The sequence below is a fragment of the Eublepharis macularius genome, chromosome 18 (genome assembly GCF_028583425.1).
Source record: "Eublepharis macularius isolate TG4126 chromosome 18, MPM_Emac_v1.0, whole genome shotgun sequence".
Classification (NCBI taxonomy): Eukaryota; Metazoa; Chordata; class Lepidosauria; order Squamata; family Eublepharidae; genus Eublepharis; species Eublepharis macularius.
This window is the reverse complement of record NC_072807.1, coordinates 26406955-26478036: the sequence shown is the minus strand read 5'-3', so window position 1 is coordinate 26478036 and position 71082 is coordinate 26406955. Positions and strand designations below refer to the sequence as shown.

At 44.5% G+C, this 71082-nt stretch overlaps 3 protein-coding genes across 4 annotated transcripts; 1 reads left to right on the top strand and 2 right to left on the bottom strand.

The window, feature by feature from the left end:
* Positions 1-16484: 16484 nt before the first annotated feature.
* On the top strand, positions 16485-21712 carry RAMAC (RNA guanine-7 methyltransferase activating subunit). Its single transcript, XM_055002771.1, has 4 exons — positions 16485-16566; positions 18672-18818; positions 19480-19656; positions 21009-21712. The coding sequence occupies exons 2-4, from the start codon at positions 18682-18684 to the stop codon at positions 21205-21207; spliced, it is 513 nt and encodes a 170-aa protein (XP_054858746.1). The 5' UTR covers positions 16485-16566; positions 18672-18681; the 3' UTR covers positions 21208-21712.
* A 16010-nt stretch (positions 21713-37722) lies between these two features.
* C18H15orf40 (chromosome 18 C15orf40 homolog) lies at positions 37723-44117 on the bottom strand. 2 transcript variants are annotated; one of them, XM_055002704.1, is made up of 4 exons: positions 43967-44110; positions 41853-41979; positions 41099-41226; positions 37723-39524 (listed from the first exon to the last, which is right to left on the bottom strand). In XM_055002704.1, exons 1-4 carry the CDS (start codon positions 44066-44068, stop codon positions 39432-39434), a joined length of 450 nt encoding a protein of 149 aa, XP_054858679.1. In that variant the 5' UTR covers positions 44069-44110; the 3' UTR covers positions 37723-39431. The 2 variants fall into 2 exon arrangements, with proteins under 2 accessions (XP_054858679.1, XP_054858680.1); XM_055002705.1 differs by having other exon boundaries at positions 39449-39528; positions 43967-44117.
* Positions 44118-45435: 1318 nt separating this feature from the next.
* BTBD1 (BTB domain containing 1) lies at positions 45436-67004 on the bottom strand. The gene is made up of 8 exons (XM_055002995.1): positions 66529-67004; positions 61107-61263; positions 59862-59967; positions 58748-58945; positions 50503-50695; positions 49375-49462; positions 46680-46826; positions 45436-46439 (listed from the first exon to the last, which is right to left on the bottom strand). Exons 1-8 carry the CDS (start codon positions 66942-66944, stop codon positions 46281-46283), a joined length of 1464 nt encoding a protein of 487 aa, XP_054858970.1. The 5' UTR covers positions 66945-67004; the 3' UTR covers positions 45436-46280.
* Between the last annotated feature and the right edge of the window lie 4078 nt (positions 67005-71082).

Genomic DNA, 71082 nt, shown 5'->3' with positions numbered 1-71082 from the left:
TGTGGATTGTACCATTTCAGACTGCAGGCGGAAGATGAATGATCCTCCAAAGGAAAAAAATCTCCCTTAGCTTTCAGGAAATTTAGTTTCCTCAGGGAAAAGGACTCCAGCCTAATCTTCAAGTAATATGCTTGTCATTTTCTGCCGGAGATCCCCCCCCCCCCTGCTGAAGAATAATTTAGCTATGTTCCCCAGGTACTGAATGGTACAGTCCAGGAACAATTTTTATCAGTTCATCTTCTGTTAGTGTTAATTGAACCTTAGAAGCTAAATGCCAGGGATCTAAGGTGATTCATGGCATTAGTAAGGGGCTGATGCTAGCCATGTTAATGTGGGAACTTGCCCTCAGGCTGGAAAATCCCTGGAACAGACAACTCTTTATTTTGTAGAAGGCCTAGGAAAATAGAAAACATTGGCAACAGCTGCTCCTCGGAACAACCATAAAGCAAAATTATATGAGTCACAGTCTGATACAGGAGTTCTGTGCACTGTGGGAAGGCTGCATGTTTTTAAAAGCGCATTGTCACCTATTTGGGATGTCCAGTAGTTAATATGTATTTTTAAAAATCTTTATTTCCTCCACTAGCCCCAATCTCAGACCAGCAGGCAGTTTCGTGTAATGATTAAACAACTACACTCTCATGATATGGTAAACCCACACGGTGAGCTGTGGCAATAAACAAGTCAGTAGTAACCATTAAAAACTAATTAAGGTTCATAAAAACCAATTCCAAGAGGGTGGGAATCTCTAACCAAATACCTGGGGGGAAATAAAAATGTCCACCTGGTACTTAAAACTGCATCAACTAGTTGCTAGGTGAGCAGCTGTGGGAAGGGAGTTCCAGAATCAAAGTGACATCACAGAGACAAATCCATTTCTCTGGCTGCAGTTCTGCATCAGGCCATGTTTCTAGACCTCTTGGAAGCAGCTTGCTCCTTTGCTCTGGATGCTTCTTTGTTCATTAGCTATAAAACAAGTGAATTTAATTTTCCTCTGATTGCTGGGCTGAGTGAGGCCATGGACGTGCCATTTTAAAATGTTTTCTGCTGTGATCTGGTCTCTTGCTTTGCTGCTGCTCCCTTGCCTGTGTCCCCCGCTTAGGCTTGATTTACATGTGCTGCTGGTGAGCCAAAATAATGTAGGGTTGGCTGTGGAGAACTTACCTTGCCTATTTTAAAACAGCTTAATTTGTTGCCAGTTTATTTCCAAGTTCTGTTCAAGGTGCTGGTTATGACCTCAGCAGCCCAGAACCCACATATCTAAAGGACTGTCTTTCCTTGTATGACCCTGGTGTGCCAACCACAGTCCTCCACCTGCATCCTCTGGGTTGTTCCCACATTAAAGTGGTCCCACCTGGTGTTGAGAGATCCCATGGCTTTTTATGATTGTTCTCACTTTATGGCATGGACTACCTGAGAAGGTGAGGGGAATGCCATCTCTGGAAACTTTTAGGAGATGTTGTAAGGCTGTTTTATTCACCTGAGCTTTTAATGGAATGGAGGTTGCAAGTGTTTTATAACATGTTGTTAGGTTGGGAGGGGGAAATATAAGGTTTTATTGATTGATGTTCTAATGATGTATTGTATGCTACCTTGAGCTGTGTGGAAAGGTGGGATATAAATGTTTTAGTCAATAAATAAAAAAAGCTGGGTGACTTTGCGCTCACCATCTTTAAACTGCACTGCAACCTGTAGTGTCAAGCAGCCACATGCGTATACATCACCTGCCTAGAGTACAGACCTCTAGCAACGTGTTGAGCATGGTGGCAGTCATGGTGGCAGTCACACTTAAGCAAGATACTGATGAATGTAAAGTCTCTCAGGTGAGTGCTTTGAATGTAAAGTCTCTCAGGTGAGTGCCTTGCTCTTGCCAGCATCATGTTGTATCAAGTCACTATCCTTAACCTTCCCTCTAGAGTAAAAGGCCATTTGAAATACAGCACCAGTACTTTGGTATGAGCGCAGCATGCTTAGGACTAGTTTCCATATGTTTTTGAAAGGTAAGTTAAAATGAAAAAAAAGGGTACTACTAAAGATGAAAGGAATAGTGCCAAATGGGCATGGTTTAAAAAAGAATGGGCCAGGGGTATGGGAAGGATGGCAAGATCTGAACCAAGAAAACCTTCCATTTTTTCTGTTCTGTTTACATTAGTGATTTAGCAGTATAGATATTTAGTTGGGGGTTGCACAATAATTTTTTTTCAACATCTTTTGGTGGGGTGGTTCTTTAAAAATAAGGATGTTGTCAATTCTATGCTGGAACAGCCTGGAAACAGGTGAAAAAATAAAGCAAAAATGGAGCCCCCACTCATTATATGGAATCTTATGCCAACCATGTGGAATAAGGATAAAATTCCATCTAGGTAAGCGATATTGCAGATGACTGCAGTAAAGCTCAAACAGTTTAGTGTCACTGGAGACTAGAGATGGAATTACATCCTTCTGTGTGCATCATGTTAAGAGGTTTTCAAGTGCTATAGTGGCTGTAACACTGAGATGGACTTTTTGAAATATCTGGTGCAAATTTCAAAAAGCCTTCCAAGATAAGCAGCTGTGCCATTCTGACATTTAAGGCACATGTAGTCCAAGGGATTTTCTCTCATCAGGACTCTTATGTACTCAATAGACAAATATACTTTTAACAGATTTCAAATTATATTTTAACCACTTCCAGCTTCAGCCATTAAGCCTGTTTGAAGGAGATTTAAAAGGCCAGTCTTCAAACCATTATTCTACATACCGGTCCTGAAAGAATCAATGAAGCCACTCTGGAATCAGCCGTTGGTTAGTTTATTTTCTGAAGACTGCATCCTTCATAAAATGTACCCACCCCTCCTTAATTACAATTAACTTCTTCCTGTTTCCCAGAGGTTTTTTTAGAACATTTTATGTAAAGGAGCATACTTAAGCAAATTTAATTCCAATGTAATGTGTTCTGAATTAGTATAGTAACTATTACTGTTTAATGTATTTCTCTGAATCCACTGTGCATTTATACCTGTCCCAATCCTCTTGAACTCTAGAGATATACCTTAGTAGTCAATGTCCCCACCTAGAGAAATTTAAGGGTTTTTTTTTTAAACTTTAGATTGCTCCCAAAATTTCTCTACTTGAATGAAACTGTGTGCATGGGAGAGATAAAGGCAGGGTCCCCATTTTCTCTTCCTCAGGTCTGAATGAGAGAATGAGCTTAAAGCAGCCTACTCATGAAGGAAAATAACCCAGAAAGTCTCTCAAAGCCGAAAGTACAAATGGTGAAAAAAGTGTATTATTCTATGCTCTCACAAATAAGCCAACAAGGAAATCCAGAAAGGTGAAACTATGGAATACAAGGCTTCATGCCACCTTTTCCATAGCAGACCTCAGGTTTGTAAACTGACTCGCACTTTTTCAGCCTGTACTTCAAGGGCTTCCTTAGAAGCAAGGACATCCTTTTTGGTCCATTTAGAAATTGGGTTGGGGGCTCTTTCAAAACTGCCACTCAAAGAAGATTTAAGCAATAAACCATTTATTAGGATCCCGCAGCACTTTGCACACAGCTATTTTTAGGACAGAGTGCAAACAGCAAGCAGGGAGTAGAAGCACTGGGGTGTCAAACTAGGTAAGTTTTCCATTGATTCCCACCTGCTGGACAGTTGACAAGTCGTTTTGACAGATGGTCATAATATCAGTACTCATAACAGCAGGGCTTTTTTTCAGGGGGAACGCGGGGGAACGGAGTTCCGGAACCTCTTGAAAATGGTCACATGGCTGGTGGCTCCGCCCCCTGATCTCCAGACAGAGGGGAGTTTAGATTGCCCTCCGGATGGCATGGAGAGCAATCTAAACTCCCCTCTGTCTGGAGATCAGGGGGCGGGGCCACCAGCCTTGTGACCATTTTCTCTGAGGGCAACCCACTGAGTTCCACCACCTCTTTTCCCAGAAAAAAAGCCCTGCATAACAGTAACACACTTCCCATTTCCCCAAACAGCAAGAAGGGTAATTCTGCTAGATTTGGTTTTCTTTGGATGGGAGCACAGCGGAGACTTGTGTGATGTCTTTGTAACGCCTTATTTACAGATAGGCAAATATGAGTGAACGCAGTGCTATAAGGCAGAGTCCCCAAGAACAAAGTTAGCAGCCTCCCAGACCTCCTCTTCAGTTTCAACTAATTCCAGCTAGAAACTTTTCCCTTTCTCTGTTCCCAGTTGCTAACTGCTGCTTCAGACACATGCGTACTCTTATCCCCTCCCTTCAGTTGGGGAGGGGGGGATCACCTCCCAAGCTCTACTGGAGATATCGTTAAAAAAACACAGATTTCCATGTCTCGGGGCCATTTCTTACTCACAAAAACCTCAGCAACCATTTGTTGTCTATTAATCAGCAATCCTCCCAACAAAGACATGGTCAGCCAGCAGCTTTAACAGTATTTGTAGGGTTGCCAGCCTCCAAGTAGGACCTGGAAATCTCCCGGAATTACAACTGAATCCAGCCAACAACGATCAGTTCCCCTGGAGAAAAATGGCTGCTTTGGGGGGGTGGCCTCTATGGCATTATACCCTGCTGAGGCCCCTCTTCTCCCCAAACCTTGCCTTCTCCAGGCTCCGCCCCCAAAATCTCCAGGTATTTCCCAACCCGGAGCTGGCAACCCTAGTATTTTGAGATCAGTAAAAGTTACCTTGCCAACAATTTTAATACCCGCTTAGCACAATATGTTCGATAATTTGTGGTCTAAATTGGGAGGTGGAGAGTGATAGAGAAGAGAAGAAAGATCCTGCCGCGTCATTGTGATTCTTACTCAGCCAAGTGGCCATTCGCAAGTCTGGTGGTTCCAGCTATGAAGTGCCGCCTGTTTTTCATTGTCCTCCACCTCTGGGTTTGGGCCCATTAGGGGGCTTTGCAATTTCCACAAAGTCAAATAGCATTAGCACCTCTGAAGATGCCAGCCACAGCTGCTGGCGAAACGTCAGGAACTACAATGCCAAGACCACGGCAATACAGCCCGGAAAACCCCCAACAACCATCAAATAGCATTGTTAGCTTTTGTACGGCCACTGGGATATGTTTGTACATATGTTGAATATAGGCTGCACCAGCACAGCAGAGTTTGTGAATTATGTTCTTGCGCTGAATGGTCTTTCCATTCATTCCAGCTCCACAAACCTAGGAACTGAAATACAGAGCCAGTGTGATGGAATGCTGCTGGACTAGGACTGGGGACTCGAGTTCGAATCCCCTTTCAGCCATGAAGCTCACCTGGGCCAGCTGCCTTCCTAGACTAACCACACATCACAATGCTATCAGGAGGGTAAAATGCAGGAGAGGAAAATCACGGATACCACCCTGAAGTCCTTGAAAGAAAGGTAGGATAACATGCTATAGCCAGGGCAAGGCCGTGTATTTAACACAGAGACCATGCTGCACAGTTTGGGAGGAAAACAGCGTAATTTTTCAAGCTAATTAAAGTCACAAAATCATTTTGTTCTACCAAATATTTTTCTCACATAACTATTTGCATGTCATTTGGGTGTTTTGAATTCTCAGTTTCTTGTCACCATCTGCAACTCCTTATCTAGATTTTTGAAAAGAAGTGTTAAGACATCTGTTTAAAATATCCATCTCTTCTGTGGCATGAGAAATTCGCAGTCCAATTTCATCTAATGAAATGTGGACTGTATTTCAAAAGGACCAGAGACAGATTTGCCATTCTGCATTGCTGCCTTCTTCAACTCCAGCGGCTGTCATCCTGTATTTGATGGTGGCTATCTACACAACAGACAAGTAATACTGTATGGGAAATGCTACTAGGATGTGTCATGACTGGCTACTGTCAAGTTTGAAGGCTTGGTCGATGGCTGCTGGTTATTAGACTGATCCCACCTTCTTAGGTGGGAGCTAAACGAGATGGATTAGCAGTAAAACTGCTCAGTGTTTTACAGTTGGTTGGGATGGCACGAAGCAGCTTTGGTGGGAGAAATAATCTGCCTTGAGTCCCAGTGAGACAGGCAGACTATAAATAATGCACATAAAGAATAAAATAAAACCCATCCTCCTGCTATTGAAAGACTTGATGCTGTTTTAAAGACTATCTAGATGCTTACCAACTTTTCATGTAGTTACCCAATCTTTCTATCTCTCTCTGTTTATATATATATACACACACTCACACTACACATACATTTTCAGTATATACATATTTGTAAATAAAGTGATACTACAAACACATTTTAAAGTTTCCAGTACTTTTATCTTCAGAAGGAAACTGACCATGAAAAAAGAAGTGGGAAATGTAAACCACTGCTTCTAATTCCTATGAAACGCTTATGTCCAGATGATTAATGTCAAAAACTTTGCAAGCAATGAATATAGACAGTTTACCCAAACCATTACTTTCTGACTTGATGCTTACCAAACAAACTGTTGGTTTGGCCTGCTCCTCAGTTTGACAGAGAAGATACTAATTTTTTGGATCGCATATGCTCACAAATGGACAAGGTGACAGTGAGATATATTATCTGTTTCCTGGTCTTTGAGTGCATTTCTTCAATAAGAACATAAGAAAAGCCCTACTGGAGTAGATGAAAGAGCGCCCAGCATCCTATTTCTAACTGTGGCTAGGCAGATGTCTCAGTGAAGGCAGAAGGCCACATTCCCAGCAGAATATCCACAGCACCTGCTTTTAGAGGCCGTCTGCTCTGAAACGGAGATTCTATTCAGCTGTCACAGCCATCGCTAACTCTTTTCTCCATTAATTTTTCAAAAGCCTTCAAAGCTAGTGGCTGTCGCCACTTCATGTGGCAGCTAATCCCGTGAGTTAATTAACTGTTGTGTGAAGACATGCTTTTTTGGGTCATTCCTGAACTTTGCTGGGCTCCTCCAAGTTCTAGTGTTACAAGAAGGGAAGAAAAATCTCTCTTCCTCCATTATTTTATAAATGTAATAAACCCCACATGTCTTTACTCTGTCCCCTTTCTTACTAAACTAAAACAAAAAGAAATGTAGCCTTTCCCCACAAGGAACGTCCTCTTCATCATTTTGCCTGCTCTCTTCCTTATTTTTCCAGTAATCCGATACCCTTGTTTGTGACAAGGGAATCAGAAGTGTGCGCAGTATTTGAAGGGCTACCCCATTAAATGTATGTAATGATATTATGAAACTAGCTGTTTAATATTCAGCCTCCAACTACTCACCTGTATGGCTTCTGTAAATGGTGGCTGAGAAATAGGATGCCTCAAATTCCCTTGCAAGAATTCTTTCCACACCGATGTCTGTCAAAGAACGCTTGCTCGTCTTCCCAGAAACAACACACTGCACAGCCATGGCCTCAGACAGCCTTCTTCGCTCCATGAGGCTTCCATATTTCCAGATGGACCTGCTGGAGAAATGAATGGAAAAATCAATGGCTTTGTCATGACCAAAGAAACGTGTACAGCCATCTGGCCAAGTCTACTAGCCTACTACTATTGCAGGATTTCCATATGATGATGTGTCAGTAATACAAAACTTGGATAAGAACCATTTTTTAAAAAAGTTTAGGAATAACTTACTTAAATGAATATCAATTTCCCTTATCTTCTTCAAGCACCATGCCATACAGCCCTTGTAGCTAAAAAGAGATTCTTTTTTTTCTGGGCCACTTAAGAGAACGAGGGCAATCAAGAAAAATCCTCTAAGGAGAAGCTTGAGGGCTTGAATGAGCAAGATCTCTGGACTCTGGCATATTGCCACACTGAAGAGGACAGCACCAGCTGCCACTAATGCCTTTAATAGGAAATTTTCTAAACAGAAGCTCACGTTCTTTAGATGGAAATGTCACAAATTAAAGGTTTTTTTAAAAAAAACTTTGGTGGGGCCAAGTACCCACATGGGATCGTAGACCCATTAGTTCCATCCTGGATATGGCCTTATGCACAGGACATCTTCTGGGGAACAAACTTCATTCACCTGGAGCACTGATTAGACGAGTTGGTACTCATTGTTAACCTGCAAGAAACAAAAACGCATCATAGAACCATGGTCAGCTCTACAATAAAGAAGACGAGGCAGTAGGGTTGCCTACTTCAGGTTGGGAAATTCCTGGAGATTTGAGGGTGGGCTCTGGGGAAGGTGGGGTTTGGGGGGGGGGAGGGACCACGTCTGGGTTTAATGCCATTGTGGCCACCCTCCGAAGCAGCCATTTCCTCCAGGGGAACTGATCTCTCTAGTTTGGAGATCAGTTGTGATTTCAAGAGTTCGCCATGCCTCATCTGGAGGTTGGCAACCATTTGAGGCAGTGATCCCAGGCAGCAGATTTTGGAATGCTGCCGTTTTCACCACTCCCTAATGCTGCCCCCACCCTTCCCCTACATAGAAGCTACAGCACCTATCAGTCCGTCCTTTCTTGTTCCCAGGGTGTCTTTAAAGACAGTCTGCAAGCCCCACATGCCCTAATAGGGCTTTCCAAACTCAGTTCACAAATCACGAACCTCTGGCCTGGCATTTATTAAATTAAATTAAATAAATAATGTCGTCTTTGAAGATGCCTGAGGAATGAGAGACAGAGGAAGCATCAGCTGTTCCTGGGCAGTGGAGCAGCGGCAAGAGGCAGCAGAGATGTAGTAGCAAGAGGGTTAGCCAGGGGCAGCAGTCTCAGGTAACACCCTTTGTAAAGCTGCTACTGCCTGGGGCACAGTCAGTATTTCACCATGGGTGCAGATTACACAGAGAAGGCCAGATATGCTCAACAAGTGCCTTTCAGGGAAGCTTCTCTGCTTTTACTGATCTTGAACACACACAGCTGCCTTATGCTGAGACAAACCCTTGGTCCTTCAAAGTCAGTATTGTCTACTCAAACTAGAAGGGGCCCTCCAGGGTCTCAAGCAGAGGTCTTTCGCATTACCTACTGCCTGGGCCTTAACTGGAGATGCTGAGGATTGAACCTTCTTATTGAAGAACTGGGGACTGGATCTTCTTATCGAAGAAACTCTCAAAAGCTCTCCAAAAATTCCCTTGAACACCATCTGGAAACCAAGAACGAGTTTGGCTAATAGATTTACCACACACTTATTCTATTTTATTATTGTTGTAGTAGCCCTGTTAGATTGTGCTTCTGATTCAAATAAATTGAGAAGAATTTTTTAAAAGATATATATATATATATCTGTGTCTGGCTCATATACATATGCTTGCTCTTTTTGTAGTCTGGCACAAAACAGCTGTATCAAATGCTGCTCCTTAATTGAGTTGCATGCATAAAACGGTACAGACTTGGCATGTAGCGTGTATTTGCCTTTAATCGCAAATTAATTTTTCACAGATGTAACAAAGAACTTTCCCTGTGTCAGGCTTTAATGTGCAGGGAAAGCAATGTAACACAGCCATTCTATGATTATGTCATGTTTATTCACTATATTGTTCAGAAAAGAAATAATGTCATTATCATGATCAAGATTATTAATTAAAATTTGCTGTAAGAGCGTTTTGATTTTCCCCTCAGTTGGAGACTAGCCTTCACCCAAGTATTTGAATATGATCATGTCCATCTGGTGTGTGTCTGGCTCATCCTTCCTGTTGCTTTGTCCATCTGCTTAAAATCTATTTCCAAAATGCCACATTACTCCTCTTCCCTTCCCCCTGCATGCCATCTACAAGAAAGAGGTTACACAGATCTTTATGGAATTGTCTGATTATAGCAGTCTACAACATTTAACAATCTGGTTTAAGAAAAGTGGAGTTTGGTCTTTCGTGGTTTAGTTGTCTTTTAAATCTCTATGATTGTTTTGGTCTGTGTAAAAACATTTCTGATTTTCAAGCTTCCATAATATTGCGCCAAAATTAAAAACTGAAAATGTTGTGTGTGGGCCCAACAAATGCAAAACTGGGAAGTGTCTAAACTATTCTTTAAGAAGTTTCAGAATTAACATTTATCTATTTGATATTCTGAAATGTTACATATGGGCTAGCCAAGGTAGTTGGCTGCAGCCAAAGCAATGGAGAATCTTGTGTCTTTTATTGCAGCATATAAGCACTTGCAAGATAGATTCCACTTCTTCAATTGCATGAATTTGTTAAACTCAGTGAGCACACACATGACTCCTAATGGAAGAAGGGATGCGTGTGTGCCAGGGGGAGATGCCACAAGACAATATACTAAGACATAGGTTTGCCACATTATATATCAGGGCTCAGATGAAACATTTCTCTCACTGTCATTGCAATTTCAGAAAACCTAGGTCTACCAGAAGTAACATATCCAGGGCTTTTTTTCAGCTGGAACGTGGTGGAACGGAGTTCCGGAACCTCTTGAAAATGGTCACATGGCTGGTGGCCCCGCCCCCTGATCTCCAGACAGAGGGGAGTTTAGATTGCCTGCTGAGCGGCGTGGAGGGCTATCTAAACTCCCCTCTGTCTAGAGATCAGGGGGCAGGGCCACCAGCCATGTGACCATTTTCTCCGAGGGCAACCCACTGAGTTCCACCAACTCTTTTCCCAGAAAAAAAGCCCTGAACATATCTATTTTAATAAGACAGAATCCAGTGAGAAGGCCTCCTGCGCAAGCTCCACTCAAATGAAGAAAAGTTGTGCAAGAGCAGTATTGTGCTCTTCTTGGCTTGCATACAGGCACCCCAAATAATACAGATGCGAATACTGATGTTCCACGGTCCAATTTAAAGGCACTGTATGTCAGATATCAACAGCTGATGAAACTCCGGAAACTCAGGAGGGTGGTGGTAATTACCCTGTAAGCAGAAATAGATAGCCTGCAAGATTGGCCTAGGAAATGTTAGGACATGAGACAGAAAATACACGTAGTGTCTTTTCTCACCCCACCCCTAGCTGCAAAAATATAATTTTACATTAATGGTTACCAAAATATGCTAGCTAAAGTAGGAAAGCCATGTTTTCCTACATTAATCCTTGCATGTGTCAGTAATACTTCCTTAACATTGCTGTATGTGTTCTGGGTTCTTCTAATCACCTAAACAGTCACCATTTTTGCAACAACAAAAAAAGCCTGGGGTAAGTAGCAAATACATTTCTTGGGCACGCTCCATTTGCCTTCAATGAAAGTAATGGGACTTAACAGCCTGATCCAATTCACATTTGCATGGAAGTAAATCCCATTCATTTCAGTAGGTTTTCAAGTATGGCTAAGATGGCAGCTATGCAGTCCAATCATATGCATGTTTACTCAGAAGTAAGTCCCACCAAGTTCAGTTGGGCTTACTCTCTTGAATACTGTTCTATCAGTAGAGCTGCTTTCTGTAGTTTAATTAAAATCTTCTTCTTTTTTAACTTTAAGATGTGCCTTGAATGCTGGTGCTGAGAAATCAAGATTCACTTCTCAGTGTTTACTAAGTTTGTAATATTCCCATAGAAACGTTCGCTATAAAGAGGCATGCATTATTTTTAGATAAAGCAAATACAGCAGAATTTAAAAAACCAATTACATTCAGAACTTCATCCAAAGCGGGCACATAGATGTTGGCCTTTTTTCCCTCCGTTCTTTTTGAAATCTAGGACTGCTTGTCCTTTGAACAAGTGGATTTTGTGGTCCTGCTGTCCTAAGTATTATTTATTTATTTATTTGATTTGATTTATACCCCACCCTCCCCACAGATGGGCTCAGGGCGGCTAACAACATTCAAAAAATACATTAAAAGTCACAAAAACATAAAATCAATAATAATTTTTTAAAAGTCATTAAAATAGTCCAGGAGTAGGCTATTTAAACAAATATTGGGAGTCCGTATACGGGCATAGCAGATGGCCGAGGGCAGCCCCAGAAGAAGTAGTGGTCTTAGATGGAAGAAGGAGGACACCCGCTGGCACTCAGCCAAAGGCCCGGCAGAACATCTCCATTTTACAGGCCCTGCGAAACTGTAACAGGTCCCGCAGGGCCACATCTATGGTAAGCATAACACAAAATCACCATCCAATAAGCTCCCAGCAGCAAAATTAACAGACCAAGACCACACAACCATACCAAAAGACACCCTCACCGCGGTCCTGGCAACTCCATCATCACCCACCCATCACAGTGTTGTTTAGTGAAGGAAGCTCCCAATGCATATATTCATGATATGTATTTTTTTAAAATCCAACTCTTTCTCCAAGGAGCTCAAGGTGGTAAACATTGATTCCCCCTCTCAATTTCATTCCACACCATGCAACAACCCTGTGAGGGAGTGACAGGCCAAGTTATAGAAGGGACCGATGAACATGCAGTGTCAGTAAGAATACCAGGAGGACATCACCCTACCCAATGCACACCTACGGCACAAACATGCCTCCATGGACACACAACAGCATAGCACCTTCCTACACCAGAGTCCCCCAGGAAGCTTATATACAGGAACCCAGAGGCTCCCCAGAAATATTTGATTCTTGACAGTGGCTCCCCACACAACACTAATAACACTGCACACGACATATTTATTTTTATGCCTTTTTTGCAAGGCAAGGAGAAACAGAACCACATAAATGTATTTATTTTTTTCATTTATACCCTACTTTCCTCATCCATGGGGACCCAAAGAAGCTTAAACCATTCTCCTCTCCTCCATTTTATCTTCACAACGACCATGTGAGGTGAGTTAGGCAGGGAGGGCTTGACTCGTTCAACTTCATCCAGCAAGCTTCCATGACAGAATGGAGATCTGAACCTGGGTCTCCCAGATCGCAGTCCAACCACTGCCCCGCATTAGCTGTCTGTAAAATAAGGATGCCACGACGGCAAGTTTACAGCAGGTATTTCTGCAAACTGAGCCCCCCTCCACCCCGGGAAGATGACGATGCAATAGCTAACGAGAATGGCTGCACATGACCAATAGCCACACAGATAATATTTTGCTCCCTTAGATTCTTTGTGGCTTGCCCAGTCCCCCATATTCCTGGGGATGATTTTCAGAGTCTGCCAGATACTTTAATAGGACACCCATTCCCAGAGACGCCCTTCTACCTGACATTCTGTGGCAGCCCAAATGTTGGGTTTATCATTGCACCGGGATCAATGAATTGCTGAGGATCTGCCCTGTCCTGCTACTCCTTGCCTGTACTGAAGGCACGGGCAAGACCTGTGGGAGCAATCTTACAGTAAAGAACTCACTATCCCTTTCCCAGTATATGGTATGGCCTTATCATTACAACAACCAAGGGCAATTATGATTCTTTATCTAATAACCATTATGATGGGAATTATGGCAGGCAGAACCAGATGGGACTCTCCAAGATTGCCTAAAAGAACCTGCTCTTTGGTAAAAGGAGCATTGGAAAGGAATGCACCCTTATGTCCATTCAATAAACTCACAAATCCCCCTGAAGAAAATATTAGAAAATGTGCTGGGAATAACCTATTACAGTGCACCTCTTTTGCTCTACTTGTAACATTTCTCCCTTTCTGGAAGCCACACAAAAGAACAGCATGTTTTCCATTGAGAATTAGGTATATCCATCTCTGTGACTGTATTGAATGGCTGTGTGGTTGCCTAAGGGGAGACGAGAGAGGTGAGGGTGGTAATGAGGAGCTGCTGTAGCAGACAGTTTGCCTGTGTATCTACTTATTATTGGTTATTATTAACTGTGTGCTGGGAACACACGAAGCTGTTTTATATTGAATCAGACCACTGGTCTATCAAGGTTAGTATAGTCTACTCAGACTGCATGTGGGTCTCTAGAGTCTTTCACATCAGCTATTAAGCTGGAGATAACCTGGGACTGAACCTAAGACATTCTGCATGCAGAGCAAATGCTCTACCACTGTGCTGTGACTCCATCTCAAGAGCCATCATGAAAATGTTTTTTTATTCTACACTACCCAGCTTAGTACTGCCCCTTCCATGTGTATTCCCCTTTGCTTACTTGTTTTGAGAGAGAATAAAGTCATCAAAAAGCTACTCACATATCCTAGAGGGAATTGGTGAAACTCTTTCAGTATCCTGTTTGTTCTGCCATTATGTGACCTGCAAGGAAAAAGGAGTCCTCCTGAGCGATTGTTGAAAGCTCATATCCAGGAAATCTAGTTGGTCCTTAAGGTGCTATTGGACCTGGCTCTTCAAGTGCCTTGTATTTGCTAATAGAAGCAGTTGTGCTCCGTGTTGCCTTTTGAGTAAGGAGGCTTCTTTAACCTTTATCCATAAGCAGTTACCACTGCATAGTCCATATGGTTTGGGTATGCTGCATACCCATCTATATTCTTGAGGTGTTTTGGTTGGAAGGGCAGGATCTGAGGTATGGCCTCCCACTTCCTTACTTACTGTACAAGGTACTTTGTCTTTACAACTCCAGTTTCAGCCGTGAAACTGCGGTTTCTGGTGTTTGCGTGTGGACTCTACCTGTAAGGGCTTAGAGATGGCTAGCGTTATTCATTTGTGCGCCCCCTCCACATCTGTTGGCTGTTTGTGCTAAGTTTTTGTGTGTGTTCTTGGGTCTACGAATGTGGGGGCAGAGTGACACGGACCTGAGGTCACACATCTTGATCTATCTGAGCTGTGTTCCCTGACCAGGGCTTATATATGTGGCTGGCGGTGTGCATTTCTTTTAAGACTGACCTTTAAATGTTAACAGCCTGTAAAAAATGATTTTATATGGATAGGAAGAAATAATAACCCCTGTTTTTTCCAGGAAATGTTGGAGAAGGGATGAGAGGGGTTGGACAGTTTTTCCAGAGAACAGGTTTGCTAAATTGGCATTTTAAATGCAGTCCACAATGTATCACCTTTTTATTTATTTCAATTTCACAAGGACCAGAGAAATGCATGGAGGAGGTACCTCAGAGCTTTGTGCATTATCCTGTGAGTCTTTAAGGTCTGATGTTACCTATATTTTCACTATGACAGAAATTCTCAACCTGTGTGCTTTGGTGGTGGGACCCTGATATTGTGCTGTGACAAATAAATTAATTAAACGTTTAGAGGCTACTGTGAATCCTGATCACCTAATCCACAGAGTCAGGCTGCCCACTGTGTCTCTGTATGATTTACTCCTCTGGCCTTGTCTCTTTCTAATCAGCTATTTCTTGCTGTAGTTAACGTCTATGTCTCTGCATAACTGAATAATTCAACCTCTTCTGATTCAGAAGTGGAACATAATTAACTGTCCTAAAAGGAGCCTGCCTATTGCATCTTTGCATTGTCAGTGCCACTTTTTTTATTTGGGGAAGCATGTCCAGAATCAGAATTAATGTTTAAACACAAACTATCTGCTTCTCTGAGAGTGGCTAATCCTTTCTCTTACAAACTTTAAAAGTAAATCTTTTCAGGTAGAAGAATGACGCATGGTTACACGGTGATTTACGGAAATATAACAAAGGATCAAAAATGCCAGCATAAATAAACACTTTTGTGTTTGCAGAAAGCCATTATGTTGCCAACTCTGCCAGTACAAAGGTGGAAAACCGGCTGAGATGGTGCAGAACTGGAAATGAGTTCAAATTTTACGTTTAGCTCAGAGATTGTTCTTGATATCATGTTAGCCTAGAAACAGACTTAAAAATTTTCTTCGATATAAAAGCATTAAAAAAACCCGAAACCAACCAGCCAACATTTAAAGGTCACTCTAAGAAAAGCACTTTTTGAAGGCATTGCATGGAAATTGGAAACCACATTAGAGATCACTGGGTTTATTGAAGACTCTCAGTGAGAAGCAAATAACAAATATCCCACCTTTCCAAAATGGCCAAGGTGGCAGAAACGTGTGTGTATGTATGTGTGGAGAGAGGGGGAGAGAGAGAGAGAGAGAGAGAGAGAGAGATTAGATATATAACTGTAAACAAACAGATTTGGGTAAATAGACTCTTGCTCTTCTACTGCAGACCAATGCAGTATCCATCCATCCACACAAATGTTCTCTCTCTGAAGTGGCTGCTTCAGAGAGGAAAAATTGATAATAAATGTGCTTATATGTGGGTGTGTGTAGACAGAATCAATTGTATATACAATATATATATATAAAGCACATCAGTTTTACGTTGGAATACTTGCTATCAATATCATCGCCAGCTGTGAAGAAAGGCAGCGTAGAAGAGTGTTAATAAATAAAAGGCTATTTGGCTGCGAGCCTCCTGCGAGGTAGAGACAGGAAGTCGGAGCTCAGTCAGTTTGGGATCCCTAACTATTCTTAATTTACAAGCGCTGAGGCCGAAAAAAATTGCCTGCGACAAGAGGCGTCCTGCGCTAACATCCCTTCTCTTCACTTCCAACTTGGCTAGTGAATATGACATAAGGAGCTTATTTCTCTAAGGAGATAAACGACGCTGGTAAACTGAGGACAGTCTGAGGGGTTATTTGTGTGGTTAAAAACACTCTGCACATGCTCAAGGCTCCACATGCCCGGCATTGCGTCTGAGGGGGCAGACGACGCGACAAGCTCCCTCTTTTTTGATACGTCTATTGGGACAGCAACGCACTCCCATACGCCAACATTAAGCACCCCCTCCACTTTCTTTGCTTCAACCGAGACAAAGCAAGCAGCGCCAAAGCCCGCCCTTTTCAACGGCCTCCGCCGCGGCAGAGCCCGCCCACCGCCGGCGAGGCCACACCCACGTGGGCGGGGCCGGGCAGAGGCGGAAGCCGGGCAGAGAAGAGCAGAGGAGGCCCAGCGCGTCTCGGGGTGAGGCGTGGCTTCTTTCCCTTTTCCTGGGCGGCGGGGCTTCGCTGGGGGGCGGCTGTCTCCCTCTTTCGGAGCCGACGGACTGGGGCTGAATTTAAGCCCACACTCGGGTGTGGGGCTAAGGTTATTTGGCCCCCAAAGCATTGGGCCTGGGAGGCTGTCTTGCAGCAGCTTAGAGGGAAGCCTGTTCTCCCCGCCCTGCAATTTTTAAATGCCCGTTTCCTTTGGAACGGTGATAAGGTTGCCAGCCTCCAGGTAGTGCCTGGTGATGACAACTGGTCTCCAGGCCACAGAGATCAGTTCACCTGGAGAAAATGGCTACTTTGAGGGTGGACTCTATGGAATTATGCCATGCCAAGGTCTTTTCCCTACCCAAGCCCCACTTTCTCCAGGTTTCACCCCCCGCCCCCAGATCTCCAGGAATTTTCCAACTTGGAGCTGGCAACCCTAAAGGGTGAGCTGTGTAAGCCCCTGCTTTAGGACTGTGCGGTCCAGTTTAATTAGTGCAGAGGTGGCCTGTATGTGTGTATGCAATAGGGAAACTATGCTGCATAAGCCTGCGAAGGAGGAGTGTGTGTGTTTGGGCTGGAGGAATTGAAATGCAGCATCTCACTGTTAATTGATAGCGTTGCTAACCTCCAGGAGGGGCCTGGAGTTGTAGAGTTACAACTGATTGACAAGATACCTTCTCCCCAGGATGAAGTGGCAGCTTCAAAGAGGGAAAACAGCAAAAACAACAACAATAATAATGAATTTGTGGCATTTATAGTCCGCCTTTCTTGCTGAGACTCAAAGCAGATTACACAGGGTGAGATTAGTATAGTTAGTATCAAGGACATTTCCATAAACAATGCCATAGGGTAAAGAAAATCAAGTTTACAAAGACATAGCAATCCAACACAGAGTTGAAGAAATACTGAAACAGAGCATAAGCAATTTTAGGACTGACAATAGACAACATATATAACTACCCAGTAGGATCGTACTTGAAGCACAGGTAGCACATATTTAAAGCAACAGAGAGGACGTAAGGCAACATAGTGGTGAAGAACTGTGCATTTATACTGCTCTTCCAGACAGACTAGTGCCCCACTCAGAGCAGTGAACAGTCAGTGTTGTTGTTATCCCTGCAGTACTGCTGGGGCTGAGAGAAGTGGCTTAGCCAAGGCCACCTGCTGAGCTCATGGCAGTAATGGGATTCAAACCATAAGAGTGCTGATTCACAGCCTAAGTACTTAACCACTATGATACAACATAGTCTTCTATAGCATCATCCTTCCCACCCACCCCTTGCTGAGCTTGTTCCCTTTCCCTCCGCCTTTCCCTCCTACTCCCCAGATCTCCAGGAATTTCCCCCAAAGCAGAGCTGGCAATCCTACTCGTTTAACCATGCTGAAGGGACGGTTATGCTTGACCACCAAAAATGGGTGCAGCAGTTAACCAGTTAGGTTTTCTTGCATCTTCACGCTTTTTGTGCTCTTTGCCACTGCGGATGGTCATGATTTCTTGCTTATTTAACAAATGTGTTCTTCCTTTAGGGAATGGCTTGCACTATTTGCCATGGATACACACACACACACATGGATACACACACACACTAATTAATACACATACACTTCCCTTCAAGGAACTTCATGTTGGTTTCTACCAGAGGACGGACAAGCAAAGCTCTGAGCTCAATGAGCCAGGCAGGAGTGTCACAGCCGAACATCCTCAGCTCGGCTCTTTAACCTTGTAAACTTCTCTTTCTGATTGTTCTTCAAAAATGAAAAGATGCGTATTTCTTCTTCAAAACAAATAGCTGGTCCTGGTTTTCCTCTGCCTTCTTGAAGCAGGAGATGCTTCCAGAGAACAAAGGAGACCATTAACATTTACAAAGGAGTGCCCATTCAGCAGCAACCGCCTCTGCCTTAGAAGACCCTAGGCTTTGGGACTTCCCAGCATTTCGGACTGGCCTTGCCCCCATGTGAACCATTTTGTAGTTGTGGCCACTACAATCGCTCAAAATTCTGACTCTTGCAGGCTCTGCCAAGTTTGGAAACTCCAGATTTACACTGATAGTTGACCTTTTAAAAGGCTGTAAAAGTACCTTTTTGTATCTGCAGAGATTTCAAAATGGCTTCTACTCCTGATGTCCTTCAGAGTTATGAAGAGATGTTTATTCATCGGTTTACATCAGAAGACAAGGAATATCAGAAATATGCCCACAGCCCTGCAGATCCACCTCCAGTAGTAGAAGATTGGTTAAACAGGTCTGATGGTAACATTCCTCCTTGGGCTGTGATTTTTTTTCCCTTTGATGGGGAGTCATAGGCTGTGTACTGCAGGGAATAAGGGCTGGAAAAAAAACTAAACTCAAAATCAATGCAAAAACCTACACACGAGTAGGATGATCTACTACAGGCTTCCCCAACATGGTGCCTGTGGGCTCTATGGTACCCATTCACACCTTTCCTGGTTCCCGCCGATGGATTTTAGAAAGTGGGCAGGGCCAGGTGGGGCCCCTGCCCAGGAGGGCTTCTCATTGACCATTGGCTGGAGGTTGTTAATCAGAAAGCTGCTTGTAGAATGCAGTTAGCTTGACAGGTCACCACTGGTGCAAGCCAGATGGAGAGGCTTGTCTAGGAACAACCCATGGGTGACGGTGTACGTGGGTTTGTCCACAATCACTGAAATTCTTGCTCGCATTATTCAAGGCTGTGCATGGCAAGAACATGACAAAGCAACAGCTTCTGTGATCTGGGAATAAGCTGCCCTCTCTTGCACATTTGAAAATCTTGCTTGTGGTGCGTCCCGTTTAACCTGTCCTGCCAATCCTGTTGGTCAATAATCTCAACTCAGCAGCTGATACCAGTAAGAGACATTTTGGTCGAGCTAGGGTGTTTAAAAACTTTTCCTCTGTATTTTCATCAGAGAACGCAAAGTACCTTCCACACTTGAGATCCTTCAGAATTACGAAAAGATGTTTGCCCATCGATTTACGTTGGAAGATGAAGAATATCAGAAATATGTCCAGCGCCCTGCAGACCTGCCTCCTCTAGTAGGAGACTGGAGAAGCAGATCGGGTGGTAGCCAACGTTACAGAGATCGGTACTGGTTCTGTTTTGTTAAAATAGGTTTTTTAGTTTCACGGAGGGAAAATAAAAATACATTGGACGTTAGAACAATGTTTAACTTCTTGATGAGCTGCTCTGGTCAGCAGCTAGTTTTATTCTGAGGTGGAGACGGTGTCTTTTCTAGAGTTTGCTTAGTTTTCTTCTTAAAAACAAAACCTCACTTTTAGTTAAAGTGCCAAAAATGGCATGTGAAGTTGCTAATTGTCTTAAGGTGGTGAGAATGGAGTTCCCTCCACAGTGGTGCTGATCTGATTTTTTCCTCTTCTGGAAAGCTTCTGAGGCTGCACTTTGAACTCCTGTGTGTTAGAAAAAGGACAAGCTTGCAATTTGACAGGAGGGAATGTTCTTTTTGTATATCCCCCCCCCTTTGCAGGGGCTTCATAAGACAGTCCTCGGGAAGCATCTCCTCCTAGTTAGGGAGAAATCAGGTCAGGAAATCAGAAGTCTCTGTTGCCCTTTATCTTCTGATGAAAACAAGGGGAAAAAATGAAAAACTGGTTAGTCCACTTGAATGGAACCATTGGCTGAAGGGTTTAATAACAACAACAACATTCTATTTATACACTGCCCTTCAGGACAACGTAATGCCCACTCAGAGCAGGTTACAAAGTATGTTGTTATTATCGTCACAATAATCACCCTGTGGGGTGGGTGGGGCTGAGAGAGCTCTGGGAAGCTGTGACTGACCCAAGGTCACCCAGCTGGCTTCAAGCGGAGGAGTGGGGCATCAAACCTGGCTTTCCAGATTAGAGTCCTGCTGCTCTTAGCCACTACACCACACCAAACTGCCCAAGTGAGCTGGGTTGGGAAGGTTTCCCTCTAGACCCCTGTACAAATCAACTGTAAGAGAAGTTCCCAGGGGTGGTGGTTGGGGCAGGGTCCGGAGAGCACTTTCAACTCCTAGAATGTATTAAAGTAGCAGCTTCTCCTTTGTTGAGCTGCACCCTTGAGGGCTGCAGCTTGCCATAGAACTACGTGGCGAAATCATGCATCAATTCAAATCTTATTTTGTCGTGCTTGGTGAATGTACATACTGATGCCCGTGAGACAGGCTTGCAAGTCTCCAAACACTGCCTCTTCCAAAAGGCGGCTGCTGCTGCTGCTCTCCTAAATGGGCTAATGTTTCTTGAGGTGGCTGTGAGCCATGACGAAGCCTTCCAGGAGCCTAGAAATAGTGGCCTTTGGATGCTTTCTTGGGTCTCTGGTTTGGTGGCCTTGTTGCAGAGATTACCTGGCTACCATATATATGATGTGCTTTGGAAATTTTGCAGACGCCACATGAACATCTTGCTAAAATGCATGCTGTTTCATTTTCCATTTCTTCAGGTTCCGAGACAGCGGACGGTTCAGAGGCAGAGGGGAGAGATACGACCGGCAAGGGGGCTATCGGTCTGGTCAGTGGCAAGAAAGAGGCTGGGGGAACAGCTACCAGCAGCAAAGACAGGCGCCTTATGCCCAGCATGGACGATCACCCCACTATGGTTACAGTTCTTACTCTTCAGGGCCCCAATATGGTCATTACTGATAGGAGCTGTTAATACAATGGCTTGCAGTTGTATTCCAGTATGAATATGCTCTTTCTCCTTTGTTTTATCAGATGTGAACTTGGCTTTTATTTAGTTTTAGAGTTTGTATATAATGTTTGGTGGTTTTTTAAAAAACACAAAGCGTGCTGATGTATTTCTGCAGCGCAAGTTTAGCAAAGGTAGCAGATATTTTGAAACTGAAGTGCAAAAGGGTAAAGCTGTGATTTTGCTGTTCATTTCTGTTTCCTGTTTTTTGCCCTTGGCTGTTGGTATTTAATGGTTCAGGGAAAAAGAAATTGGGTTTGTATCAGAAAGATTTGACAAGAGCCCTAAGCATAAAGGTTGGGCTGTTTTTTCTGAAATCCTGACTCATACTTTGTTTTTGCTAATAGGCAGATGTATTGCTGATTTTAATCTTTCGTCATGCGAGACAAACAGGCAGGCTGCATTTTTTGTACGTTGTTTGCCTTCCGCTAATAAATAGGCTTGTGTTTTTCAGTTTCATTATTCAAAATATGAGTGTGTTTTTCTTTAAATCCACATGGAGTTGCTGGTTTCATTTACAGTTTAACCTGCTCAAAACCAACGAGCTAAAAAGGTCACGTTAAGGAGGAGGGAACAGTAAAAAGATGCAAAACTTTAAAAAGGAAATCTTAATATGAGATTCACAGAGAATCAAATGTTGTCTTCCTTAAAAGCTTTGTTCTTTCCCCAGCCCCTTACTTCTCAAGGTCCTTCAGGAGTCACCAGTTGTTGTGATTCAATGTGGAATAAAATCGAGTGACTTAGAGCCAAGCTACAAGTGACGAATGACACTTGAACGGCAAGCGAACAGACTCACGTGTATTCCTCCCTGTTCACTTGCGCTCCGCTCGATCACTTCGCAAGAGAACAGGGAGGAATACACGTGAGTCTGTTCGCTTGCCGTTCAAGTGTCATTCGTCACTTGTACCTTTGCCCTAAGAGCCAAAACACACGTTAAGAAATACCTAGGTTCAGCACGTGTTCTCTTACCTCAAGGTTTGCCGGGATCTGTAGGAGTCCTGGAAGCTTAAAGTAGGCGTCCTGGAAGCTTAAAGTCCTGGAAGCTTAAAGGATCTGTAAGCGTCCTGGAAGCTTAAAGGCGTCCTGGAAGCTTAAAGCTTAAAATACAGGCGCCTGTATTTCCCTTTCCCTTTTTGCTGCTCTGTAAATGCTAAACTTTAAGCTTCCAGGACGCCTACAGATCCCGGCAAACCTTGAGGTAAGAGAACACGTGCTGAACCTGGGTATTTCTTAACGTGTGTTTTGGCTCTTACTAAAAGAGGGCCAGATCTTTCCCCTTCTGCATTAGCACAGGGATGGGGTATCCCCGTAGGCTCTCTCTTGAGGCCTTGCTTCTAAGTCTTTTATCTACTGGATACTTTACAGGGGCAGTACTGGAAGCTCAACCATTATCTATAAGGAATGCTCTCCCACACTAAGCACATGTCGAGGTGGCCACCTGCTCCTTTCCAGCCCCGCCCCCCCCGCCCCCCCATGCCCAGGCCACAGACTAAAGGTAAAGTGTGCTGTCAAGTTGCAACTGACTCATGGTGACCCAGTGACGTTCCACCTTGTGCGGTTTTCTAGACAAGCAATGACCAGGGGTGTTTTGCTGTGGCTTTCCTCTGCATAGCAGCCCCAGTCTTCCTCTCTGGTCTCCCATCCGAGTACCAGCCCTGTTTAGTTTCTGAGCTCTGGAGAAACTGGACTAGGTTGATGATGGGGTTTAAAGTTGCAGAGTTTAATATTAGTGCAGTAGAATCAAAAGACCGACTCCTGTAGTTTTAGCTCTAGAAAAATACTTTTACGACATATCAGGGGGGAAGGGTACATTTGGTGAGAAAATAAAGAATAGCTGTATCTCTACATCTTGATGGTTATCTAGAACAGGACAGACTCAACTGCAGACTGAACTAAGACTGAAGACTGAACAAAGAGCAATAAAACCTTAGTATATGTTGCTAGTTAATTGCCCGCCAATAAACTGGTTAATCCAAAAGACAATCCTAGGTCCCTTGATTAAGACTAAGGACTCCCCTTTCTATGGCCAGAACTTTTACTGGACAGCTAACGAGCTATCTGACTAAACAAACAGATCAACAATTTAACTCTTTCATGACTGAATGTAGGACACTTTCTAAAATCCCAACAGTTGGGGTATCAGGGCTACTCCTTTATAAAGTGGGAGTCACTATACATGAGGCATAGAGAAGGCCTCATCTTCTTATGACCGGGAGCGTAGAGAAGATTCTGTGGAGGGAAATATATTTTAGCTTCAGGTTTAGTTTTGCATTCCGATTTTGTTTTAGTGGCAGACTCTAGATTAACCCCGTAACTCTGGATAGCACATCCAGTTAGATCACGGTGAAACACTGCTGGGGAAGAAGTTAGGCTCTCACTGGGTTCTGAGGCCGAGTGCCCATCAAGTATGACCTACTGGCTCACTGCATTGTGGGTCTGGTTGTTTATAAAAGTTGGTTCTAGCCACGTTTGCTTTCTGTAGGTCCATGATATGCCTGCCTTTTCTGAAATGAAACAAGATCAAGATTAGTTTTGCCTTTTTTAAAAGTGTGTGGGTAAAGTTCAGGGTAAAATCCCACGCCTTTCCATCCTAGCTATTGAATTGTGGTGGCTATTTTAATTGGTGGAGATTTTTTTCTCTCCTTCAAAAATAATTTGTGGTTGTCTTGGCAACCCTCCTTTGGATTCTGGTAGTTTTTCCTTTCACAGTCCAAAGCATTTGCATGCAAAAAGAGCATGTACAACAGAGAATACTTAACCTGTTACCTCCTCAGTTGGTTTGGGGGCCTGGGCTCTGGTGTTTGCTCAGTGGAAGCAGAAGAAAATGTTAAACAACGCCACAAAAATATCACTGGCTGCTTACAGAAATCTGTGAGTTCTTTGTGGGACTTTCTTTCAGAATGGGCACAGGGCATAACGGGGCCTTCTCGGTGACTCCAAAAAAGCTGTACTTTGGTCTGGGTCAGATTCACAACTGAATCCACAATATAGGGAATGTGGACAAACTACTCACGTGTGAATGATTTGGCATTGGGTCGCCAATCCAGCTTAGTTTGGTTTTGAAAATGTACATTCTGCCATTTCTCCAGGACACCCCACCCCTGCAAAACTATTACACTGCACTGGCCACATAAAATATTAAAATACATTAAATAGCAATGAAAGATTTTTAAAAAAAGTTAATCCACACCAAACCAAAGGTCAAACCCTTTATGGAATAAAAACATTTTCTATAAAAAAAAACCAGAGGCTGGTGTTGCTGGACCTTTCAGTGCCAGTCATGTGCAGTCTTGAAAACGAGGCGGTGTGTAACTCAACAGGCCATGCCTACCAGGAGGCTGCCAGACTAGATCAGTGGTCCATCTAGTCCAGCCGCCTGTTTCCTACAATGGCCAGCCACGTGCTCACCCACCAAAGAACTGCAGAGCCCAGCAATGAGTATTCAGACACCTCTGATCACGGAGGTTCCATTGACCCTCCGTGCATATATCGAATCCCATCAATTCATTCTCATCGAGGGGGCATCACTACATCTTGTGGCTGTGAGTTTGCCAGATTACTCTGAACGAACAAGTATTTCTTCCTGTTGGTCCTGAATTAACTGCTCTTTACATTCATTGGGTGCCCCCAAGTTCTAGAATTACGGAAGAGAGAGGGAAAAAAATCTTTGCTTTCTCTACCCCATGTGCAATTTTATAAAACTCTTTATCATGCCCCTTCTTAGTCATCTTGTTGCTACACTAGAAGCCTGCAACTCTGCCTTTGGCCAGTATGTGTAGTGGTTAGAGTGTCAAGGATCTGGGAGTCCCAGGTTTGAATCCCTGCTCTGCTTTAGAAGCCCGATGGGTGACACACACTCAGCCTAGCCAACCTCACAGGGTTCTTGTGAGGATAAAAAGGAAATAAGAGAATGATGTAAGCTGCTTTGGGTCCTCATTGGGGAGAAAGGCGAGGTATATATGAAGCAAATAAATAAATGGCCATTTAGGTTGTCATTTGCACCTTTTCTTGTTCCGTGATACCCTTGGGCATGAAGTGATCAGAACGGAACCAGGACAGCTGCACCACAGACCTAGCCAAGGGCTGCCAGTCTGAACCAGGCAAGAGTTATTTTTGAAATACCACTTTGTGTAGCATGGCTCAGTCTGCCCAAGTAAAGTGATTGACATGAGACAGATTATTTAAGTCTGGTGTGCTAATCCTTACCCGACGGCATGATGTTATATGAGGACGGCAACCCTTCTGTTTTGCAGTTTCAGCTCACTTGCAGCAGGAGGAGGCCTTTTTATGCCATTTTCTCTACCTCCTCTGCACAACACAGGGGGAAAAAAAGTCCTGCTGGCTATTGTATAAATAACTGAGATGCACTGCTGTGCAGTTGGATCATGGCAGAGGAAAGACAAATCCCTCTCCAGTTGCACTTTTGGTAAACAAGGGGAGGAGAGAGAAACACGCAAAAGGATGACTAGGAATGAATTTCAGCTGTGAGTCAGGAGGCGCTTTTTGAGCCGGGCTCGCAGTTGGAAGAGAGCTGCGGAACTAGAGAGCGGTCCAGATAAATTTTATCTTTCGTTTACCCCAACGGTCAGTTTTAATAGGCTGGGCCTCTATCATGCTGCTTAGCGTTTTATAAACATTTTAACTTGTTTTTGCAGTATCTGCTCTGGATGCAATTCAGTTATCTTCTGGTCTGGGATGTGGAAAGTGGAGCCGCCTCCCCTAGCACTGTTCTGATTTTTCATACTTCTTCAAGCTGTCCGTTCTTGATAGGGTTGGAAAAGGCCTGCTGAACTGGACACAAGTTCTGTCTAAAATACTGAGTTTAGGGGCATCTTAAAGGCTAACAAGATTTTATTCTGGGGTATGTGGAGGTAACAAGGTGGGTCTCCCCACCTGGAGACCTCATGTACCTGGAGACTTGCTGACTGTAATTAGATATTTAAAAAAATTATTTATTACGGTCAGAGACCAAAAGTAGTAACATACAACCTACAATCAAAGTAAGTCATATTTACAGAGCTGTCCAATAAAATCCCAGAGTTCGGATTCTTAAATATTTAAAACCTTAAGACCTAAGTTCCCTAAAACCAAATTGTTAAATACTTAAATCCCTAAAATATTTAAGTATTTCCCCCTGTAAAATACTTCCTGATCTGTATGGCCTGCACAGCAAGTAATTAGATATAAATGAATGCTAAAAACTGAAGCTCCGCACGGAGTGCTACTACAAACTGAAGCCCCTACACATTTAACCTGCCTTATCAGTTCTGCGTAACACTCTTTGCATTTGCATGGTAGTTATGGACATCTAGGGATGGATGTATCTGAGTTCCGAAGTACACGACTTTTAGTGCAGAGAGACTGAAAAATGTCCCTCCAACAGGCTTCCAGAACAAACCAAAAAAGTATGCGGGGAGAGAAATCATGCAAGATAGACACGGCAACTGTGAACCTTCCCTGGTCTTGCTTCAAAAGATGATGCTTTGGCAGGGCTGTTGCGCTACATGCTATATCTCTTCAAAATCCGGTGCCAAGTTGAATTCTGTAGCTTGTATAAATGACATGAATCATGAGAAATTATTCCTGTCTGAAGTCAGAAACGATTTGACGGTGCATGACACACACACACACACCACGGCTGACTTCCGCAGCCAAAGCCACGTTCGGTTCTCTTGCTGAACAGAGGTTGACACAAAGTTCTGATTATGTGCTACAAATGTGTTTTGTTTCCCAAGGCCACACTATTCTGTGGCCATTATGTTAATCACAGTATATAAGTTTAGGGGGTTCTCTTTTTTGGGGGGCTTATTCACAAATTGTACAGAACACTGCTGCCCCCCATCACCAATGTGATGAGAAATAAGAACATTCTAAAGAAGCAGGCTTTTATTTCTAGAGAGACCATTCAGAGAAAAGCCAGTTCCCCCAGTAACGCTGGAAGGAGCAGGTGGCTAGAGGCAGGCACAGTATATTGGGTGACAGAAGTGAGATTACCCATAGGCACTCAAGGATAGGGACCAATCCTTTGGTTAAGAGCAAGAGAAAGCTACATGGCTGGTTGAAGTGAAGGAGAAAGATAAAATTAGAGTTGGATGGGGAGGAGGCGAGATGCAGTGGGTGTTTTGGACTAAAAATTATGGAATGCCTCTTGCTAGCAATGCCAGGCAGAAATGGCTTTTAATGAGCTTGTTCCCTAGCCAAGGCAATGGTGTGAACAATAAAGTGGATGAATTTTTTTAAAAAAAATTTTTAAAAAAATTTTTTAAAAAAATTTCAATTTCAAAGCCAAAATGGTTGATGTGAGCTGGATTGCTGTCACCCTTTTCCTTGGCGCAAAAACCCCAGACCAGATTGCATGTGTTTGTCATGAGTGTTCCAGGGGGAGATCAGAGACTTCCCACAGCCCCTTCATCACAATTCTTGAAGTCAAGTCTGCCTGTTGTGGCACTCTGCCCCGGCAGGTAATAGGGGCTTTTTGTTTCTATAAGGATTGTTCAAATGGTTATTTCCCCAGGTACATCGGAAAGGCAGAGGACGCAATCACCTTGCCAATGCTCAGCAAGTCTGGTGCTGTTTGATGCCCAGATGGAAGAGTAAAGCTGGCTGCAGGATTCAGAATGGTGGCCTGGGATCGGCAAAACCTAGGTTCAAACTCCCACGATGCTTGCGGGCTGACCTTGGGTTAGTGACTCTCTTGCAGTCTCACCCACCTCTCAGAACCGTCATGGAAATCTTATTTATTTATAGTCCACCTTTCTCACTGAGGTACAGGTCGGATTACTCCGCGCAAGTCATTAAGAACAAATGCTAGGATGTTCAATGAAGAAATAACAATGTGATCAATAGCTAGAACATTCAATGAATGAATAACTAGGGTATTGCAGAAATTTGAAATGGGCATAAATCAGAAACGCAGATAAAAAGGATAAAATGGAGGGAGAAACCATGTACACCACCCTGCACTCCTTGCAGAAAGAATGAACGAAATCCAGCCCTAAAGTCATAGTTGACTTATGGCGACCCCTGGTGAGGTTTTCATGGCAAGAGACTAAGAGACTAACAAAGGTGGTTTGCCATTGCCTGCCTCTGCAACCCTGGTCTTTGTTGGAGGTCTCCCATGATCCAGTTACTAACCCAGGCTGACCCTGCTTAGCTTCCGAGATCTGACGAGGTCAGGCTCTCCTGGGCTATCCAGGTCAGGGCCCTTGGAGAAAGGGTGGTCTGAATATGTTAAGAGAGGAGAGGAGCTTCCCCATATATGCCATCTTGAGTCTAATGATGAAGAAATATGAATGTACTGATACACACAATTTGGCCTACGTTTTCTCAGTGGGTTGGAGGGGAAGCCATTTTTCAGTGCACTCATACTCAGTTACTCCAATCTAACTCCGCTGATTTCAATAGGTTTAGACTGGAGTAACTCTGCACTGTGAGTCTGCTGAAGCACCTCCCCACCCCCCAAAAACTGTCCCACCTATACTATGCCAGCTGCATTGGTTGCCGGTTGAGTACAGGGTCCGGTTCAAGGTTTTGGTGTTGACCTATAAAGCCCTATGTGGACTGGGCCCAGCATATCTGCAGGACCGCCTCTCCCCATATGTACCCCAGAGGATGCTTCATTCAGCAAATAACTGTTGGTGGTCCCTGGTCCAAGAGAGGCCCGCCTGGCATCGACCAGGGCCAGGGCCTTTTCGGTCCTGGCACCAACCTGGTGGAACTCTCTGTCTGAGGAAACCAGGGCCCAGCGGGATTTGTCATCTTTCCACTGGGCCTGTAAGACAGAGATGTTCCACCAGGCATATGGTGGAGGCTAGGTTGGGCCCCCACCGGCCACACTAAAGATCTGTCCACCACCCTATATATGATCCTATATATGAGATAGGCTCTGAAATGTAGTATTTTATTGTTGCCATCAGAAGAGAAGCTGTATTGTATTTATTATTTAATGTTATTTGTATAATGTTTTATCTGTTTTTAACTGTTATTTGTGTAAATTGAAATGTTGTACTCCACCCTGAGCCTGCCTGGCGGGGAGGGCAGACTAAAAATCTAATATAATAAACAAACAAACAGAATTGACTTTGAAATTTGATTCTATTTGTTTGGCCTTTATTCAGAACAAGGGCTTCCTGCCCTATGTTCCCCTCACATATTAGCTTAGCAAGCCTAAGATTTATCACCCACGTGAAGGATCGCTGCACTTATCTTTTATACATTTAAGCATGGCATAGAAAGGTTACAGGTTGGAACTCTTGCATTTCATGGTCTTTTTAGCCTCACGGTTCATCATTTTTTCCCTCTTCACCTGTATATATATATACTTGCCTACCAGATGATGCACTTCACACAGTTGATGAAGTAGGCTCAAGCTTATGATGCCATAATAAATCTGTTCAGTCTTTGAGGAACCACGAGGCTCCTTTCTTCTTGCTGTAATCTTCCATATTCTAAGATTAGTTCAACTACTATAAGTTGAATGCAATGGGAACAGACATCTTTACAACAGCCCTCTAATACAAACCAGTGTTGTCATACTCGTATGGCAGAGGCTGAGAGCAGCGTTGGTAGCATTTGGCCAACTATGGAATTTATGGTTGAAGTGAGGTATCAGCCAGGGCATTACCTGTTCACAGCTTATAGACGAAGGCTTCTCTTGTGCTCACTCCCACCAGAGGGCTTCATTTACTGCTTACCTCAACCATATCACTGCCTCCTGGGACCTGATTTCATGATGTGCCTGCTTTTGTTGCCAGGAAGGAGACTCTGCCCAGGACAACAGAATGCTGGGAATAAATTCTTCTTCCCCGAAGGAAAATCTCTTGTAAACATCCTGATGTAACAAAAGCCTCCAGAGATTCCATACTCTTTGCTAATACACTTAACTGTGGAAAGCTTACGGCTGATTCTAGTCACAAACTGCCTACCATTATAGCCGGCCTGATTGCATTTTCCAGCTGAGTGCTTTATGGCACCTTGACAGAAGTTTTGCAGCACTTTTTCGGCAAGAGACCCACTGCCTTTCAGTCCATAGACAGCTGCTGTTTCATCAAAAGGACGCAAGAGGAGCTACGACTAGAAAGATCATGATGGGAATGAATGGCAACCAATAGTGCAGTTTTCAAGGCAAGAGACTAGCTGAAGTGATTTGCCATTGCCTGGCTGTGCATAGCAACCCTGGCCTTTTTTAGGAGGTTTCCCACAATTACTAACTAAGGCCAACCCTGCTTAGCTTCTGAGATCTGACAAGATCACAGTTGCCTGGATTTAGCATGGGTTATTTTTCCCTGAACTTTCTGGACTTAAAAAAAAAGAAAAGTACAGAAATACCATATCATAGGGATACATATGCTGTGTCTGCATGGCATGAAGAAAGTCTCAGAGAGAATCCTTTGCCCCTACAACAACCCTGTGGGGTAGACTAGAGAAAGTGACTGGCCCAAAGTCATGCAAAAGGCTTCATGGTGAAGTGGGGGTGTGAACCTGGCTCTCCCACATACTAGTCAGACAGTCAAACTGTTAAAACCACATGAGGACTAGAAACATACTTTTCTTTTACAGTGAACACACATACAATCCATGTACAATGTACACTTGACTATATGCATGTACAATAATTCTCATGGTACATTCAAAACATGAACAGCTAGTGGAATGTGTGATTGAAACCATACATTTATCCAGGTACATTTAAAAAGTGAACGTATATTGGTTCTTTCTCACAAACAAGTATATGTATTTACATGCAAGATGTGTGCGTGTGTGTTCACTGTAACTTGTGAACAGGGCAAGGTGGCGATGGTGGGAAACTCGTAAGTTTCAGATCTAAAGAAGTGCCTACCCATAAGCCAAGCGTCTCACAGAGTGGCCTGCTATGTGCCCTGGGACTGAGCATGAAGATTTGGCTTCTTGTTATTAATTCTGAAAGATTCTGCCTTAGAGCAGTGCCAGAGAGAGAGAGAGAGAGAGAGAGAGAGCTCACATTGCAGTCACTGAATTGAATCAGTGCTTGTGGATTCTCTAAGAGCAAATGACTGGAGACGCTTCTGACGGAGTTACCAATTTAGCACAATGGGGGATTTGCAAGAGCTCTCACAACACTTTTGCATTCCCATTTGCTGAAGAACCCCCCAACCCCCCACCCCGCCCGAGTGCTTGCTTGGCTGCTATGGCAGAGGGAATCTGCCAGCATCTCACAGTAATTACAGGGTGTTAGTTTTGCCTCACTGCAAAAGATAACAGCCCCCGCCCCCCTGCCCCCGCATACACTGGGGAAAATGATTAGGACTTGGCAAATACCAAGAGATTTTGATGAACCAAATAGATTTAATTAGATTTTTTTTTTTGGTAGGGAAAATTAAAATTCTTTTGTGGTGGCTTCATTTAATTGAGTAAAATGCGTTCATCTCATTTGTTCTCCAAAGAAGTGTATGTTATCAGCCATGCTGCAAATTTTAACTAATACAATTTAATCGGTTAAAAGCTTCTGATCAATTAATAACATTTTTTAAAAATGTTAATATTTAATGGAAGCACTTAGAAAAATTGCAGATAGTAGGTGTCATCTTTGAAGACATGCCCCCCTCCCTGTTACTCACATATCAGAGGGAATGCCTTTGTTTATTGGCTTAGTTTATTTCTCCACCCAGCCACCCTGTGTTTCCTCCAACGATGTAAAGTAGAGATGGGCACGAACCAGAAAAAAAGTGAACCATGCGGTTCGTGGCTCGTCACATTTCATGAACCACAAACCACGAACTTTCACAAACCTGCCCCGGTTCACGAATTGGTTTGGTTTTGGTTTGTGAAAATGTCACTTCCGGGCCAGGAGAAGGTCACTTCCAGGTCAGCAGAAGGTCATTTCTGGGTCAGCAGAAGGTCTGCAGGAAGTTCATTCCCTGTTGCCTAGGCAACAGATTGATCGGCGCCAGTCTGTCTGCAGTGATGAACTGAAAAACGAACCAAATGAACCAGCCTAAAGTTCGTGGTGGTTAGTCAGAAATGGGATCTGACAAACCACAAACCGGCCTGGTTCGCCACGAATTTTGGGTTGTATTTCGGTTTGTGCCCATCTCTAATGTAAAGATGATGTCTGTGATTCTCCCCTCCTCTATCTTTACTACAACCCTGTAATGTATGATAGTCAGAGAGAGGATGACTAGTTGAAGGTATGTTTCACAGTAACTGGGGATTTGAATCACAGTTGTCTTAATTCTAGTCCAACACTGACTACTACAGCACACTTCTAAGCTTGATGCCTCACACAGCATGGTCATACCTCAACCACAAACCAAAGAACCCTCCCCCCTTCAAAATTCTTGTTATACACTTACACAAATGAATTCAGATGTAGTAACACATTTACTAAAACTCACACAATGGGCTAGCAGCGCCAGTCTGTGTATATTTTACTCAGAAGGAATCGCACAGAGTTTAACCATGTTTACGATCAAGTTTAGTGCAGCCTAAGATTCCTCTAATTTGTTGACGGCCCTTGCTATAAGCCCTCTAAGATGACAGTTCCAGTATTTTAGTGAAGCAAGACACAAGAGGCTCGGTCAGTGATGCAAGTTGTCTCAGCTCCAGTGACGCCCCTGATGCGGGCTGCAAATAATCAAGTCAGATTTGGCTGGGCAGCTATAGAACATTGACTAGATTTTGCACCAATCAAGAGCTCTGCTCCAAACCTGTGAGCATTTACTTCCCAAATAAACCCACAGAAGTGGTTCTTCCGTTTACCATGCACAAGTGTCACACAAACTTGTTTATACTAGGTATGCTTTTAACCCATTAGCTGTCTTGGCAGCCCTGGTGAGGACAGAAGTGTGGGGCGTAAGTTTTGTAAATAAATAAAAATATATACTTTTGATACAAAGAACCATGTAAAGCAGAATGAAGTCTGCTATAAGCTGTTCTGCACAAGAGTTCATGTAGTGCTATAATGGGCAGGTTCTAGAGCAGTTATCATGTTTATGCTTGGGCTCCCCAACCCCTTACACATGCAGAACATCTTTGGATTCCGTTTTGCCTTCTCTCGTGCAACATTTGCACACAAGGACAGCCTTTCCATAAGTGGAAGACATCTCACAGACAGAATGACACTTTTGGACCTAGCCAATGGTTTTCCAGTATAGCGTTTATTTTTTGGGAAGCAACCGGAACATACTTAACGTGATAAGTCTTGTCACCCTCAAGGAGGAGCACATGAAATTTAGCTTTAGTTTAAAGCAGGAAGAAATTGGGAAAACCATTTCAAATGGTGGTGTAGTGTTTTCCCATCTTCTTCCCTTGTTTATGCATATCCTGTTTGTAACCAGAAGATAACTCTGAGAGCTTTGCAAAGGCACAGATGTCTCTTAGGTGCCTGGAAGGGATTAGATACTTAAGTTCCCCCATGTACTCTAATAGGATCTTCCATCCCACAAACTGTCTGCTCACATGTAATAAAAGCATTAAAGGCTTAACAGAAATCTTTAATAACCCCCCCCCCCAAAATACAGCACTTTGGTTCAAGCAGTCTGCCCACTAAGGAACGCAAGTAAAACCAGCACTCCATGGATACCTGCTAATCACCTAGTCCTCATGATTAACCACATAACTTTCCTGGATACAGGGAAAAAAAGGAGAAGCAGCAGCAGCTATTAGGGGCATAATTCTTTGTTAAAAAAATGGAAAAAGAGAACGTACAAAAACAATCTGCTAGCTGTTCTGCTGGATATGTGGATCTACATGGCCACTGGAAACCCGAGGATAATATTATTTCCATCACAGGCCCCCTCTTTCCTGTTCTGACACAAGCACTGAGCTGAAAGCCAGCTGCCAGGAGACATTTCGAGGCACTCCCATCATGTTCTCTGCGAACATCCCCTTCATGGAGCACAGGCACAGCGACACGCAGCCAACGCTGTAAAATTACCTCCAACAAGCCAAGCAGAATTGCTAAGAGCTCAGTGAACTGAGACCTACAGAAAAGTCAGAGGAGCTTAATTTAAACTCTACAGGATTTCCATTAAAAAAACACAGTAGAGATGAATCCGCGTATCTTGCAGCGCCAGATATCTGTCGCCATAGGGAACCCAAGACATTGACTTGGCAATGGTTCATTTCATTGGGTTTTGGAAATTTAACTTGTGAAAGATGCATGTTGCTCTAGTAGAAAGATATTTTAAGTGGCAATCAGAGGGTGGGAAAAGGAGTTTCCAGCCATTATATGTTAAGGCAGTAAATGCCAAATTCTATGCTGCAAGGAATTAGTTCATTAAAAAGTACATAAATGCCTTCTGGGGGCCCAAAACACCTATCCCAAAGAAAACTTTGTCCGTGCTACAGCAAAAGATAACATAGCCCCACCTTGCCGGTCTTCTTTTGCATTAGGTGCATACAGCTCCATTTCGGACCTTTCCTCTTATTCTCTCCGCCCCCCCCCCCCGCCCCCCAGCCAAACACACCTTTTCTTTTAACAGCGTTACAGGAGGACAGAGATAAAACCACTCAAGTCAGGCGCAATAAATGTTTTTATAATATCTGCTCCCTATTTCCCTTTCCTCTTTCCCAGCAATTTGAAAGAAGGCCCCTCACTGTTGCTATTCTTCAGGGACTTTTCTTTTTGGTCAGGTTAATGATAGTATCATACAGGGCTTTTTACTTGATTGTAAGCAGCCTCATTAATCTGGATAAGGATGGAAGCATGAGGAAGAAGCATTTTACTTACAAAGCTCTAAACAGGATTCGAACTCCCAGCAAAATGGAACACACAGTGGGAATGGTTCACTAATACGCCACCCAGTGGTTAATGGGTGGCAAGGCATCTTTCCGAGATCCAAGAACAAGAACCAAATCTGCGTAATACCTTCTCTTAGGATCAATCAAACTGACACAAAACACTGTGCAAGCATTCGAGCTCAACAGAGCTCTTCATCAGGCTAGAGGTTACAAAGTATTTTTTTTTAATTGAGGGGGAAAACAGATTTTGCAGGTTATTTATTTATTTTATTGAACGTATACCTCACCCTTTCCACGAATGGGCTCAGGGTGGCTTACAACAGAAATTATACAATTAAAACATCATAAAAATATAAAACCAATTTGACAGCTAAAATCCAGGCACCTTTAAGATCTGGACCTGTCTTGTCAGCACTCAGTGTTACAGTGCTGACAGGCTTATGATTTCGTTGCGCTGGTGTTCAATTTCAGCACCTGCCTTCTGAGAAGTAGCAAACAGGTGAAGGGTTACCTTATTTGAAAAAATCAAAGTCCAAATGTCACACTGATGGAGAGGCGAGATACAAATCTTTCAAAACAAAAGGCAAAAGAGAGGGATGCAAAATTAATATGTAGACTTTCACCATTTCACACAGCTTGAAAACATTTTATCCCCCCATAACATTTGGCTAAGTGCCCCCGTGGCGCAGAGTGGTAAGCTGCAGTACTGCAGTCCAAGCTCTCTCTGCTCACAGCCTGAGTTCGATCCTGGCGGAAGCCAGGTCCAGGTAGCCGGTTCAAGGTTGACTCAGCCTTCCATCCTTCCAAGGTCGGTAAAATGAGTACCCAGTTTCCTGGAGGTAAAGTGTAGATGACTGGGAATGGCAAACCACCCCGTAACAAAAAGTCTGCCAAGAAAACGTCGTGATGCAACATCCCCCCATGGGTCAGTAATGACTCGGTGCTTCCACAGGGGACTACCTTGACCTTTAACATTTGGCTAGATAAAAATCACTCGAGGGGGTTGGAATCAAGCCTGCCGCCCCCCCCCCCCCCGTGAGCGACCCCTGAATTAGAATGCTTTGCAGCAGGAGTATCCCGACTTTCAGGTGTCCTTGGGCTTTAAAATAGTCTAGCTGGAGGAGCAACCTGGATTTTAGAAGCAAGGTGACTGGGCAAAAATAGCAACCCTTATTATGAGGCAGAAATTAAGCTGAATCAAATCTACTGAAGAAGCCTCCTGTGACCACAGCTGATAATACATTTCAGACTCAGCAGAAGATTCTCTAATGGAGTTCCAGAGGAAAATATAAGACCATCAAGTTATTAAGAGGCCACCTTGTACTTTCGTTGCTAAAAACGCTGCCAAGGACTAAGCTTCAGATGCTACTTGACAATTCTCCGCTGGGGAAGAAGGGCCTTTTGGTAGCTTTCTTGCAATTTTCCTTGCAGCGGGGTGTAGTTCAGCGAGCTTGCAGAGACCTGAAATGTACTCCAGACTCAGAGCTGTCAGAAGCATTAGAAGCACTGAGCAGCGCACTTATAGTTAAAGGGAAAATGCCCGGCAGGGAGCCACACAACCTCAGCCTAGTTCCAAAAGGCAGGACAAGCCAGCCTTTGGTTGACAACACACACGAGGCAAAAAAAACCTTACTAAATCTGCACACAAAGGACAGATACAGCAGATCTACACTTGACACACAAACTGGGGAGGAAGAAAGGGAAACTGCTAGAGGGAATAGGGGAGGCTCCTGTCTATACCATAATTCGCAGGGAGCCCAGTTACATCACACTGCACACAGAGATCAGGGATCCTCGGGCATTTCCCCCATCCCTTTTTAAAGCAAGTTCTTAGCCTTTACAGCTCTGAGCATATTTTAAAGTGTATGGGAAGCCAGAGAAGGGACTAAATAAAGTCTCCAGTGCTCAGGAGCAGAGTGTCAAGCAAAAGCCCAACAAACAATAATTGTGACCTACCTTGGTTCCCCCCGCTGGGGAGAAGAGAGTACAAATATTTAAATACGGTACAGTGGCCGATGATCCCAGATGTGCCCCCCTCTTTTGTGCTGTTCCCACAGATTTAAAGGGCTCCCTTGGAGTCAGGGTGGCACCCTTAACCGGCTAGGCTCGAAAGAGGACTCCCCACCAAGCCATCTTGGATGTCACTGTACTTGACCACAGGCCTTTGGACATGTAAGTGACTGTGCCCTTGTGCAAAGAGGCTCAAAACCTAGGTGAAAAAGTGTGCTGGCAGAGCAGAGCATCCCCCCCTGATGGGGAAAGAGAGGTTAAGACATTCAGATGGAGAAGAGAGAAAGCTGAAACAAACTGGAGCTCAGCTGGTTCAGGATATTTAAGACACACACAAGGAGGAAATAATGAGGGTAAAACAAAGTAATGAAGACAAAGCTCCTGTCTTTTCCTGGCCAGAGGAAGCTGCACTTCCCAGCCACAAGTTATTGAAAACACTGTCAGTTTCAAAGGCTTATTGAGATGGATGGAAGAGAGAACGGAGACCTAAAGAGCTTCAGAAGTGAGCCTGTGGGTATGTTGATAGCGGAACAGGGAGAGAGACAGAGGCAAGAGACAATAAAAGGTGGACTGAGTCAGAAAGGAAGGGAGCAAAGAATAATTGAATGTCCTTAATTAGTAGGCAAGAGCAACTAAATGCATACAGTCATTTGGGGGGAGGAGGAAGAGAGTCAGCACCTATTAATACTAGAGGGAAAAAACCCAAGTTACAAAATAAACGCAGCAAGACTGTATGTATGTATGTTTTTATTTTGCACAAAAAGCGAATGTAGTATTGACTGCAAAAACCAACTACTGGAGCACCTCAGCGTTCTTTAAAAGAACAAAAACAAATCTCTTGATTTTATGATTTCAAAGGTGTGTTTGAAAGCGTAAGGCAAACACCCGGTGGTTCTCAGAATCCAAGATTTCTTTCTGTGTCCTGTGAAGCTCATTACCTCTTCCCATCAGCAGCAAAATATTATGCAAAAGAATGGCCTAATTATGCAAAAACTGCAGATCGATATAAAATGAACCATGCAAATGCCATGTGTGACTTCACAAAGGATGTTGCTTTGTAACAGCTCAGACCACTGGGCCATGGAACCCAGGACAATCCCCTCAGACAGGCGGTAGTTGTCCAAAGACTCCGGTCTTTGCCTAGCTTGTTATCTGTAGTCCTTCCTAAAACATGGAATGAAGCCGGGACCTTCTGCATAGAAAGCATTTTTTCTACCACCAAGGGGAGAGACCTTTGTCTGGCTGTAGCTTCCTTCCCAACACAAGGCCCTAATGTCTTGAAGGTCTGAGCTGAGCAGTTGTCTCCCCCTCCTCCTAGTAATTTTCGGATTGAATTTCCTTACTATGCTCCAAAGTGGTGAATACTTTGGTTCGGCTCAATGGGTGTCTAAGTCATTCCGGGTGTTTTTTTGCAGCCACACTGGAGAAACCACCAAATAGTCATTTTCCTATTCGAGTAAACAGAAGTCTCCAACAGATGCAAACAATCAAGCTGACAGCATGACAGACTCACTTTATTTTAAAGCAGACCAGTCCCTAAGGCACCCCGACTGCCATCAAGGCAGCAGCCACAGTGTGACCGGGAAAAAGAGATCCAGAATACCCAGGTACGGAATACAGTCAGAAAACATTAACACCAGTGAAAAAGTTAGGAAGCTCTTGGGCAGAATGTAGCAAAATCAGCATTCAGGCAAGCTGAAAAAAGCTTCTTTAACTTCAGGGAGGAAACGGGGCCTGCACGGTTGTTTCCCCAAACCAAACTGGAACAGAAACACAGGCTGTCAGTAGCACTCCCTCGTTTATGATGTATTCATGCATGCCAAGTGACCGTGAGCTGAAATCTTTGCATAACGTTTCATTCACCTTGGGGGAAAGAGACTAACATGAAAATAAAAATAGATCTTCCCAGTATTGTCCAGATGCCAAGTGTGAAGACATGCAACTGTTTTTACCAACAGTGGTACAAGAGAGGAATCACTGCCTGTTGGGGGATAAAGTTCACTGTCTGTGTTTTGCTGTTGCCTTTGGTCAAGAACGTTTTTGGCAGGTTATTGAAACGGTGCAAAAATCTGCAAACTTTCTTTTATCAGAGATGCCAATGGGATGAGCGAACACGCCAAGGACAGCAATGCCTCTTACGACACCACCTTCAGTGCAATGAAAAAAACTGCTTGTTTCCAGCCTGACTAGATATGTTATTTTTGGAGGCACTCAATCATAATTAACATGCAGGTCAATGAAGAGTCTTCAGGTTGTGGCATCTTTTGAGATTATTTTAAATAAAACCACAGTTTCTGTACCTTCCCTTCCCTTGCTGTACATCTTACAGTCACCTACAAGAGTTAATGTCTTCTCACTGTCATTGGTGTGTGCTTGGACCTAACCTTTTTGCCACATCCAGTAAAAAAAACTTGGTAAAACATGGCATGTTCAGCACTGCTAGATGGTCTCAGCTCCCAGCTTCTTTTTTCAGCCGCTCTAAGACTTCCTCGGGAGTCACAGGTGCCAAAATCTTCACTACTTTTTCTCGTGATTTAGCACCCTGTCTCGTCATGTTAAAAAAAAAAAAGAATTTTAGACGGTTTTCCAAATTGAGATACACAGAACACTGGGTATTTTAAAAGCAGTATTGTTACTTGTGATTGCAAGAGAGATAGAGTTGGCATTTGATTGGAGTGGTGGAGAGTACGCTGAAGTCATAGCTGACTTACGGTGGGGTTTTCATGGCAAGAGACTAACAGAGGGGGTTTGCCATTGCCCCACCTCTGCAACCCTGGTCTTCAATGGAGGTCTCTCATCCAATTACTAACCAAGGCTGACTCTGCTTAGCTTCTGAGATCTGATGAGATCAGGCTCACCTGGGCTATCCAGGTCAGGGCAGGCATTTGATTACTTAAAGAAATATAGCCACAGTCAATTAATTGGTCACGTAGAAGCCAAGTATTTAAAACAATGATTCATCAGAATACACCAACGGAGAGAATTATGTAATTAACTCAAATTGCCTATTATCCTCAAGAACATGCGGCAGGGATGGCTAGACCACAGTCGCACTCACCGGTTGATGGGATTCTTGCAAACTGGCCTATGCGGACCTTGGCCTAATTCAATATGCCATTTTTACACCTTTAAACAAGACTGCATAGTCAGCATTCATCGCCTAACACCCAGGGATCATTTCGTAGAAAAAGAGCGGGAGGAACTCATTAGCATAACTCATTAGTATATGCCACGCCGCTTGCCATCACTGGAAGTGTTATTAGTATAAGTGATTTGCATATGCCACACCCCCTAACATCACCTATTCTGGCTGTTTTGGACCCAATCCTGGCCATTCAGGGCCGAAATTGGGCCCAAAATGGCAAAAAGGGGCTCCAAAATGGTCAGGATCAGGTCACTGATGAGCAGGAGAGTGATCAACCACCCGTCAGAGGCCCGATCCGCGCTGTTTTGGCCCCAATCCAGGCTGAAACGGGCCCAAAATGGCCGAGAGTCAGGTGGGCGGGGCCACCTGACATGTGACCTCTTTGGGGAACTACCAGAACTGCGTTCCTGTGCGTTCCCCCTCAAAATGAGCCCTGCTAACACCAATACACTATATCTTAACTGCTAAGAAATCCTGAGTATGTACATTTTTTAAAAAATTTAGCACACGAGTGGACCACAGGGATGCTAGTTAAGAAACAACATAGATCAAACTAGATTGAAGGCAACTCTCCTAGATGTAGAAGACTTCATAGCCTAGCCTTTCTCAGAAGCTTTTCAGAAATTACCACTTTTGAATGGAGTATAAAATGCAAGCATCTTTTGGGGGGGGGAGAAGGGGGTCATCTGGGGTTTTATTCCATTGGTTTTACCTTGTAATGTTTTAACTGTGAGTCACAAAGAAAGGTGAGCTATAAATATTTTTAACATTTTAATAAACAAACAAATAACCTAGAGCACATGAATGCTCCTCTTCCCCTAAGCAGATTAAATGAATTCATTCTGGTAAATGGAGTCCAGCCAAAGTGGTCTCTCCCTATTGGCATAAGTGGCATAAATTTCAGAAGCCCAGGGTGAAAACATACTAGAACAAAAAAAACACATGCTAGAACAGAACTCAGTGCCCCATACCTTTTCTAACACTACTTCGCTTTTCTTAACCTCGAGGACCTTGGCGAGATAGCGGCATAGCTCTGCGTTGGCCTCCCCTTCAGATGGAGGCGCGGCAATGGCCACACCCACTGCTTCTGTCATCAGATCTGTAATTAATAAATTCAAGATTTTTTTGTCCCTGAAATTCTGTTGCGGTGGGAAATATTGGATACTACCAAAGAGATCCCACTGACGAAGTGTAGATGAAACGCACAGGGGTGGATAACAGAACAAAACTCTTTTTCCCACTGCACCGGGTTTTTTTGTTCTTTTGCTCTCTCTCTGGTATGGCCCTTTTCTCCTGAATTCAAAATAATTTTCAGCCAGATTATTCCCAAAGCAGGTTACAACTAATGTACCGACAAAAAGGCAGTATATATATATGCATTACATAAACAGATTATCAATGTGCCCACTAAACATTTTATACAATAGGTTACATTGGTATAAGTCCTACTAGTACAGCCCCAGCCCCAATTTATATCTTGTCCCTTGCAAAAATAACCCATTTGTAGGTTTTAGGCAGTTTATAATATCATTGGATATGAACCCCTTCTGTTCTCCCACTGTACAGTCCAGACATAAAATAGTTAAGATGCTATGAAAACCTTAAAAATTAAGAAGGGTAATGCATTGTAGATATCAAGCTCTTAAAAAAGTATCTTAAGAAGCTACATTTGGTAGTTGCAGAAACAGGATCTATAAAAACAAGGAGTCTGGGTTTCTGAAATACCTGTTACAGCATTTCGTTTAGATCCTGGTTTGGCATGAACAGCAATGGTGACAGAGCCGGTTTTATCAGCTGCCACGGGGCTTGAAGGAACACGAGAAGTGGCTGTATCTTGACTCTTTGCCTTCCCCTGAATAAGAGATGAAAAAACGAAAACAATGTCACCTATACGAAAGTGCAGGAGAGCTGACCCCCGAATCAAAACACTTCCTAGGTAGGTAGGTGGACGGATGAACGGATAGATAATCTCCCCGGCAAGAGCTGAGAGGAAACAAGGCAATTTGCCTCTCACAGTGCTCGTCTTCCAGATGATAAATAACAACATCCACATGACTTTAAAGAGCATTCAAAGGGCTTAATATATTACTTCAGCAGTTCTTGCAAGGTAGGCTAGTACTATCATTCCATGTTGCAGATCTCCCCATTGTCCAGACTCGGGGCGGAACGAGTGTTTTGTATAAGAACACATGAAGAGCCCTGCTGGATCTTGTTCCATCTAGACCAGCATCCTGTTTCACACAGCAGCCAACGAGTTGCCCAGAAGGAAGGGCCAAAAAGCAGGGCACAAAAGCCAAAGCTCTCCCCTGATGTTGCCTCCTAGCACTGAGGGTGCAGACTTACTGCCTCTGAGTGTGGAGGTATCATCTGCATACTTAGCCACTACATTGCTCACCTCCAATCTCAAATAATTTATGAATAAATTAGAAGGCACTGCCACCGATTAGGGTCGCCAGGTGTCTGGACAGTCTGGTATCTGGGGGAACTGTCCAGGAAAACCATCCCCCAAATACCAGACATCTAGGCTGGGCCAGGGAAGTGGTCTTCCAGTCCAGCCTCCTGAGCCTGCGCTCGCCTCCCAGGAGTGACTGGTTAGCCAGCCCGGGCACCCGCCTAGTCTCCTGTGGCTGCACAGCACAGCTGGGTCATGGAAGTGGCCTGCCACCCCCAGCTGCCTGGGTGGCCTCCTGAGGCAGTGTGGCACTGCCTAGGAGGAGGACCAGAGGGAAGGGGGGGGGGATCCCAGGAATGTGTGTGAACTGTGCGCGTACATGGAAGGTAAGCCCCCCGCCCCCCCTGGGGTCCGCTATTAGGCTGGACCCCATCTGGCAACTGTAGTCTCAAAACTGATCCTTGTGGGGTCAATCTGTTCACTTCTCTCTGTTGCAAGAGAAGTCCATTTAGTCCTACTTTCTGTTCCTGTTCTTAACCCATAAGAGGACTCTTATCTCATGACTGCTAAGCTTGCTCAAGAGCTTGAGGCACCTTGTCAAAAGCCTTGTATGTATGTGCACACACACAAACAACAGGGTGTGGGAGGCAGGGTGAGGCTGAGAAACAGCATTTTACCAAAGGCCAGTTATTATAGTTATGGTAGAGGTGAGCTGTGAACCAGAACTTCCCTTTTGACACTTGGCTGTCTTCGGTCCCTAGGCTACAATGGCTCAAACAACGCAGGTAGTTTCCTGCAGGCTTGGTTGACTGCAACAAAGGAACACGGCCATCGCAACACCTTGGCATAAGTCCCATGTGACACAATAAGGGGCTGGAACGGTGAAGTGACAGAGACTCATGAAAATCCATGTTTTGGAATGGTTCCCTTATTTAAAAAACTCCATGCAACTGGAAAACTAACATAGCAAGAAAACAGGGACCAGGGAAGCTTTCCTCGTGCAGAACTAGATTTCTGTTTACAAGGGTTTTTTTTAATGGAAAGAAATATTCTAAGATGGAATTTCAGTCCATTCTACCGTTTTAGCCTGTGAGGAAAGAACTTAGCAGTGCAATCCCAGGAAAAGTACTCCAGTCTAAGTCCCCTGATTTTAGTGAGCTTAGCCTGGAGTAACTCTTTAGAATTGCACTGAAAAAGGAGCAACGTTTACACCGCGGAGAATTCTCTCCGCACACATAAAGGTCACTCTCTCCCTTCAGTCTCTATGATTGAAGTTCTCTATGCCTTTCCTAGAGTGGCCACCACTTCCGCTTAACAACGGACGTATCCCTCAGTTTATTCTACTTTCTTGTTCTGGTCCGTTGCCATCCCCCTTCCGGGTGCCAGTCCTTAACCTGAAACTCAAGGTCGTCTTGCTAAGCCTCCCCATCCCTCCCGGACAACCAACCTTCCCGGGCATGGCGCCGCCGAACCCTCTCCTCACAGCACCCAGAAGAAGATGCCACAAAGGCGGGCCCCGACGGAAAGCAGGACGGGCCAATGCGAGCATTGCGGCCGTTAGCAACCGCCCCTACTTCATGCACGCATGCGTAGTAGAGCACGCCTTCCGTGATGAACAGAAAGGCGCTCCCCTCCAGGCGGTGTGCTACCGCGCTTGCGCATGAGTACTAGCAAGACGCTGCAGAAGTTAAAAAAGGATCTATGGGTAGGCACAGAAGCTGAAATTTGGAAGGTCGCTGTTCGCTTGAGGTCTGTTCCGCGTGTCCGTTGAACTACAAAGCATGAAAGCAGAAAAGGCACTCTGCACATGCTTAATGTATGCATTCCCTTTCTCCCCAAAAACACTTTGTAAATATCAAATGAACACAAGGTAACCTGCCATTTTTTTAGGTGTTGAAAACAGAAAACTCCTTCCTGCCGCCTATCAATTGATCTCGATGGGACATGAGAAAAAGGGCAGACCCCTCCCTGCGATGCCTGGGGCTGACCAGACCAAACATTTGCATTGAATTTTAACTATTTATATTCCAATCAACAGCCTATATACGCAAGTTTTTCAAAGATCATAATGTAACCACCCCTCCTCTCGAGGAAGCAGGTGTGTCTTTTTCACTTCTGCAGCCTTTCAAGAGCCTGCCACTAAATGCAGAGGCAAAAATTATTAATCAAATTAGGTTTTGTGCTAGAAAGTTGCTTCTGACTTTTGGAGATCCTATGAATTAACAACCTCCAAATCACTCTTATCATTAACGGCCTTTCTAAGATCTTGCAAACGTGGCTGGGGCTTCTTTTACTAAGTCAATCCATCTCGTTTTGGGTCTTTCTTATCCTACTGCCTTCACTTTTCCAGTGACTCTCTGTAAAGCCAAAGACATGTAGCATTTGTACTTTTCCAATAGCACTGGCCAAGCTGCATGATGAACATACACAGTATGAGGGGCAGTTTGCAGCACAGAACGAGGAGGATCCGCTTGCTCAGCAGCACGTACACTAAGATTTAGTGCTTACTAAGGCCCAGGGTTTTTTTTTCTGGGAAGAGGTGGTAGAACTCTCAAGAGGGAAATGAGGAAGAAATACACAGGATTCTTTGAAATAATATTATTTTCAAGCACTATTGCCAAGTATTTTCAAGAGGTTTCGGAACTCCATTCCACCGCGTTCCCCCTGAAAAAAAGCCCCACTAAGGCCTGTACCTGGACTATACTACTGTATACCACTTGAGGGCTCCCATAACCACATTTTCTCCCCGTAGAATATTAGAGAGAAAGCCATGCGCTTCCACCTTGACATCTCATTTATGTGAATGGATTTTCTGAAAACATGTAAACAGCATTTCACCATATGAGCCCTCATGCCACCTAGGGTGCCACAGCCCAACCACACCAGGGCTTCAGGATTTAGAGAAATACTAATAAGCTAGATACAAGACGGGTTATTTATTGACACCGAGTACAGGAGAGAAGACTGCAAAGCCACACACATCTCCAGCTGTATGTCTGCTCCTAAATATACTGACAGGCCAAATAATATTTGAGAGTATATTGGGAATATCAAAACATATGGCTAGGTTACCGTAAAATGGATTGTGTGTATGTACACACAAGATATCATCACGTTCACTTTGCTACAAACACTTGTTTGTATATTTATGAACTTGTGTATGTAAATGTGAAGTGCCTGAGTGTTTAGTAAAGCATACAAGCCTAGAAAGTTACCTTCCAATGTTCACTTTATATTTTAAGAATAACTTCATACAACTGGCTTGGTGCAATACCATTTTTTTTCCAAATACACAGCAAAAACAAAAATCCCCATTCTTGGTTATGTACAATGTAACAATTAAAATCACAGCTGTGATTTGTATTAGTGATGATTCTGCTTTCCTTTGACTTGTCAAATGGAAAGAGGGCAAGGTTAGTAGAGCGTGTTGCATTGCGCAGGAATGCAGTCATACCATTCACAGAGAACACAAGTATAATTCAGGAAAAAAATACAAATACTCTGCTTGAACTCCCAGCTCAGGGGATAGTATCAAGTTAAAGTGAACAAGTTAAATATTTATATACATGTAAGAGTATTTTAGTTTGAGAGGAATTCAGCTGCATACTGCCACTGGAAGTAGTAAATACTAATTTAGTACTTTTCATGTACAATACTTCCGTTTTAACGTGTTTGAGATTATTTACAAAGTTTCACAGTATTCCACATCTCCCAACTGTCCTTTCCCAAATCTGAGCTTTGCTGCATCTTGGGATCTGAAGTTATGTATAAAAAATTATTTCTGGTATTTGTCCATCTTCTATCGAGGTACCATTGTTATTACCCGGTGAACTAAAAAAGAAAAAGCAGGTCTTGCTTGAAGTAGGAGACTCATGGATTACCTTCTTCAATCCCCTTGTGCCATAGTGAGAATCAGGGCCCTAAATTAAATTTTTTTAAAAAGCAAAAATTAGTTACTTTCTCTTCTACTGATGTTATGAGCCCCCCCACACCACCTACAGTGTTAGTGTTTTTATATATGAAATTGAATTAACCTCAGACTAGAGAGCATTCATAGCAAAGGATTGCAGTCACACACAGAAATAGTTTAAAGAATGTAGTTGCCCAATTGTGGACCTAAATTCATGCAGAACAAAAAGCCCCAAACATTTCAACCTTACTTTGAGGGTTGCACAAGCAGTGTAGCAGACTGTTGGCAGAATCTCTATAGGTTCTTTGAACATAACTCTGAAGGTATTGGGAGTTCCATCACAGCTAAATCCAGTGTCATTCTGCCCAAGTGTCTGGTTTTTCTCGTATTCAATGATCTGTATTAACATACAAGTAAAACAAAATGTTTGTGATTTTTCTTTCACTGCTTTCCAAACATTTTATTAAGGACCAAGCACTTTTTCTTGCTACTTCTACCACCTACATTTTAATCCTTGTCCTCCACTCCAGGTAGTATAGGGCAGAATACATGTTTCTTTCTTCCCTTCCTCCATGCCTTTGCATCCAGTTTGGCTCCTCCAGCTCCTACTGCAAACTGAAACCCAGCCTACAAGATTTTCACCGCCCGCTGTGCCCAAACCAGTGCTTCAACAGATACCTGTCAGGAATGTACCACCTCACGCTCCAGCATGATGAGGGACAGTAGCATGGTATAAATCCAGTCCCATCAGCCCTCGGAAGCTAAGCAGGGTTGGTACTTGATTGGGGGAATACCAAGGGAGACTCTTCAGAGGAAGGCAATGGCAAACCGCCTCTGCTTCTCACTTGCCTTGAAAGCCTCTTGCTGGGGTGTCATGTCAGTTATGACTTGATGGCACACACCCACCTATACACACAAGTCTCTCTTTCATCTTCTTCTGGAAAGAGCAGCAACAGCAAAATGGAGACAGATGACAACTTTCCCGTTGGGGATGAAGTGGATTGTAACACTGACATCTACTCTAACCAGGAGACTTCTTGGAGCTGGATGAAGCAATAAGCCAGGGCTTTTTAGAACTAAAATTCAGTTCCAAATTCTGGTCAAGGAAAACTGAACGATGTGATATATGATGTCTGTCTAGAATTTGCATAAATTCTGTATTTTTTTTACAACTTTGCATAATTCTGTTTTTGGTAGTGAGAGAAGCAGGAGGCAATATGGAGAGCACTGGAGTCCTACCTTCTAATTGCTCAAAATTGTATTGAGCTAACCCAATAACTGTTAGGGGAGGGAAGGCAGCATGGTACAGCCCAACTTCATCAGATCTTGGAAGATAAGCAGGGTCGGTACTTGTATAGGGGACTGCCAGGGAAGACTCTGCAGAGGAAGGCAACCTCCTCTGTTTCTCAACTGCCTTGAAAGCCCCTTGGCTGGGGCTTGCAGTAAATTGGTTGCAACTTGACAGCACATATGTACACATCTGATACTAGATGATAGATTGGTATGCATGAAATGCACAACTGTGCATGGGGGAGGGGATCAAACGCAATGGGTAATGATGGGGAGGGACTGTGGTTCAGTGACCGAGTATCTCCTCCGTATGTAGAAGGCCCCAGGCTCAATCCTTGGCATCCAGGAGGTGGTGTGAAAGGTCATGAGACCCTAGAGAGCCGCTGCCAGTCAGAGTAGACAATACTGACCTTGATGGACCAGTGGTTTGTTTCAGTATAAGCTGTGTTAGTGTGTGTACTTAATACAGCGTTAATTTTTCCCTAGGCAGCTGGTGGTGCTCTCAATGCAAACCCATTTTTTCATTTCTCGGACTTAACAACTGCATCTATCTGACCCACGTACAAAGAATAAGTAAAGCATACTTTTTTCTTAAAGCAAGTATCCTAACAGTGCAATCCTAAGAAAAGTCACTCCAGTCTAAGCTCACTAAAATTAATGGGCTTAGACTGGAGTAACTCTTCTTAGGACTGCATTGTAAATATCACAGCAGCCGTCTCTAACTAGGAATATCCTGGGCAGTGGATGGCATGTTTCCACATTTTCACACATTTTCAGGACTAGGGACTGGCAAATCAGAGTGGGAAACTTGTTCCCTGGGGTCACCACTAAGAAATCTATGTTCCGGCATATGGTTGATGCTAGGTGGTGCCCCCCACCCCCAGTCGGGGGGTTAAACTATATGCCTTCCCGTCCAATGTCACCTTCCATCTCTCACATATTTTTCTGGTAAAAATGCTTTACAGATGGTGAAAGGTGAGCGTCTAAATTATGTGCTGCTATGTTTCTTGTTTTTTATATTTATATAGATGTAGTATTTTTAAATGATGGCATGTAGTATTTTATGTTTTTAATGGTAATAATGATTGAATTGTGCAATGTGTTTTTAAGCCTTGTTGTGATCCGCCCTGAGCCCACTGGTGTGGGGAGGGCGGACTATAAAGAATTAAATTAAATTAATTAAATCTCTTTTACCAGACTTGCCTAAGTGATGGGATCCTAAGCAGAACCTCCCTGGACAATCTCAATTAATTAGTGAAGTCTCAGTACATCTATATCGTGATACCTTTAATTAGGATCAACCCAAAATGTCAAAACAACAGTGAACTAAGTTCCAAGTTCTCTTATTCTCCATCAAGCCTGATTTTAATTTTCCTCCTCCATCTACCCTCAAAAGTAAAAAAAGGAGGGGTGGATATGCTGGGCATGAAGGAAAAGTCTGCACCTTCCCCAACATTTATTCCCTCCTGCCCGTCATTTTGTGCTGAACATCCATCTTAAGGAAGAGCTGCGGATGACAAAAAATTTCCTCACTAACCTTAGAAATTTTGGGCAATTGCCAATGAAATATATCCTACTGACGTTTTTTTATTTGCTGTAATTAATCAACATGACTACCTACAATTAATTATACCTACAATTAATTATATTAATACCTGAATATTAACTTGATAATCTGTAGGTCCATGAATAGATCCATATAGTCCAAATCCTACTATGGAAATTCTTCTATTGACTGTGAACCTTTAAAAAAAAAAGAGAGAGATACAGAGGCCAATGTATTCAAATGCAAACAGAAAAAATTTACCATCTTAACCAAACAACTGGAAATTTATGGCTAGATCTCTCATCCCTTCAAACTTCAATATCAGCATTTGGCTTACGACCTCAGCACTCTATCGGAAGGAGTGGTTAACTCCCCCACACATTGTCCTTTTAACACAATGTTAATCACCCCTCTGGACATGCTATTTGCTCAGGCATAGAAAATCTAAATTTAGTCATGTTTTCCCTACTGGAACAACCAGCCAGTTTATAACCAGGGAAAGGGCAGAGGAGCGTGCAAGAACAGTTCATGACCACCCCAACATTGTAGTTCTGATCCAAACTGCACCCCCGCTACTACCCCAGGCTGCTATTTATTCAAGTTTAAAGAGATGGACAACCCAAGCACAGATTTCCAATATCTCACCTACTCTGGACTAAGTATTCTTGAAGAACCAAGATCCTTGAATACCTACAACTGCTTTCCAGATACAGATTTTCCACATGTTTACAAGTATATAAATATCTTCTCAACGGGCCTGGACAGATATTTCTGCCTCATTATTTTAAAGGGCAGCCCAATTTAATAAAGGGACTGCTTTCTTCCTTACAAGCTTCACTACAAAAAAGAGTGTTCTAGCAAGTGCTGCTCCAAATCCACTTTCTATCTGAGTTCAGACAGACTAGGACAAGGAGCACAACTCTCTCAGCAGTGGCCCCCTCAGGTAGGAATCATGCCTAGCTGGTGGTCTTTACCTCCCAAAAAACAATTAAAACTCCCATCAGGCATTGAGAGTGTGAGGCTGATTGCTGATTTTGGCTTTCTTTAAAAAAACAAGTTATGCTCTCTACTCCAGTTCATCCTAGATAGGAAGACAAGAACTTCTTTGCTAGGTGAAAGCTCCTGTCCCTACACAGTGCATCGATAGATGGATTACAGCTTCCACTGCCACCCACCAAATCCCTCCCCCCTCCAGAAGGGTCTCTCCCAAGCAAACTGTGAAAGGGTGAACAAATACCTAATGCGGTCACTAGTTCCGCTGTAACCCCAGCGACTCTCCACTTGCTGGAATCTATTGATGCTGCATTCCTTTCCTCTAAGACAGCATCTTGGCCGGTCAATATAGTCAACTCTAGGTTTAGGGTTGACTGTAAAATGCAGAAAGAGATTTACTACTTCCCGATCTGACAAAATTCCAGACTGAGCAGGTCCTGGAAAAAAAGACAATGCCACTGAGTTGATGTCATATATATATATATATATATATATATATATATATATATATATATATATCTATATCTAAAAATGAAATCTCTACTAGAAGGTAAACCATAAAATACTTTTCAGGGGAGACTACTAGTTTTCAAGCCTGCTTGCACACCGTTTACTCCACTGCTGGACTGCAGTGCTGCAACTTGCATTAACTAACATAGTACACAAAAGAAAGATTACTTGCTAGGAAGGCAAAAACCAAGCACCCATACATGAGCATGCACACACATACCAGTGGGATAAGAGGGATGTGAATCAAAGTAGCCAAAGTGAATTGTGGATCAATGCTGCTTCAACATTAAACTGCAACATTCCTGGGATAAAACAAGTTTGGCTGCTCACCTCAGCTAGACTGAAACTAGCTGAATTATCCACAGAATCTTTGCTAAATGGATCTGCACACACAGACTACATGGTTAAGCTCAAGAATCCTTTGTGCCAGTTAGCTTTCGCTTGGCAACTAATGTTTTATAATATGTGATTATATTTATTTTGTGAATTTATATGCTGCCTCTTGAGAAACCTTCTCAAGGCAGCCCACAAAGTAAAGAAAACAAAACTGGAAAAAACTATTTTTCAAAACCAGCAATAAGATAACCAAATACTAGTAAGAAAGCATCATTAAACACAGTATTTAGCAAAACAGGGTTAACATACCTGTAACTTATGTTCATCGAGTTCTTCTGTGCTGACACACATGGGGACTGCGCAGGCGCAGGCCAGCCGCCGGAGAATTTTCTAGAGCTTCCATGGCTCCGAAGGGGCCGTTTGTCGCGCGCCTCAGCGACCGTTTTCCCGCCCAAACGGTCACGTGATCCTCCAGCGACCAACGGCCCCTTCCCTCAGTTCTCCCTTGCCGCCGCTTGACCAACACACTTCAGCCGTAACACCTTAAAAACACCAATATCCGTTACAGCCATCACAGTATTGTGCATTGGAGTTCACAGCGGGGTAGGAGGGAGGGTTGTGTGTCAGCACAGAAGAACTCGATGAACATAAGTTACAGGTATGTTAACCCTGTTTTCATCTTCGTTCTTCTGTGCCTCCACACATGGGAGTGTACCAAGCTTCACACAATAAGGAAGGCGGGGGTGAAGTCCAACACAATTTTATTGAACAAACAAGATCAACAATAAATAGATATGCATATATACATCTATGTAAAAATACTGTGTAAGGACACATAAATATTCAATATTTACATATATACACACCCCCAGGTACATATATACACACTTTCACTCAAGGGTACCCAACAGGTACGCCAAGAAAGTCATACCAAAACTCCCTCAGGAAAAAAGGGAGTGTAAGACAGCCTTGGCCACAGATACATCCTGCTCCGCATTGACATCAACGGCGTAATGCCTGACAAAGGTGTCTGCAGAGGACCATGTGGCTGCTTTACAAATGTTAATCAGGGGCACCCCCCTGAGGAGTGCCGAAGAGGATGCTTGGGACCGCGTGGAGTGGGCTCTGACATGAAGCGGGCAAGCCACCTCTGCCAGGGAATAGGCCTTGCTAATGGCCGACACAATCCACCTAGACAGGGTCTGTGAGGAAGCCCTGTTACCCTTGTCCTTGGCCCCAAAACATACAAACAGGTGAGGACTGGAGCGGAATCCCTTCGTCCTATCCAGGTAATAGGCTAGGGCCCTCTTCAAGTCTAGGGAATGGAGGGCCTTTTCCCCCTTAGAGGAAGGTTGAGGAAAGAAAGCAGGCAGCGAGATATCCTGCGAGAGGTGGAAGGCGGACACCACCTTGGGCAGGAACCCAAGGCAGGGACGCAGGACCACCTTGTTGGGATGAAACACAAGAAAGGGAGGGTCAGACCGCAGTGCAGACAGCTCACTGACCCTTCTGGCCGATGTGACGGCCACCAAGAATGCTACCTTGTAGGATAGCATATCCAAGGGGCAGGTAGCCATCGGTTCAAATGGAGGCAACATGAGACGTGAGAGCACCAAGGACAGCGACCACTGAGGCACTGGCGCTGACACAGGTGGGTAAAGATTGTACATGCCCTTAAGGAACTGGCGGGATTGTGGGTGAGAAAACACCGTAGCACCCTCAACTCGGGTGTGAGCAGCTGATATCGCTGCCAGGTGGACCTTGAGGGAGGAAGCCTTCAAGCCCAGGCCACGCAAGTGGCACAAATACTCGAACACCACCCCCAAGGGACTGTTGTCAGGCACCACTCCTCTGGCAAGTGCCCAGAGCTCAAACCTGCGCCACTTGGCCGCATAAGCGCGCCTAGTGGATGGCCGACGAGCATTCAGGAGGACCCTCTGTACCTCGTCAGTAAAGCCTATCGGGGAGGAACGATCCGCCAAGCCGTTAGATGCAGCTTCCTTGGATCGTGGTGGACCAGGCTCCCGTTTAGGAGAAGGTCTTGCCGAGGGGGCAGACTCACATACGTCCGTTGGGACATCCGCAGGAGCTTCGGGAACCAAACCTGCCGTGGCCAGAAGGGGGCCACTAGAATGCAGTCCGTCCCGTCCTCCTCTATCTTGCACAGGACCCTGGGAATCAAGGGGAACGGAGGAAACATGTAGTGCAAGCCCTGCGTCCACGTAAACTGGAAGGCATCCCCAATAGAGAGGGGGTCGCTCCCTGCCCTGGAACAGAACGTGTGGGCCTTGGTGGTCGCCGCAGTGGCGAACACATCTATCACTGGATGACCCCACATCTGGAAGATCGGCCCAACGCACTCTACGTTCAGTTCCCACTCGTGTTCCAGTAAAGGGACCCTGCTGAGGGCATCTGCCCGGGCATTGTCCGACCCAGCCACGTGTATAGCACGGAGCGACACGCCGTTCTTGATAGCCCACTGCCAAGTGAGTGTGGCTTCCCGGCACAGGGCCATGGACACTGTGCCCCCCTGCTGATTCACGTAGTACATGGCAGTCGTGTTGTCCGTCTGCACCAACACCTGACGATTTCTCAGCAGTGCTGTAAGAGACACAAGTGCGAAACGAATGGCCCTTAGTTCAAGCACATTGATATGGAGGGTCTTTTCCCTGTCAGACCAGACATCTTGCACAGCCACATCACCACAGTAAGCCCCCCATCCCAACAGAGAGGCATCAGTGGTAACCGTGATGTCATGGTGTTGATACCCGAAAGGGGTCCCTCTAAACAAGTTGTCATCAGACAGCCACCAGTCCAAAGAGGAGAGGATGACCCTCGGGATAGAGAATTTGAGGGACGGAGGGTGCAGTAGAGCATCATACCTCCGCACAAACCAGTTCTGGAGAGGGGGCATACGCAGCCTAGCGAAAGGCACCACAGAGGTGGCCGCTGCCATATGCCCTAGTAAGCACTGGATAGTGCGCACAGACTGGAACCGGTTCCTTTTAAACATGGACACTAGACCCCTTAGGGACCGAGCCCTCTCCAAGGGGAGCAGGGCCTTACCCTCCACAGAGTCTAAAAGCGCACCAATGTAGGACACCTTGCAGCTGGGCACCAGCTTGGATTTCTCCAAGTTGACCAGGAGCCCCAGGCGTTGGCAAGTGCTAAGTACCAAGCCAATGTCCTGCACCAGCCTAGACTCCGATTCAGCCACGATGAGCCAGTCATCGAGGTACGGAAAGATGGTACAGCCTTCTTCCCGTAGGAAGGAAACCACAGGGGCCACACATTTAGTGAACACTCGTGGGGCAGTGGACAGGCCAAAGGGGAGCACCTTATACCGGAAAACCCGTTGCCGGTAAACAAAGCTCAGGTACTTCCTGTGCTCCTTCCGTATGCCCACGTGAAAGTATGCGTCTTTTAAGTCAAGAACCGCAAACCAATCCCCCTGTTTCAGCAAGGCGATCACAGCCGCCAACGTTACCATTTTGAATTTGGTCACCTTGAGGAAGGCATTAAGGCCCCTCAGATCTAAGATGGGACGTAAGCCCCCATCCTTCTTAGGGACCAGGAAGAACCTAGAGAAGAATCCCTTTACAGAGTCCTCATAGGGCAATTCTTCCACAGCACCCTTGGCCAAGAGCGACACGATCTCCGCATCCAGCTCGGCCATAGTGTTATTGACAGCTGTCAGGGGTGAACTGCATCTAGGCAGCTCAACGAACTCCAGCCCGTATCCCAGTTCAACAATAGTTAAGACCCATGAGTCAGATGTTATTGACTCCCACTCAGAGAGGAGTGGACTAAGTCTGTCCGAAAAGTTCGGGGATACGGCTGGCATGACCCGTCAGTACTGCCTCCCGGTGCCCTGCTGATCCTTCTGCTGGGCCGGTTGTTGTGCCGGACGAGGCTTGAAGGGCCGACGCCTCCTCTGCTGTTGTGCGGGAGGGTAAGGCCGCTGTTGGTAGGCAGGATACTGCTGGTAGCCTGGCCGCTGTTGATGGTATCTGCCCTGGTAATGGTAAGGGCCAGATCGGGGAGCGTACCGTGACCTGGAGGAGGGCTTGTCCGCTGGAGCCAGACCCAAAGACCGCGCCGTCTGCCGGTCCTCTTTCTTTTTCTTCAGGGTCTCGTCGGTCGCTTTGGAAAAGAGCGAATCCCCCTCAAATGGCATGCTCTCCACTCTGGAACGCACCTCTTGGGACAGGGCCGTAGACCGCAACCAGGAGTGGCGCCTGAGGACCACCGCCGAAGCCATCCCTCTAGCAGCAGTGTCAGCAGCGTGGCTTCCAGCGTTCATCTGCTGCTTAGACAGCCTCACAGCCTCTGTCTGCAGCAGGGACACCACAGCCTTCTGCTCAGGAGGGAGGTCTCGTGTATAGGATGCCAACTTCTCCCAGAGGTACAGCTGGTACCCTGCCATGATGGTCTGATAGTTGGCAATCCTCAGACCTAGGGAAGAAACAATGTATTGGCGCCTGCCCATGGCATCCAGTTTCTTGCCCTCCTTATCGGCAGGTACCGAGGAGTGACCCGATCGCCTGGGGTTGAACTCCTCTGTGACCAAGGAGGAAGGTGGAGGGTGTTTCACCAGCGCCGGCCAGGTACCCTGCTTGATCTTGTAGAGCTGCTCAATCCTCTTGGATGTTGGAGGTTGATCGCAGGGCACCTGCCACACCTTCTCCACGATTTCCTCAAGACCCTCGAGCATGGGGAAGCCAACATATGCCGGGTTGTCTCCGTAAATGCGTTTGAGGAGCTTGTCCTTGGTCTGGGGAACCGCCGAGGAGATGTCCATCTCGAGAGCCTTGGCCATCCTCGCCATCTGGTCGGCGTAGATGCGGAGGTCCTCGAATGGCGAGTCCGCAGATGGCACAAGCTCTTCAGCTGGCGATGGTTCGGACCAGGACTCCGACTGGTAGCCGCCAAAGCTCTCCACATCCTCCTCATCGGAACCGAGCCGGGATTCCGGAACCTGGTGCGGAGGGGGAGCCCACGTCGACCTCGATGTCGAAGGCCTCGGTTCCGACACGGAGAAACCTGCAGGTGCCCCTTCCCACTGGCAATGGTATGGCGAGGGGAGGTAGGAGGCCTGTCGATGTCGGGACGCAGTGGACCGGACCGATCGGACACTGTCCCCAGACCGACGTCGCTCACGACCGGCAGCTGGTGGAGACGGACGGGCAGGCGACGGACGGCTCCGACGAGGAGACGGGCTCGGTTCCAGCCTCGGCGACCGAAGAGCAGGCGATGTTCGGATCCGACGGCGCGGGCTCGGCTCCGGTCCCGAAGAGAATTCTGCGGGCACCGTCTCGAAGGCCATCGGATCCGGCACCGGCACGGAGATGTCCTCTGGCTCCGGGGAATCCAGATGAGGGGAAGGCGTGTGAGGAAGCACGATGACCTCTTCCTGGGGAGCGGGATGCGGCGACCGGTGATGTTTGGTCTTCTTCTTCTTCTTCGCCGGTTCCGAAGAAGACCTCGGAACCGACGCGCTCCTCGCCTTCGAAGGGGACCTCGGCCTCGATCTCTTAGGTTTTACCGGAATCGACCCGGTCGTCGGTTCCGATCGGGGACTCGGTAGACGGATCCTCGGTTCCGATGTCGGTCTCGGATCCGACCTGGTGGAAGATGCGCTACGGGGCGGCCGCACCGGTCCCTGCGCTGGAGAGGCCGCTCTCGACGCCGAGGCACTCGGGGGACGCGGTTTCGACCCCGACCTCGCGGAGGCCACTGAGCCAGCTCCGGAATGCCGTTCGGCAGAGGGGCTAGGGCCGGCCTTGGAGGAGGGCAACGGGGCGCCTCCGGACATGACCTTCTGCCACAGGGAGGAGTTAAGACGGGCCTTGCGCTCCTGTCGGGCCTTGCTGGTGAAGCCCTGGCAAATCTTACAGGCCGTTACATTATGGGTCTCCCCCAAACAGAACAGGCACAGTTCATGGCCATCGGTCTTGGCCATTTTAGTGTGGCATTGGAGGCAATGCTTGAAGAGAGCCTTTGAGGCCATCTTCAGGGGCACGCAAAAGGAAGGTCAACAAACAGTCCGAGTCAAATTACCGAGTCCACAACAAAGTCCAAACGAGATCCGAAGAATAGTCGAGGTCACGAAGTCCGAAGTCAAAAGCCAAGCAATCAGTCAGAATAAAGCACGAAGCACAAAAGCACAGAGCAACGAAGCTCACGTTCTCTCCAAGCGGCGGCAAGAAGAGAACTGAGGGAAGGGGCCGTTGGTCGCTGGAGGATCACGTGACCGTTTGGGCGGGAAAACGGTCGCTGAGGCGCGCGACAAACGGCCCCTTCGGAGCCATGGAAGCTCTAGAAAATTCTCCGGCGGCTGGCCTGCGCCTGCGCAGTCCCCATGTGTGGAGGCACAGAAGAACGAAGATGAACATATGGTTGTATTCCTTAAAACAGCCCATAGGCTAGAAGCAGGCCATAAGAGGCAAAACCCGTAAGTTAAAAGCCTGAGTAAAGGGAAATGTTTTGGCCAGGCACTCAAAAACTGCACCAGATGAATAATTTTCTCTAGTAAATGCTCTATAAATAGTAGATGCGTATGCTGCAAAATGTGCTATTGTCAGTGGAATGAAACAGGCTCTAACGGCATTATTCTGGTTTAACTGGTTTGTCTGTTACAGCCACAAAACTGTTTGTTGTGGTAAAAGGCAAAAGATTTATGTGATCTGAAGAGAAACCAGAGTATGAAAACTGTTTACTGTGGTGAAGTACCATTTTTAGTTAGCATAAGCTACTAAATAGCTTACACTAACTCAGATTTGTAGTTTAGTTCTAAATACAGCTTTCAGAGCGTCATGTAAAATATAAAATTAGTATGAAAAGTGTAGAAGTGCAAGTTTTATGAAAGGTACCTATCAACACACTTTAATGTCCTCAACAATTTTTGTTGTGTCCGAGGCAAACATTCTTAGTTAAAATAGTAACACCACTGATCTGTTTTCATTTCTTGTCTGGTGTTTCACTCATGATATTAACACATTATTTTACTGTGTTAAATAGCCAGCTCAAAATAAAATAGTTTATAGCTTCAATCAGAATGTTTTTGACAGCATCTCAGATCACTGTTTCAGGATATATCACACAATTTTCTTAGCAACTAATCAACCAAGAAACTCTTCTTTCCTTTTTTGAAAGCATATTTAGGAAGAAAGAGCTGCGTCTTGCATAAAGAATGCAATTTATTAGAGAAGAGCACATGGGAAATGGTTTCATAGAAGAGTCAAATGGCATATTCTGCTGAATTGAATTCTGACAATAGGGTTGCAATCTTACACACACTTACTTGGAAGCATCTTCTATTTATTTTATTTATTTTATTCGATTTATATTCCACCCGCCCCGCATCAGCAGGCTCAGGACGGATTACAATTAGATTTATGATTACATATGCTTAGGCTGCCAAGAGTCTTGCTAGACTTCCACAAAGTCAAGCTCCTTTAGAACTCATTATGACTTACAGAAGTAATCCTGCAATTCTTCTTTGCTTTTTAAGCTCTCCATGCCAACATGCTGCCAAACAGAGGAATGCCTCTCTCTAGTACATGCACACAGGCCTGAAGCTTTAACACACACTTGTGGCATAGCACACTAAGATGCATCAGCATTCCCCTCTCCCACATTACCTGCTGCAAATTCTTCAATAGTCATTAGTGGAAAACGGATTAAGGAGAGGGCTTTGCCAAGCACTTTCTGCTTATTTGCAGAGGTGACAGGTAACTGCTGTCTTTGACATTCCGCTTCAGCCCAGCGAACAACAGCTCCAAAAAGTCTACTTTCTCGAATGCTGAGTGTGTCTCTTTCCAAAACTGCACATAAGGTGTCTGGGGGGAAAAAAGCATCAAGTTATCTGCAGATGTAGAATTTTCTCTCCAAAGTTTCATTTGAAATCATTTGGGTTTCTTTTTGAGAAATGATTAAATACATAGTTAAATCGATTTCAATGGTGTATTAGTCTAGTAGTAGTAAGTGCCCTCAAGTCATAGCTGACTTATGGCGACCCCAGCAGGGTTTTCATGGCAAGAGACTAACAAAGGTGGAATATGCCATTGCCTGCCTCTGCAACCCTGGTCTTCGCTGGAGGTCTCCCATTCAATTACTAACTACGGGCAACGCTGCTTAAGCTTCTGAGGTCTGGCGAGATTAGGCTCACCTGGGCTACCCAGGTCAGGGCAGTGTATTAGCCTACATGTTTCTTTGCAGGTGTTTCAGAGCTTATCAGGCAACACAAAATTGTCTTACATGGAAGCCAAAATTATAGCAAACACAACTAACTCAAGCTGATCTGGTTTTGATATCCCCTTTCTGCAATGAAGGTAGCAAACGAACCTTCTAATACTAATCATCAAGGCAAAACTCAATGCTATTACAAGCAAAGCAATATTTGCAAGTCAACGTAAAATCACTTCTATATATTGAAGTATTTACCCTTGCGCTCATTAGATGAGCTGGACAATAACATGGCAGCTTTTACACACAGTTACCAGGGAGTCAACCTTGCATGATAAAGCTATGGAATGTAAGCAGTCTCTCTGAAACATAGTTGCAGCTATCTATGGGGCTGTCTTGCTTATTTAAAGGGTTAATTTTTAACAGACCTTGCTTATGGAGGATTTGTGTGTGAAAACATGGAGCGTGTGCGACACACAGGCAAGAAGGGTGACCAAACCAACCAACATTAGACATGCAACCAGCGTGCATTCCCTCAAAAGTCCATTCAGCTTTTAGAGGGCGACTTACCTATGTCAATATCTGTGAAACCTTCTGCACTTATCGCATCCATCGTACTTTTGTCGATTGTATCAAGACAGAGACTAGCCAGCTGCGGCTCATCAAATAACCGAGCCTGTGCAAAGATATGCATAGAGTCATTGTGCAGATTCAGAATTGCATGAAAAAAATAAATGGCAATGGATTTCTCTAAACTGAAGCCGAGCTCAAGTTAACTTCCTTTATAGCTTTTTATTATTAAGATATTTTATGTACACAGACTGCAGGCGTCCTCGTCACTCATCTCCAGTCTTGGTTGCTATGAAGTGTTCCAATAGCAACCATCCTATCTACAGCAAACACTTAATCAAGATTTGAATCCATCATTCCAAGCTTGTTTCAAATCCATTGTTAATGTTGCTGCCACTGAAAACATTTAGTTACAGTTACAGCAGAAGGGGAGGGGAAATCTGCTACCAAGTAGCGCAGAAGTGCACAACCCCATGGTCAGCTCCCAGGTCTTGAACTGTACCTAGTTTATCTGCAGTAGTCATCAGACATAAAACATGAATGAAGCTAAGCATATTTACTGAGAAGTCAGTCCCACTGGGTCTAATGGAATTTACTCCCAAGCGAAAGACCATAGGAGGCAAACTACTTTTCAGTAAGCAATAAGCAGTAAGAGTGGGTTTGAAAGAACTGACAGTAAGGCAGAATGTCATGCTAGAAACACACAAATTCTTGGTAACTAAAATTTCCACAGAAGTTCAGTTTCTAAATATTAGAGGTTAGTAACCCAAAAGCCTACAACTTGCCAGAAGACTGTTTTTTTCCAGCCAGATCAATGTTAGTGTCACACATCCCCAATTACAACATGCTAAAATATGGTAAGTAAAAAACTGCTGACTGGCTCATGATGTATTTCCAAGGAAAATGTATTGATGTATTTCCCCCCATTTTGATGAACAAATATCCCATGACTATATAGCTGACTGACATGCACTCCAAGATATCCTAAAACTTACTAGGAAGCATGGAGCTTGGAGAAAAAGCCAGCAGAAGGGTAGACAAACGGTTTATTAATGTTTCTCCTAAGACGGCTTCCTATTTATTTTGTGCTAGCACTCACACTTGCAGCGCTTAGAACTGCTGTGCTACAGATGTATTTCAATATGCTACGTAAGCCCATGCAGCTGGACAGTTAATACAGAACTTCCAATTAGTTCACTAAGTACATAGCTACATCTATAATAAGTCAGAAGGTAAAACAATTACCTGAGTAAGCAGCATAAAAGCATTATCTGCCCGAAGGTGCTTCGTGAGAAATTCTACACAATGAGCTTCCAAGGCTGGGACAGCATACTTCTTGGCCGTGTAGAGTGTGGTCATCACAGTTTCTGGCCCAATCTGAACTTCATCTGAATACAGAAACCTAGAAATCAAAGTGAAAGTTAAGAACATCCAAAACTTTGCCAGTTAAGTGGTTAGTAATGAAACAGGAGAGAACAATAAAAACTAAGCCATACTGATCTCATAAAGTCAGTGTACCACTTCTCACTTTATATGCCGTTTCAAATTATTCAAACAAAGGATTCCTTATTGTGCTGACTGGATGAAGGAAGAAGTTAGCTCTACTGGTTTTTAACTTGCTTTGTACTTTTTAATCTAAAACAGAATTCCAATTCAAAGATCAGTACACTTCCCCTTCGGGTAAACGTGTTATTTTAGTCCTAGTCCCTGGCTCTCATATACTGATTGAAATTTGCTGGCAGTGCTTGAGATTTCATGCTATATTAGAGATACTGATTCCAGTTGTTGCAATGCTACTCCAGAGCCTCTGAAGGAGATTAGGTCTATTTGCATGAATAACGTAACAGGATTTGCAAGAAAAATACAGACAGTTGCCTCAACAGGTTTTTAGTATTTTATAACAATCTTTCGGGAATGGAAATGTAGTTTAGCATAGGTGCTGTATATTACACAAGAAAACTAAAAACAAAGCAGCCTGATCCAAGCCAGATAGAGAGCTTGGATTTAAGCCAATTTAGTTTTATTTAAGCCAACAAGGCAAAAGTATTCTAAATGAAAGAACATTTGCTTTAGTAGTGACATAAAAATGCTAACAGTTAAATGTCATCCAGCTTAAACAGCTACACTACCTGTGGCTTACATGCTATCCACTTCAGAAAAAGCCACTGTGGTACAGTTGTTCAGAGTGTCAGACTACGACTGGGGAAGCTCTGGTTTGAATCCCCCCCCTCTGCCATGGAAGTTTGCTGGGTAACTTTGTTTCAGTCACATACTCTCAGCCTAACCGAGCTCACATGTTGGTTGTGAGGATAAAATGGAGGCGAGGAAAACAGTGTAAGCCACTTTGGGTCCCCACTGGGGAGAACGATGAGGTATAAATGGAGTAAACAAAGCTGACTCAAGACCTTATCTTATAATTCTACAAATTATGAACTTATTTTGAATTATGAATAGTTATGAATAATTATGACCCCTGAACTAGATATTACTTTACCTATTCAGCCTTTTCCTCTCTAATTCACTGCATACCCATCATCACTGCATATCGGATTTCTTGATTCCACTTAAAATTATTCCTAGTTTTCTGAGCATATGTCATTTCTCAAACTTCTGCAAAAAGAACAAGCCCAACCTAAATATTACCATCCACATTTGTTAGCAATTAAGACTGCAACCTTTTTGCATGCTTACTCCTCCGGAGGAGTTTAAAGGTTAAAGTAATGTGAGCTGTAATAAATGTCCAAAGGTGAGGTTAATAAAACAGAAATCTTACAACTCTCATTCTAAATCTGTACCAAATCACTCTTGTAGCAAACAGCTTGAAGACTGCAATTTACCACAGGGTGTTGTTACATCTAGACAACTCTCTCTCAAAATAAAAGGACCAGGTCTGCACATAGTGTTGGTTTACCTCAGCTGCTCAAAGCACAAGACAGGAAATCCCTGGTTCAAGCCTCCACTCGATGTGGCCTCAGAAAAGTTACCCTCATTTAGCCTTCACTCTCCCCACAATACAGAGATGATGATGATGATGATGGGAGTAATGAGCTACCCTACAATGTTCTCTTAAGGAATTCCAGAACCATGTATATGTACTATTTGGTCACTGGGAGGCTGCACCCCACCGCTCCAAGGAAGAACAGCTGGACCACACAGCCTGGCCAGAAAAGTAACGGCTTAAAAGGACCAGGGTCTTCCCACCGCTGCCAGAAGACTTTGCTCCAACGTCAGTTGCTTGGTAAGGACGTACTGGTTTCTGCACCAGCCAGACTTCTGAGGATCACTGGGTCCCTCTCAGGAATACTAGCGGCAATTGACAATTGGCAAGACACCAACTGGGTATAAATGCTGACACTGTCAGATCAGTCTTCCTCTCCATTCCCTTTGTTTTGTGCTGTTTGTCTTTTTAGTATACAAAACATGAGGGCAGGTGCCTGTCCCCCTTGATTTACGCAAAGTCCAATTGTTATTTGAAAGCTTAATTGTTATGAGATGCTAACCCTGAACCGTTAGTGGATTTGTTTAGGAGGGCATTTTTTATAAAGGAAATAGGGCTACATCAGAACAGATTGGCCCAAGGAAATAAACTGTGGTTCTACTTATGTAATACCATGTTCTGTATTGTTTAACATGCTGTGTTTAATATTTATATGCTTTGTTCAGATGACAGCTGTGTTTCAAATTTCTGCAATTCCTAGTCCCACTACACTGTTTATTAGATTTATCATCCACCCTGAATCTTAGAGCTAAACTACAAGAGACGAATTACACGAGGATGCTCACGTGATGGGAGTCACAATGTTAGCCGGGAAGCTGAGTTTTAAAAAGAGATTGGAAGGCTTTGTCAATTTCCCCTTTCTACAGAGCAAGGGAGATGCTCCTCAGAGGGTTTGTTAATTTCCTCTTCACCTCCTAGAAAAGGAGGTGAAACTGACAGAGACTTTGGGAGACAAAGAAATTAACAAACCCTCTCACCAGATTTCCCTGGCTCTGTAGAGAGGGGAAATTGACAGAGTCTGTCAGGTTCTGGCAGTTAGATCCCCATAGTACTCCACTGCACACACTCCAGTGTATGAGTTAAAGTTACTTTGTTAGAGATCCATCAGTATCACCATATACAGACAAGGGTATTGGCAGAAGTGATGAGTAAAGGTTTAGAGGGGTTAGTTATAGGGCAAGTTCGTGCCTGTAGAATATGGATGGTTAGGATTCAGGTGAGGCCTGGAAGGTGGGGAAGGGGTTTTGAGATAGGAGCAAAGAAGAACTGGGGGAGAAAAGCAAAAATGAAGTCATTTTCAGTTCCCAGGCTGAAGCCAGCCCTCAAGGACACATTCTCAAGCGGCTACAAAAACGAAAGTAGACACCACAGCCGGCACCTGTAAGATAAACAACTCCTAGCCAAACAGGCCACTGATATGCAACTTCTGTACTCTCAGAGGATCAGCACAGAGCACCAAATACAGAACAGAAATACTCATGGCTGATATGTAGACAGACATATATGACAGAGCCTTCTGTTCTCTTTTAAAATTCAGCTTCCCCGCTAACACTGCGACTCCCTTCACGTGCTCCTCCTCATGTAATTTGTCTCTTGTAGCTTAGCTCTTAGTGAGAAAGGCAGCCTATAAATAATGTCAAATTGTTACCTGAAAAGCAGACTATAAACAAGTATATACGCCAATTGCTACTATTTTAATTTGCACCGTGCCCTTCCTCCAACCAGAAAAAAGCATTATACATGCACCAGGGGAAGGATCACTCTCTCAATGAGCCTGTGAGGTGGGTTAGGTGAAGGTCTGGTTGACAAATGCAGGACTGTGCAATGGCAAAGACCTGAGATGGTACAATAAGGTTAAGGAAGGCACCCCATGTGAAAAAATTCTTACAAACAGAAAATCAGCACTGCAAGCAAAGCCAAGGGAGTAGAATTTTCCCTTCCTGCTGAGCTTGCTTTCTATGTATGTGAAATTTAAATGTAATCAAGAGGAAACAGAAGTCCTTCACTACTTAAGTTAATAGAGTTAACCTCTGTCATGACTGGGGAATTCCCAGCTGTGTTAGAATCCTTATCTCACTTCAACTATCTTAAGCTCCAGTTCATATCAGGGAGATAGATGATCCTGCCCCCCCCCCAACTTCTTACAAAGAATGAATGCAAAGCGAGGATTCACTCATAGCATATGAAGTACATGGGCTGTAGTTCACAAAAGCTTATGCAAGCATAAAATTCTGTCAGTCTTTAAAGTGCTACCATATGTTTGCCATAACAGACTTACGTAGCTACATTTTTAACTGCAATTCAGTTGCATGTGAGGAAATTCCATTTTTTAAAACTGACCCCTAGCTCTTAATAAAAACACCTCCCTGCAAGGAAAAAACTAGTACAGCAGGAACAAGGTTGGGTGAGAACCTCTCTCCCTGACATACTAGCTTTCTCCATACATAGCAAATAAACAGGAGTCATGCCACACCTTGAAGATTAATACAATGGTATTCCAGCATAAGCTTTCATAGGCTGAAGCTTATTTCTTCAAATACAATTAGTGGACCATTACTTAGGACCCATACTATGCATCCAAAGACGCGAGCACTGATCCACAAAAACTTACACTGGCATTTAAAAACCATGTTAAGACTTTGTTATTAGCCCTCAGTTTATTTCTCAGAGTGGGAGAAGCAGGCTGTGTTCCACAAAAGCCTACGGTGGAATATGTTTCTGTCAGGTTAAAGTACGACAGTGATAATTTCAGTATGGTAGCCATGTTAAGTGTGTAGCAGCAAAATCAAAAAGAATCCCAGCAGCATTTTCAAGATTAACAAACTATAAATCCATCTGCCTAGTGGATGGATGTTTCAATACATCTGATGAAGTGAATGAAAACCTAGGCTGGAATAAAACGTATAGGGTGCATGTATGAAAGGCTGCAAACAGCCATACCAGCCAACATAAAATCCAAGACCAAATCCTTTTTTATTAGGATGCTTGACCCTAATAAAAAGATATTACATGGGAGTGGTTTCTTGTCTTGGAGTTGTCATCTCCAGGAGGTGGCTGAAGATAACTACAAGTGATCTCCAAGCTACAAATAACAGTTCCCCTGGAGAAAATGGCAGCTTTAGAGGATGGACTCTATGGCATTATACCCTGCTGATGTCCCTGCCCTCCCCAGGCTCCACCCCCTCAAATGACCAGGAATTTCCCAACTTGGACCTGACAGCCCTAGTCAGAGTTGCTAACCTCGAGGTGGTGCCTGGAAATCTCCAGGAATTACAACTCCCGGTTATAAAGATCAGCTCCCCAGGAAAAGAGGGCAGCTTTAAAGAGAAGACTGGCCTCTTTGGCATTATACCCCGCTGAGATCTCTCCCCTCCCAAGGTGGTGGTGGTGGTGGAGAGTGCCCTCAAGCCATAGCTGACTTATGGTGAGGTTTTCATGGCAAGAGACTAAGAGAGGTGGTTTGCCTCTTCAACCCTGGTCTTCCTTGAAAGTCTCCCATCCGATTACTAACCAAGGCCGACCCTGCTTAGCTTCTGAGAAAATGAAGCTCACCTGGGCTATCCAGGTCAGGGATACCATCCCCAGGATCCCCCCCCCCAAAAAAAAATATTCAGGAATTTCCCAACCTGGAGCCGGCAACCCTATACGCGCGTCCCCTGTAACACGGACCTGAGCAGGGCCAGGAAGGCGGCGGGCTCCACGTCGGGCAGCTCGATCTCGGCCGAGGTGGTGGCCATCCCGCCGTTGAACATGGCGTCGAAAACGGCGCTGCCGGCGGCCAGGACGAAGCGGTGAGCGGGGATGCGCTGCTGGCCGGGCCCGGGGCCTCCCCCGCCGGCCCGGGGCCCGCCTTTGCCCACCACGAAGCGGACGTCGCTGAGGAGCTCGTTGGCGAAGAGGAAGGCGAAGCGCTCCCGCAGCGACCGTTTCGTGGCCTGCCAGTTGTACACCGGCTCCCGCTGCACCACCACGGGAGCCGGGGGCGAGGCGGCGGCGGCCGCCACGGCGACGGTGGAGGGGGCGGCGGCGGTGGCCATCCCCTCAGACTCCTCCGCCGTCGCCTCAGGGCCGCCCGCGGCCGCCATTGCCGAAGTCGCCTCAGCGGGACGGCGCCTGCGCACTCCAGAGCGGCGACGATGTACCCGGCGCCTGCGCACTCCGCGCCAGCGCAGTTCTGCAGGCAGACCTCCGTTTCTTCTGCGCAGACGCGACGCTGCAACCGGAGACTGGGAAAGGGCCATAGAGGTTAAAAACAACGGCGAGTCTTATAGCAGAGCGGTCCTCTGTCGGGCGCTACATCGATCTTTCCACTCGAGACAGCCAATGGAAAAAAAAGAGTCGCGTTTCCACTCAAATGGACGCCGGCGACGCTAGTCTCTAAATAGCCAATGGCAGAGGCTTTTCAGTGTTTAGTAGACGCTCATGCTGAGAGATCTCAGCATGCTGAGACTGAGAGATCTCTGTCTTTTGGTGCTACACCTCTGAAGATGCCAGCCACAGCTGCTGGCGAAACGTCAGGAACTACAATGCCAAGACCACGGCAATACAGCCCGGAAAACCCCCAACAACCATCAGACGCTCATGCTGTTTGTTGTTCGTTTTCCCCCCTCTGTCTCTTAGACAAGGCTGTGTTGTGACGCAGGCGCAATAGGTGCTTGGTCAGTAGGCGTAAATTGTGATGCGGTTTGTTGTTCTTAGTAATTGAGCTGACCTTGTAAATGCATGTTAAAAATTAGAACGCGTGATGTTGACAAAGTTTATGAAAAGTCTCTTGGACCCGGATTTGCATGAGTTTAATTTTTTAAAATGTGTTTATAAATGATTTCTTTGAACTTGCAATAAAATTGTTAAAACGTAGTCGTTCTAAGGAGATAACTATGTCATAGAGCAAACCACTACCCCAAGAGCTAGCAACCGTTTGTATGCAAAGTTACTCAAGCCCATTGATTGATTTTACTGTGTGCTGCAATAAAATTAGCAGTCTTGCGGCAATTTAAGAACCAACATTTTATTCCAGCATAAACCTTTGGTGAGTTAGGCCTTCATCAGGTGCATGGATAGAGCAAGCCTACGGTTGTTCTGCATGCACCTTGAGTTGCACCTATCTTTTTGCTGCTTTTAAATTGTACTTCCCAGGGGCAGCCCACCTTATACAAACTGTAGTGGGCAAAGAGCGTGCTAGAGTTTTAACTGCAGATATCTGGGCTCAACTCCTCGCCACAAAACCCTCTTCATGGCTTTAGGCCAGCCACCAACTTTTAATCTACCTCATAAGGTTACAGGGAAGATAAAACAGGAAAACACCAATATATTTTAATAAAGGTAATAGAGCTATATTATAACAGAACAGTCCAGGAGGGCAGTTTTATAAAGGGAACAATGCTGTGGACAAGATCACTGGGAATATTATATATTATCTGTTGACTGTATGTATTATCCTCTTCTCCCTTCAGTGTCATCTACTGATACAATACCATTTTTCTGCATTGTTAAACGCAGCATGTCTGTTATTCAGATTTCTGCAATTCTAGCCCTATTATGTTACTTATTAGATGTCTCATCCTATTGATTGCATTGATTTATACTCTGTAATCAGCCTTGAGTCTCTGTGAGAAAAGTGGATTATAAATAAATAAGCACTACTGTAGCCCTTTGGACGAAAGAGAGATGTAACAGACACCCATCAGAACCTAACACCTCATAACACCCTCATTTTGTATCCGGCAAGATTTCAGGAGAGAATAAAAAGGCTCTAAAGAAGTAATTTTTGCTGCACAGAGAAGGACCCTAATTAACCAAATCTGCGTTATGCTGAATAATTGATCTGCAAAAAGCAGGAAACCAAACCAGCTTTATTACTTGAATTTTTGTGGAGTTTGGTCTGCTTTTTCCACCATAAGGATCTCTCTGCTGGGTAATATTTGGGGTGCTTTTAAAAAAAAAAACCTGGATCCGGATGAAATTTGCCATTCTGAATCTGTCAGGATCTGTGACCGTCTTTGCTTAACTGTGAAAAGCAGGGAGGGTGTCTACTTAGGCAAAATTCTGATACTGTTTCAGAAAATTAAACATTACCTTATTTAAGAGCACCTTAACACATGGTGTGCAAGAAATTGTTTGCATTAAATTGGGCTTAGGGAAAGATGAGGATTGCTTTGACAGCCACCCCCCATGAGGGTAGAAAGGTATGGGTGGGAGAATAGGGGGGGGGTCAGAGCATTAAAAAGTAAATGAGCAAAGCTCATTTTCATCTTTGGCTGAAAGCTCCGGCCAGAAGATTGTTGCCAGTACAGTGAACGTTTGGAGAACCACTTGACATTCTTTCTAGCTAAGTAGCCCATCTCAATAGAAAGCATAAGTACATGTGTTTCCTCTTTTTGACACAGGATGTTTGCTTAGCAGGTTGTTTTCCTCAGATACTTCTTGAAATTTGCAACATGGCTAGTTTCTTGGCTCAGAACAGCCTGATTAATGTTCTCTCCATCCTCCCCAATGTATGCCTGTCCTCCCGGGGAGATTTCTTTGCAGATTGCTAAGTAAGCAACACTTACACTGAAGGTCTGATGCGCCAAGTGGAGTGATTATAAAACAGAACTAGGCAACAGCGTTGGCACGAAGGTTTACGTGCAAAGGAACAGCCGTGGACAAACACACCCAGATATGCAGGATGTCCCTAAGCAGTTTGCTTGGGAACAAACACCGCTGAATTCACTGAGATTGATTTATGCTTAGGACAGGGCCACACACATAAAGCTGGAAAATGATACTTCTGCTTACGTATAGGATTGCCTGCTCACCTGGCTCCTTAGTGGCAGGTCGCATCTCCTAAGGGACATAGATCATATTACTGTTAAAAAGAGCAATCCTATGCAGTTACTCCAGAAGTAATTCTCCTTCTCGCAGTGATGCTTAGGATACCTCGGGGTCCTTGATGTGATAATAAGTGATACAGTTGCAGGTAGGGAGCCCTTTTGATCTACAGAACAACAGCCGGATTAGAGTCCAGTGGCACCTTAGAGAGACCAACAAGATTTTCAAGGTGTAAGCTTTTGCGAGTCAAAGCTCCCTCATTCAGATTTATATAAGTTATACAGCTATGTGAAGTTGTGACATGTGTCATCCCGGAGCATAACATCTAATTGTTTCCAAAATGACAGTGCAGTTCTAGCCTGTGGTGCAGTCTGCTCTTAGCTGGTTAGGTGTGTGTAACCCGTGGCACGCCTAACTCTCCTGTTATTCTTTTAGCTAGCCAGCTTCATACTGATAAGCAAAACTCAAATCAGTCTCTTCCTGTTTGGATTTCCTGTTAATGACATTTTTGCAACTGTAATGTACTTGTATCATTTACTTTTCTATTTGGGTCTTGTAGAATCGTTGAGGACATAGGCCTCTGTATGGCATTAAAAGTATTTTATGGCTATTTAATGTTAGATGTATGCAGGGCCTTTTTTCTGGGAAAAGAGGTGGTGGAATGCAGTGGGTTGCCCTCAGAGAAAATGGTCACGTGGCTGGTGGCCCCGCCCTCTGTCTGGAGACCAGGGGGCGGGGCCACTAGCCATGTGACCATTTTCAAGAGGTTCTGGAACTCCGTTCCACCGCGTTCCTGCTGAAAAAAAGCTCTGGATGTATGGACATTGTGGTGTAGTGGTTAGATTGTGGGGAGGGGGGGACTAGGAACCAGGAGAACAAGGTTTGAATATCCATTTTTCCATGGAAGCTTCCTGGGTGACTTGGGATCAATCACATAGGTCGAATCCACATTCACCCATTACCCGCATGTTTATCGGATATCTTCCGTTTGCCTCCAATCTGCGATTTTTTCCTCTTCGTTCACATTCCTGCTTCCAATCCGTCTTTCTCGCACGTCCCTGCAGTCACACGGCCGCTCGAAAACCGCTTTTTTGGGCGGGACCTTTTTTCCCCACCCATTTTTTATTTTTTTGAGCGCACTTTTCCATTTTTTCGATCTTGCCTTATAAAGAAACATCATTGAAGATAATGATGCCTCTCTTTCCCCCACTGACAGCACTGATGGCTCTCTCCCATTTCTTTTTTGGAAATTTGGAAGCATGTGGGAAGCTTTCGTGGGCATTTCCTATGCAGGACAGTTCAGTGCCTGAATTTTACTGAAGTTTCACTTCCTTGGAGTGTCATTATTTCGATATTTCGTAATTTTGATATTACAGTAATATAAAATAAAAAATAAAAAACAGTTAAAAAGGA

Bases quoted from the DNA above. Each gene is read 5' to 3' on its own strand.
- RAMAC (XM_055002771.1), top strand. From the start codon at position 18,682: ATGGCTTCTACTCCTGATGTCCTTCAGAGTTATGAAGAGATGTTTATT. The intron at 18,819-19,479 runs GTCTGATGGTAA...TATTTTCATCAG, and splicing joins GTAGAAGATTGGTTAAACAG to AGAACGCAAAGTACCTTCCA. The intron at 19,657-21,008 runs GTACTGGTTCTG...CCATTTCTTCAG, and splicing joins AGCCAACGTTACAGAGATCG to GTTCCGAGACAGCGGACGGT.
- C18H15orf40 (XM_055002704.1), bottom strand. From the start codon at position 44,068: ATGCTCGCATTGGCCCGTCCTGCTTTCCGTCGGGGCCCGCCTTTGTGG. The intron at 41,980-43,966 runs GTTGGTTGTCCG...TCTCTTATTCAG, and splicing joins GCGGCGCCATGCCCGGGAAG to GGGAAGGCAAAGAGTCAAGA. The intron at 41,227-41,852 runs GTATTTCAGAAA...TATTAATTACAG, and splicing joins TAAACGAAATGCTGTAACAG to ATCTGATGACAGAAGCAGTG.
- BTBD1 (XM_055002995.1), bottom strand. From the start codon at position 66,944: ATGGCGGCCGCGGGCGGCCCTGAGGCGACGGCGGAGGAGTCTGAGGGG. The intron at 49,463-50,502 runs GTATTTGTTCAC...TTTTTTTTAAAG, and splicing joins GGAACTAGTGACCGCATTAG to GTTCACAGTCAATAGAAGAA. The intron at 46,827-49,374 runs GTATTAATATAA...ATGTTAATACAG, and splicing joins ATTATCAAGTTAATATTCAG to ATCATTGAATACGAGAAAAA.